The sequence below is a fragment of the Cryptomeria japonica genome, chromosome 9 (assembly GCF_030272615.1).
Source record: "Cryptomeria japonica chromosome 9, Sugi_1.0, whole genome shotgun sequence".
NCBI lineage: Eukaryota > Viridiplantae > Streptophyta > Pinopsida > Cupressales > Cupressaceae > Cryptomeria > Cryptomeria japonica.
Window position 1 is genome coordinate 660039032 of NC_081413.1, and position 72089 is coordinate 660111120.

The following is a 72089-nucleotide window of genomic DNA, read 5'->3' on the forward strand; positions in this document are numbered from 1 at the left end:
GACCACACAAATCAGTATGCACAAGATCAAGTAAATTGTTTGTTGTGAAAGATTTACCTTTGAAAGTTGAGGAAGACATTTTCCCCAGTTGACATTCTCTGCACAAAGGATTTTCTGGTTTGCTCAGCACCGACAATCCTCTGACTGTCTTGGTCTTACTGGCCTTCACAATGTTATCAAAGTTTACATGGCAGAGTCTCCTATGCCATATCTAGCTATCATAAAATTTATCCATAAGACATGTACGTACATTTGCATTCAGCTGAAATAAGTTACCTTTGGTCTACATACCGGTGGCCATCAATTCACCATTCTTTCCTTTGATTTTGCACACTTTATTTTTGAATTCCAGAGTGAGTCCACTGTCATTCTGCTGGGCAACACTTAATATATTGTGTATGAGACCTTCCACCCAATACACATTGTCAACGCTGCTCTTTCCATTCAAAGAGATGGACCCTCTTCCTTTAACCATACATGGTGCATCATTACCAAAGTGAACCACACCACCATCATATTCTTCCAAAGATAGAAACTTGCTCCGATCACCAATCATATGGTGAGAATAGCCACTGTCAATAATCTACTCATAGGAATTATCAAAGTGGGAGACAAGAGCCTTCTTGTTTAACACATCTTCCTTTACTGCAACAAAAACAATTTCTTCATTCTCTTCATCTTCTGATTCCTCATTTTTGACACCTTCATCAACTGCAACAAAATTGTTTCTCCGGTTTCCTCCTTTGAATTTCTTGAACCTTTCTGGTTTGTCCTTGTTGTTACCATTAGGACAGTTTATAGCAATATGTCCTATCTGATTACAAGAAAAGCATTTCAAAGGGAGCTTACCTCTGTATACACCAGTTCCTTTAGGAATTCTCCTAGCAAGAAGAGCTTCCAATTCAATCAGGATCTCCTCATCATCCATTTCTCTACTCTGTCTTTGTTCACCACTGGTGCTTGCTTATTTTCCTTTTCTGGATGGTACAACAGAATCTCTAAAAGCTGATTCAATATTTTGAACACTGCCATAAAAACTATTTAACTCATAGGTTGTCAAGTTTGCAATGCTGGAGTCTAGGGATACCTTAGTCTTGTCTATTGATCTCAACTCCTGAATAGAAGCAACCCTTATTGCATAGACCGATAATAAGGATCTAAGAACTTTGCTTACCACAATGGAATCTTTCATTTCACCACCTGCGCTCTTGATATCTCCAACAACAGTTTTGATCCTTATTCCATATTGTTGAATGGTCTCACCTTCAACCATCTACATGTCTTCAAACTTCCCTCTAAGGCTTTCTTCCTTAGCTTGTTTTACATGCTCATCACCACCATAGATATTCTCAAGAGTGTCCCATACTTCTTTGAGATTATGTTTATCCTGGACATCAATAAACTCAATGTGAGATAAGCTACTGATTAGGGCTTCCATGACTTGCCCATTCTCTTGTATTTCTCTCTTTTGATCATCGGTGAGAGTACTGGTAGGAATAACAAAAACATTCTCAACATAGCTCCAGTGTTGAGCACCCATGCTTCTGATGTAAATCTTCATTTTGTCCTTCCAAATTTTGAAGTTATCTTTGTTGAACTTTGGACCTTCTCTCTTCATCATTACAATAGGATCTTTCCCTCAAGTGGTTAAGCTTACAACATAGAGGACATGGAGGATTCTCTGATACCAATTGATAACTCAATCATGAACAATAAGTACCAAACCATTACTGAGAGGGGGGGGCTGAATCAGTACAGTCACAAAAACTTTTCCCAAACAGGTTTGACTTTAAACACTGCAAATGTCTGATAGATAGTAACACCGGTTTGAAATAGAGTGCAACTGGTAAAGCTAAGAATAACTGTGACAAGAATTAACTAGTTCATCACTTAGCTTTCCACTCAACTTAATACTATGCTTCCATTTCACCCTTATGCATGAATAGGTAATCTATGATCAGAAATATAATAACAGCTAGCTCAACATGATTTACCTTCAGACACAAATCACTTAACACATCAAATGAAAAATACTACACATGACACACAGATTTTTCACGTGGAAACCTAACTGGGAAAAACAAAGGTGGGGATGAATAGCCACAAGGTGCTTTAAAACTCTTTAGATGTCCGCTCTGTTAGGATCCTAGTCCGGTTAAAGACTATTACAACAGGTTCTACTAGGAACCGATCTTGTTAGGGATCACCCGATTAAGGAATGGCTAAATACTCAGTTAAGGGTTAAACCCTATTAGAGGATTTCAAGAATTCAATTATTTTGAGTCACCCTGTTAAGGGATTTACAACAAGCTGATTAAAGATACCCAGTTAAGGAATTTTCCAATTGTTGAAGTGGTTAAAGATCAACAGGTATTAAAATAATCTGATAATAGCACTCAATGCCTAATGTACATCTGCTTAAGTTCCTTCCTTCTGGACACACACACAATGCAAGAATCAATCCTCTTATCTCATTTGGTCTGGCAAGAATCATATATCTCTTCACTTAGATACACACACACCATTTGCCAACTACTTTAGAAAGAAATACAACATCGACCTTATAGGAAATAGATAGGTCAGTAGCATAAAACCTAAACCCTAAACATTTAGGTTAAGCAATTTAGGTGGTTCAATCCTGGCCATTGAACACTTTGCATTTGAATACCAAAGTCTTGGACATATCTCAAGACATTCTCCATCATTCATTCTTCACTGCTTTCATGGTGGCTTGTAACCCATCACTCGTTCTCCACCATTTACAGAGACTTCGCATATTCTCAAGGTAGATAGGATTGATCTCCTTCATGCAAGATCCTTCACATGCTCAAGCTGACCTGGCAACATGATCGGATCTTCATTACAATGCTAACTCATCACACAATGTCATTGGTTGAAGTCACACAGGCTTGGAACACTTCAACTAAAAACCCTTAAGCTAAGACTACCAACCGGTAGTCATATCATGTTAAGTCTTCATAGAGAACATTCCATATGCCGATTCACATTTCATCATACCGGTTCTCTTAAACAAACATACCACTTCACCTATTGCTCAATATACCGGTTTGCCACATTGTACCGGTTCACATTTTAACATATTGCCAGTTCACTCTCCAACATATTGACATCAATGACAACATAATATCATCATGTCAACATAATCAGCACAAATGCCAACAATCTCCCCCTTTGGCATTGATGGCAATATACAAAGATCTCTCTTTCTGCATCACATCTTCTCCTCATTGCTGCTGATATCTTCTCCGCTTCACATCTTCTCCCCCTTTGATAACAATGCCAAAGTGGAGGCACAAGCTTTCCTGTTCCACTATGTTGCTCCCCCTGAGGAGTAGCATCCTTCAACACATCAATCTGAAAAAATTTGGACATTGTAATACCAGACTGATGTGGAGTACATACTTTCAGTTCACCTCTTGAAGGGGAAACACCCCTAATTCACCTCTTAAATAGGTAAATGAAGCCTTTGGTAGAGGCTTGGTGAATATATCTGCTAACTGCTCCTTACTAGAAACATGTTCCAGTACAACCTCCTTGTTCTGAACCTTTTCCCTCAAGAAATGACACTTGAGCTCAAAGTGCTTGGTCCTAGCATGCAAAATTGGATTCTTGGAAATGTTAATTGCACTTGTATTGTCACAAAATATGCTTACCAATTCAGATATAGGAACTTTGAAGCCATTCAATACATGCTTCATCCAAATAGTCTTGGTGCAGTTCATAAAAGTTGTAACATACTCCACTCCTATTGTGGACTGAGAGATACAACTCTATTTTTTCTCATCCATGAGACTAGTCTACAACCAAGGAAGAATGCACCACCAGTTGTTCTCTTCTGGTCATCTACATTACCATCCCAGTCAGCATCTGTGAACACTTTCAGGTTGAAATCATTATTGTATGGATACCATAACCCATAGTCAATAGTTCTCTTCAGATATATAAGAATCCGCTTGACTGCTACCAAGTGGGATTCTCTAGGGCTTTGCTGAAACCGAGCGATAATACCCACTGCATGTGCAATGTCCGGTCTGCTATGCACTACATAATACAACTTACCAATTATTGATCAGTAATCCTTCTAATTTACCACCGCTGAGTCATCTTCTTTTGATAGCTTACAACCAGTCACCATTGGTGTACCAACTGGTTTACAATCTTCCATGCCAAAGGTCTTCAACACCTCTTTGACATACTTGGACTGAGTAATAAAGATTCCATTTTTCATTTGTTGAATCTGTAGTCCAATGAAGAACTTAATCTCCCCTATGAGTGACATTTCAAACTCTTTTTTCATCTGATCAACAAATTCATGACTCATCTTGTCATCTCCTCCAAAGATGATGTCATCAACAAATACTTCACAGATTAGAATATGATCTCCTTCTAAGTTCAAGTAGATATTGCTATCTTCACTTGTTCTTTCATATCCAATCTTAACAAGATGGAAGTGCAAGTGTTCATAGCATGCTCTAGGTGCCCGCTTCAGTCCATACAAGGCTTTATGTAGCCTACACACCATGTCACTGTCTTTTGATAGGGCAAACCCATCTGGTTGGTCTATATACACCTCCTCTTCAAGTATTCCATTTAGGAATGGAGATTTTACATCCATTTGGCATACCTTAAATCCTTTAAAAGCTACATATGCAAGAAGCATACAAACTCCTTCCAATCTGGCTACTGGGGCAAAGGTTTCTCCATAGTCTTCTCCTTCTTCTTGAGCATATCCTTTAGATACTAGTCTAGCTTTGTCCCTTACCATTGTGCCATCCTCATTCAACTAGTTTCTGAAAATATATTTGGTTCCAATGAGATTCTTATGCTCCAGTCTGGGTACCAAAGACCATGTACCATTCTTCTCTATCTGGTCAAGTTCCTCCTCCATTGCCTTGATCCAGTCTTCATTTTATGTGCCTCTTTGAATGATTTAGGCTCAAATTCAGAGATCATACAAGAATTCTCTCTGACCTTTCTTCTTGTAAGGATTCCTGCATCCTTATCTCCTATTATCTGCTTTGGATCATGATTCAGTTTGACATATCGATGAATGCTCTTGGCTGATTCCTCCTGCTTTCCTTCTTCATCCTCATCTTCATCAGCATCAGCATCTACCGGTGTAGGAACACTATTACTGGTACTTGGCTGATTAGCAACCGGTTCCCAGAAGGTTACTACCAGTTTATCTCTTACTTGCTTACTATCAGTTTTCTTAGGTTTTTCATAATTTTCATCAACTCTAACATTGATGCTTTCAACAATTCTCTGAGTCCTATTGTTAAAACATTTCAGAGCCTTGCTCTTGGTGGAATATCCTAGGAATATTCCTTTATCACATTTTGCATGAAACTTTCTCTGATGTTCACTTCTCTTGATATAACATCTACTACCAAACATTCTAAAGTAGCTTACCACTGGTGTCTTACCAATCCAATACTCATAAGGAGTCTTATCCGTTCCTTTCTTGATGAGTACCCGGTTCATTGTGTATATTGCAATGCTTACCACTTCTCTCCAAAAGGTGTGAGCAACTTCTTCTTGGATCAACATAGTTCTAGCTACTTCAACCACAGTTCGGTTGTTTCTCTCTGCTAATCCATTTTGTTGTGGATTCCAAGGGGCAAATAGTTTCCTCTTGATGCCATTCTCTTAACAATATTTGTTGAATTCACCGGAAGTGAATTTCCCTCCTTCATCAGTTCTAAGGCATTTTATTCTTCTACTACTTTCCTTTTGTACCAATGCTCTGAAAGCTTTGAAATTTCCAAAGGCTTCAAACTTGTCCTTCAAGAATGTGACCCACATGATTCTTGAGAAATCATTTGTAAGAATCATAAAATACCTATCTCCTTGCACTCTCCTAGTTTTCATAGGACCCTCAAATTAGTATGCACAAGATCAAGTAAATTGTCTGCTATGAAAGATTTACCTTTGAAAGTTGAGGAAGATATTTTCCCTAGTTGACATTCTCCGCACAAAGGATTTTTCGGTTTGCTCAGTACCAGCAAGCCTCTGACTGCCTTGGTCTTATTGGCTTTCACAATGTTATCAAAGTTTACATGGAAGAGTCTCCTATGCCATTTCCAACTATCATCAAATTTAGCCATAAGACATATACTTACATATGCACTCAGCTAAAATAAGTTACGTTTGGTTTGCATACCGGTGGCCATCAATTCACCATTCTTTCCTTTGATTTTGCACGCTCCATTTTTGAATTCCAAAGTGAGTCCACTATCATTCAGCTGGGAAACACTCAATAGATTGTGTCTAAGACCTTCCACCCAATACACATTGTTAGCACTGCTCTTTCCATTCAGAGAGATGGACCTTCTTCCTTTAACCATACATGGTGCATCATTAACAAAGTGAACCACACCACCATCATATTCTTCCAAAGATAGAAACTTGCTCTAGTCACCAATCATATAGTGAGAACATCCACTGTCAATAGTCCACTCATTGGAATTATTTGAGAGGGAGACAAGAGCCTTCTTGTCTGACACATCTTCCTTTATCGCAACAAACATAATATCTTCATTCTCTTCATCTTTTGATTCCTCATCTGTGACACCTTCATCAACTGCAACAAAATAGTTTCTCTGGTTTCCTCCTTTTAATTTATTGAACCTCTCTGGTTTGTCCTTGTTGTCACCATTAGGACAGTTTATAGCAATATGTCCTATCCAATTACAAGAAAAGCATTTCAAAGGGAGATTACCTCTGTATTTACCAGTTCCTTTAGGAAGTTTCTTGGAAAGAAGAGCTTCAAATTCCATCAAGATCTCCTCATCATCCATTTCTCTTCTCTATCTTGGTTCACCACTGGTCCTTGCTTATTTTCCTTTTCTGGATGGTACAGCAGAAGCTCTAAAAGCTAATTCAGTCTTTTGAACACTGCCGTCAAAACTATTTAACTCGTAGGCTATCAACTTTGCAATGATGGAGTCTATGGATACCTTAGTCTTGTCTTTTGATCTCAACTCCTAAATAGCAGCAACCCTTATTGCATAGACCAATAATAAGGATCTTAGAACTTTTCTTACCACAGTGGAATCTTCCATTTTACCACCTGCGCTCTTGATATCTCCAACAATAGTTTTGATCCTTATTCCATACTGTTGAATGGTCTCACCTTCAACCATCCTCATGTCTTCAAACTTCCCTCTAAGGCTTTCTTCCTTAGCTTTTGTTACATGCTCATCACCGTCATAGATATTCTCAAGAGTGTCCCATACTTCTTTGGGATTACCTTTATCCAGGACATCAATAAACTCAATGTTAGATAAGCTATTGATTAGGGCTTCCATGACTTGCCCATTCTCCTGTATTTCTCTCTTTTGATCATCGGTGATAGTACTAGTAGGAATAACAAAAACATTCTCAACATAGCTCCAGTGTTGAGCACACATGCTTCTGATGTAAATATTCATTCTATCCTTCCAAATTTTGAAGTTATCTTTGTTCAACTTTGGACCTTCTCTCTTCATCATTACAATAGGATCTTTCCCTCAAGCGGTTAAGCTTACAACATAGAGGACCTGGAGGACGCTCTTATACCAATTGATAACTCAATGATGAACAATAAGTACCAAAATGGTACTGAGAGTGGGGGGTGAATCAGTACAGTGACAAAAAGTTTTCCCGAACTAGTTTGACTACAAACACTGCAAATGTCTGACAGACAGTAACACCGGTCTCAAACAGAGTGCAACTGGTAAAGCTAAGAATAACTATGACAAGAATTAACCGGTTGATCACTTAGGTTTCCACTCAACTAAATACTATGCTTCCATTTTACCCTTATGCATGAATAAGTAATCTATCATCAGAAATACAATAACAACTAGCTCAACATGATTTACCTTCAGATGCAAATCACTTAAATCATCACATAAAAAATACTACACATGACACATAGATTTTCCATGAGGAAACCCAACTAGGAAAAACCATGCTCGGGATGAGTACCCACAAGATGGTTTTGAACTCTTTAGAAGTATGCTTTGTTAGGAGCCTAGTCTAGTTAAAGACTGTTACAATAGGTTCTGCTAGGAACCGATCCTGTTAGGGATCACCCGATTAAGGGTTAAACCCTGTTAGAGGTTACCTTGTTAGAGGATTTCAAGAACTCAATTAGTTTGAGTCACCCTATTAAGGGATTTACAACAAGCTAATTAAAGCTACCCGGTTAAGGGATTTTCCAACTATTGAAGTGGTTAAAGATCAATAGGTATTACAATGATCTGATAATAGCACTCAATGCCTAATGCAGATCTACTTAAGTTCCTTCCTTCTGGACACACACAATGCAAGAATCAATCCACTTATCTCATCTAGTTTGGCAAGAATCACGTATCTATTCACTTAGATACACACACACAATTTGCAACTACTTTAGAAAGAAAGGCAACATCGACCTTATAGGAAAAAGATAGGTCGGTAGCATAAACCCTAAAACCTAAACATTTAGGTTAAGCAATTTAGGAGGTTCAATCCTGGCCATTGAACACTTTTCATTTGAATATAAAAGTCTTGAACATATCTCAAGACATTCTACATCGTTCATTCTTCACCGCTTTCATGGTGGCTTGTAACCCATCACATGTTCTCCACCATTTACAGAGACTTCACATATTCCCGAGGTAGATAGGATCGATCTCCTTCATGCAAGATCCTTCATGCGCTCAAGTTGATGTGGCAACACGATCGGACCTTCATTACAAGACTAACTCATCAAACAATGTCATTGGTTGAGTCACACAGGCTTGGAACACTTTGTTAGTTTTATAACTTAATGTAAAGAGTTGATGCCAATAGCTAACAAGATGAGAGGGGGGGTGAAGCATACAAACTTAAACTTCCATAAATCAACAGATTCAACCTCGGGAACTTATACTTCAGCAACTTAACCTAAACTGCTAAACCTGCAAACTTATGAACACATAATCATAATCACACTCATAACACCTGTTTTAACGTGGAAACCCAAATAGGGAAAAACCACTGTGGGAATTCAAACCCACTAAGAAATACACTCTTCTACAGTATTCTCAGTTAAAAGCAAATCCTGTTAAAGATTACATACACATTTCTAGATGTGACCTAGTTAATGGATTTCCCTCAGATCTGTTAGGATCTTCACTTTGTTAGAAGTGACCTTGTTAAAGGATTTCAAACACTCACTTAGAATGTTACCTTGCTAGAGGGTTTACATATAAGATTGTTAAGTCCACTCGGTTAAGAGACTTTCTGTCACTTACAAAATAATAGTAATAAAAATTTATCTGTAACTTCACATCTAAAATGCTAAAGCAGATTCCTTTTTTCTCAAAACAATCTAGTCATAGGACTTATCTTGTCCCTCTGATAGGCTTTCTACTCTATTATTCAAACAGGTCTTCAAGCTTTTATGCTTGGTAATCACTATGTAGCATCCCTATGCATACACTTGCCCGCATACATTGTTTATTAACAATTTCTTATTTATAAACAATTGCTAACCGCTAAATCTCCTTGATCACATTTCCCATGATCAATCTTAGCCATCAGATCTTCAAACTTGACCAGATTCAATGTATCCTTCCAATTTGAAAATGTTTTGCCCTACCTCGGGACTTGCATTCCCTTCTTGGAACTTGCATAAGGTTCTTGTGGTTCAATCTACGTTGTAGATCTTCCTGTCAATTTTCCTTTGCCATAGATCCTTAACAAACTTCGTACATGACATACCGATCATGTATACATCTCCAGCTAATCATTGTCCTTCATTAAATAATGCTTTTATCCATCCCATGTGCATTGTCATAACTTGGTTGCAATTCGATAAATACTAAACTTTACTCGATAGACATTTCGCCTTCATTAACTGATATCGATAACCTTAGGGTTTACCGACTAGGTTACTTGCTCGGTTGCATAGTATAGTATTAACCTTACAATCAACAACATATGTAGGATATCAAAACAATCTAAACATCATGATCTCATCATTGTCTAACTCGGTAATAGTTGCCCATTGAATAACTTATTCCTCCCTTTCTTCATCACATTCTTTCTATGTCTTTTCCTGACATCTTAATTCTCTTCTAATCAATCTTCTCAAGATATGGCAACATCATACTGAATCAGATAATGAATTTCTTGACATCAATGACAAAATAATGTTATAAAGATAGTTATCATCCTTCTTCAGTTATATCAACAATCTTCAACAACCTTCTCAATATCCTTATTGAATATCAACAATCTTTCTTACTGTAATACCAACAATCTCCCCCTTTGGCATTGATGGCAAAACCAACAATTAAATGGTAATACCAACAAGATATTCAAATTTATTCAGAGTCAGAATGCTATTAGACTTCTCCTTTTATCCTTGATTTGTTGTCTTCTGAAGTTTTCTCCATTTTGCAATCTACTCCCCCTATCATTAGTCTTCTATTATTTCCATCATTCAGGGCTTTACCATGCAGTCAACCATTTTGTCTTTCAACCATTTAGTCTTCTCCCCCTTTGACAACAATGCCAAAAAGTAAAAGAACTAAATCATGATTTCTTCCTCTATGAAGTGATTTGCTTTGCTATGTAACATCTTAGTCTCAGTCAGATCAACTTGTCTTGATTCTTTTTCTTTGCACACCTTTAGAAAACTTTCTAAAGTGCATAAATCAACATCAATCCACACATAATATTCAGTAGATTCATTGAAATGATGCTTTCATTGAACTCAGTTAGTGAGTAGAAGATAGGGGTAGGACCCCTAACTTGCTTTTGAGATACTCAAAAGTGTCCCTTGGCAGTGGCTTTGTGAAGATGTCTGCTAATTGCTCCTTTGAACTAATATATTCGAGCACAACTTTCTTCTCTTGAACTTCTTGTCTGAGATAATGATACTTTATAGATATATTCTTTGTCTTAGAGTGCATCACTAGATTCTTTTAAATGTTAATGGCACTAGTATTATCATAGAATATAGCTACTAGCTTGGTAACTTTTTGATTTATACCCTCCAATAGTTGTTTGATCCATGCTATATTGGTATAGTTCAATGTTGTAGCAACATATTCAGCTTCTACTATAGATTGAGAAATACATCCTTATTTCTTGCTAAGCCAACTTACTAGTCTTTCTCCCAAAAAGAAAGCTCCACCACTTGTGCTTTTCCTGTCATCTATGTTGCCTGCCCAATCAGCATCAATATAAACTTTTAAATCAAAATTATTTCTCTTTTCATATACTAAGCCATAATCTCCAGTGCCTCTTAGGTATCTGAAAATTCTCTTGATTGTTGTCATATGGGTTTCCTTGGGATTTGCAGAGAATCTTGCTACAATACCTACTGCATGTGCTATATCAGGTCTACTATGCATAACATATTGCGATTTTCCAATCATAGATCAGTAAAGTGTCTCATCAATAGATGCAGATTCATCATTCTTTGATAATTTACAGTTAGTAGTCATAGGAGTACTTACTGGTTTAGAATCCTCCATTCCAAATTTCTTCAAGATTTCCTTTATGTACTTGGACTGAGTAATAAAAATCTCATCTTTCATTTGCAATATCTATAAACCTATAAAATACTTTATCTCACCAATTAGTGACATCTCAAATTCTTTGCACATTTCATTTCCAAAGTTCTTGCATAAGGAGTCATTACCATAAAATATAATGTCATCAACAAATATGGCTGAGATCAATATTCCATTGTCCTCATCTTTCTTCATGTATATATTGTTGTTTTCACTTGTCCTTATAAAACCAATCTTGATTAAATAAGAGTTCAATCTTTCATACCATGCTCTAGGTGCTTGTTTTAGACCATATAAGGCTTTGTTCAGTTTGCATACCTAATCTTTACTCTTGTCTTCAACAAATCCTTCAGGTTGTTCAATGAAAACTTCTTCCTCTAGTATACCATTCAAAAATACAGATTTAACATCCATTTGATATACCTTGAAATTTTTGAAAGCAACATATGCCAACAATGTTCTTACTCCCTCAAGTCTAGCCACAAGTGCAAAAGTCTCACCATAATCTATTCCTTCTTCTTGAGCATAACCTTTGCAAACTAGTCTTTCTTTGTTGCGAATGACCTCACCTTTTCCATTTAGCTTGTTTCTGAAAATCCACTTAGTACCAATTACATTTTTGTCCTTTGGTCTTGGGATTAGTGTCCATGTGTCATTCTTCTTGATTTGATCAATTTCTTCTGTCATAGCATTTACCCAATCTTCACTGTTAAATGTCTCTTTTACTATTCTCAGTTCAAATTCAGAAATCGGACATGTGTTCTGTCTCAGTTTGTTTCTTGTCATCATTGGATCATCTTTATCTCCTATAATCTGACTTGATGCATGATGTCTTTTGACATATTTGGCTAATATAGGCTTGGTAGGTTCTATATGATCTTCCTCATCACTCGAAAACTGGACATTATCTTCATTTTCTTCAGCAACTTTCTCGGTAGGACTTCTCGGTTGAACATAAACAAATTCTTCATAATCTTTTGGTTCTCTGGAATTTCCTTCATCATTTCTTTCTGCAAATTCATCAATTTTCACATTTGCACTTTCCACTATTTTGTTAGATGATTTGATCAAACATTTAAATGCTTTACTTCTAGAGGAATAACCAAGAAATGTTCCTTCTTCACTTTTCTGATCAAACTTTCCATTTTTGTCACCTTTGTGAACATAGCATCTACTTCCAAAGATTTTAAAGTAACTTACATTAGGTTTCTTGTCATACCAGATCTCATATGGTGTCTTCATAGTTCCTTTCTTCAGTTGAACTTGGTTTAGGGTGTAAACTACAGTGTTGATTGCTTCTCTCCAAAATGTTTGAGGTACCCTTTTTTCTACCATCAGGGTTCTTGCACAATCCATAGTTGATCTATTTCTTCTCTCGGCTATCCCATTTTGCTTAGGTGTTCTTGGTGCAGATACTTGCCTCTTTATACCATGATCATTGCAGTATAAGTTAAATTCATCAGAAGTGAATTCTCCTCCTCTATCAGATCTAAGACATTTCAGTTGTCTTCCTATTTCATTTTCAACTCTTGCCTTGTACCATTTGAACATTTGAAAAGCTTCTGATTTTTCTTTTAAAAACATAACTGACATCATCCTTGAGTAATCATCCATAAATAATATGAAATATTTATCACCATAATAACTTTGAACTTTCATAGGACCACAAAGATCAGTGTGTACTAGATCTAAAATTCCTTTAGAAGTGGAGGACTTACTTGTAAAGCTTGATCTTGTCATCTTACCCATCTGGCATCCTCAACACATAGCATTCTCAGGTTTTTCAAGACTTGGCAGTCCTCTTACTCGGTGCTTCTTACTTATTTTGATCAGATTATCAAAATTTACATGACAAAACCTTTTATGCCATAACCAGGTATCATCTATCTTTACATAAAGACACTTGTTCCAAGTTGAGTCAAGATGAAATGTATTACCTTTTGTTTGTGTCCTGGTATTAGCTAACTTTCCATATTTGTCATAAACTTTGACAATTCCTTTATGAAATTCTATTCGATATCCTATATTGTTTAGTTGTGCTACACTCAACAAATTGTATTTCAAACCTTCAACCCAGTATACATCATCACATTTAGCATTTTCAAGAAGTGTTATAGATCCTTTACCTTTTACTAGACATGGTGCATCATTACCAGATCATACATAGCCTCCACATAGTGTTCTAATTTAACAAACTTGTGTTTATCACCTGTCATATGATGTGAGCATCCACTGTCTATGATCCAAGAATCATTATTATTTATGTGAGATATTAGGGCTTTTTCTTCATACCTTTCCTCGTCAGATCCATATTTAATAGCCACATAAACAACTTCCTTAGTATCAGTTTCATCAGATTCGTCATCGTTGGATTCCTCATCTGCTACTAGACATTTCTTTCTATCTCTCCTTCTGAAGTCTCGGTGTCCTCTATATTGGTTATCTTTCTGTGTGTTATCTCGGTATTCTCTCTTTACACTAGATTCTTTGTCAAGGCAATTAGAAGCCATATGTCCTATTTTATCACAATTGAAACATTTTAAAGGTAGCTTTCCTTTATACTTACCTTTTCCTCTCAGTAACCTTCTAGCTAATAATGGTTCAAATTCTTCTTGCTTCTTGATTTCCTCATATAGTTTGTGCACTTTTTCCATGTTCTTGAGAAATCTTTCACTTGCTCCATTGTGATCCCCTTCAGAGTACTTACTCATTCTATCATTGTAATCATCAGATTCACCAATATGAAAAGAATTGAATGCAGATTCTACTTTACTTACCGAAGACCCACTGTTATCAAAATTACTTAACTCAAATGCATGTAGCTTACCAATAGTAGCATCCAAAGAAACTGGCATGTTATGTACAAACCTCAATTCATTGATTGCAGAGACTCGAATAGCATAATTTGGTAGAAGGGTTCTCAACAACTTACTTGTTATATCCTTTTCTTCAATAGTTCCACCTGCTCCTTTAATTTGATTGACAATCTCCTTTAGTCTTTTACTATATTGGGTTATGTTCTCACCTTCATTCATCCTCAGGGATTCAAGTTGTTCTCTTAGAATATCTAATTTTTCTCTTTGAACATGTTCATCACCTCCATATACAGATGTGAGCTTAGTCCACATTGCTTTTGCATCATTGCAGCCTTCTAGATCATTAAACTCTAAGTCGGTAAATGTTGATTTTATTTCAATCATAGCTTGAATATGTTCTTGCTTTGCCTTAATCTCTTCCGAGGTCATAGAGTTGGTGCTTGGTGCAATGTAATCATTCTCCAGATAATATGTTGCATATTCTCCAATTTCTGATAAATGCAGCTTCATCCTTTTCTGCCATGTGGAGAAAATTGACTTGTTCAGCTTCGGTGTATCCCTTTTATACATCATTGGATCTTTGCTTCAAGTACCTTTAAACTTTTTCTTCCGGAGTCCTTATCTTTGATACCAATTGTTAGTTCTGATACTTAATGTAAAGATCTGATGCCAATAGCTAACAAGATGAGAGAGGGGGTGAATCATACAAACTTAAACTTCCATAAAATCAACAGATTCAACCTCGGTAACTTATACTTCAATAACTTAACCAAAAACTGCTAAACCTGCAAACTTATGAACACATAATCATAATCACACTCGTAACACCAAATTTAATGTGGAAACCCAAATAGGGAAAAACCACTATGGGATTTCGAACCCACTAAGAAATACACTCTTCTAGAGTGTGCTCGGTTAAAAGCAAATCCTGTTAAAGATTATATACACATTGCTACATGTGACCCGGTTAAGGGATTTCCCTCAGATCTGTTAGGATCTTCACTTTGTTAGAAGTGACCTTGTTAAAGGATTTCAAACACTCACTTAGAATGTTACCTTGCTAGAGGGTTTACATATAAGACTGTTAAGTCCACTCGGTTAAGAGATTTTCTGTCACTTACAAAATAACATTAATAAAAATCTATCTGCAACTTCACATCTAAAATGCTAAAGTAGATTCCTTTTTGCTCAAAACAATCTAGTCATAGGACTTATCTTGTCCCTCTGCTGGGCTTTCTACTCTGTTATTCAAACAGGTCTTCAATCTTCTATGCTCGGTAATCACTATGTAGCATCCCTGTGCATACACTTGCCCGGATACATTGTTTATTAACAATTTCTTATTTATAAACAATTGCTAACCACTAAATATGCTTGATCACATTTCCCATGATCAATCTTAGCCATCAGATCTTCAAACTTGACCAAGGTCAATGTATCCTTCTAATCTGAAAATGTTTTGCCTTACGTCGAGACTTGCATTTCATTATTGGAACTTACATAAGGTTATTGCGGTTCAATCTGCGCTGTAGATCTTCCTGCCAATTTTCCTTTGCCATAGATCCTTAACAAACTTCATAAATGGCATACCAATCATGTATACATCTCCAGCTAATCATTGTCCTTCATTAAATAATACTTTAATCCATCCCATGCACACTTTCATAACTCGGTAGACATTTTGTCTTCATTAACCGATATCGATAACCTTAGGGTTTACCGACTAGGTTCCTTGCTCAGTTGCATAGTATAGTATTAACCTTACAATCAACAACATATGTAGTATATCAAAACAATCTAAACATCATGATCTCATCATTGTCTAACTCGGTAATAGTTGCCCATTGAATAACTTATTCCTCCCTTTATTCATCACATTCTTTATGTGTCTTTTACCGACATCTTAATTCTCTTCTAATCAATCTTCTCAAGATATGGCAACATCATACTGAATTAGATAATCAATTTCTTGACATCAATGACAAAATAATGTTATAAAGATAGTTATCATCCTTCTTCAATTATATCAATAATCTTCAACAACCTTCTCAATATCCTTATTGAATATCAACAATCTTTCTTACTGTAATGCCAACACACTTCAACTGGAAACCCTTAAGCTAAGACTACCAACTGGTAGTCATATCATGTTAAGTCTTCATAGAGAACATTCCATATGATGGTTCACATTTCATCATATTGGTTCTCTGGGACAAACATACCACTTCACCTATTGCTCAATATATCGGTTTACCACATTATACTGGTTCACATTTCAGCATATTGTCGGTTCACTCTCCAACATATTGACATCAATGAAAACATAATATCATCATGTCAACATACTCAACACAAATGCCAACATATTGTTCCAATATTATAGTGGTTAATCATATCCTGAAGCTCCATTTTTGTAGTGTTTGGCCCTAGCGACCTCATCATAGTTCTGAGCTCCTTTGTTTAGGATTGGAGGACAAAAAGACATTATTCTTTTGAGTTGTTTTCATTCAAGAATTGTATGTGCAGAAAGTTCATAATTTATTTCTATTTTTAGTTTCCTATAATGCACACTACAAACTAAAAGCACCTCTCAAGCAACATTAAATCTCAGTCAAAACAAGCATGAACCTAGTACAAATCAAGGAGATCTCATAGCAAGGTTGACAGAACTCAATCTCAGTCCTGAAGAAGTTGAATATGAAAGAAGAAAAGATATAACAAGAAAATCTGATGAAACAAATAAAATACTATATGAATAAATCTTTAGATTGTAGGCTGCAAGTGATATAGATTCTAATGAATGGGAATGGGATTACTATCACTCTAAAGAATCAGCTAAATAAAATTGCTTTGAAGGAGAAGTAGGAGTCGATTTAGTTCACATGTATGCAAGACAAATGTTAGGAACTAGCTCACTTGAATCAGAATCACATTTGACTGACTTGGACTTAATCAAGGATTATAAGGAACTTATTGTGCAAGGTCATTCTAATGAGAGTACCGTTCTAGACATTGACATACATATTGAAAACTTTGATACATCCATCATGACTCTTAATACTTTCAAAACATCTCAACCCAATGAACCCTACCTCTAATCCATCCCAAACTTATTGATTGGGAAAATGAAGGACATACTACCATTGATACCTTTCCGAATGACCATGCCATATCTCTATACCTTAATGCAATCAAACCTACAACAAAATCTCACCAGGAATTTCAGCAATGCATCTTCCAGTCAAGTGGGTGCCAAATCTCCTAGCTGCAAAAAGAAAAATAAAGAAAACAATATCAGGTCTAATGTTCAAAACCATTTCTTGGCAACATTACATCGAGAAAAAGTAAAAAGAAAGGATGCATCTAACGGTGAAAACCTCCTCAAGGCGCTGGAAGATGGGAGATTTGACACTTTACTTGCACACTATCAAGAAAGGTCATCAATTTTGATCGAACCAACAAAGGCAGTTAACATTGGAACAACTGAGCAACCAAAGATCCTACATCTAGCTACTTCTCTATAACAAGAAGAAATGCAGCAATATATAGAATTTTTCAAACGATGGCAAATCAATTTTGCCTGGTCATACGCAGACATGGCAGGGTTGGATCTAGAGCTTATTATGCATCACTTGAATGTCAGTTCCAGAGCTAAACCAATCAAACAAAAGTTAAGGAAAATGCATCCACATATCGCTCTCCTGGTCAAAGCAGAACTAAAGAACTTATTGGATGTAGGATTCATCAGACCTGTAGCATATCCTCAATAGGTATCCAACATCGTTCCTATCTCAAAACTAGATAAAAGCATCAGAATATGCACAGACTTCAGAGATCTTAATAACACATGTCCAAAGGATGAATTTCCTTTGCCTAACATTGACATCATTGTATTTTTAACTACTTGACACTCCATGTTCTCTCTAATGGATGGTTTATTTGGATATAATGAGATTAAAATAGCACCTGAAGATCAAAAAAAGATAACTTTCACATGCCCATGGGGTACTTTCTGCTGGAACATCATGCCTTTTGGACTAAAGAATGCATGTGCTACATATCAAAGAGCTATGACAACAATATTTCATAACATGATGTATACATTCATGGAAGACTATGTGCATTATTGGTATTGTGTTGTCATTCATGTCAAACCAGTATAGGATGTTACCAGTATCACTGACATTCTTGTCAACTAATGAACAAGAGGTTGTTGGCATTAGAGTTTGATGTCAACCGGTAGAGAAGAGGGATCGGTATGGGAGAAGAATTAATGTGTTTTCATTGATGACAACCTGGTGACCATCCTCCTGCAGAAGGGAGAATTGGTTTAATAAAGAAGAATGCTAGTGAGTCTACAAGAATATACATGGGATAGCAGGATGCTCAAGAAAGGTTGTTGCAAAATAGTTGGAGTGTGATGACTTGGTGTCATTAATATGTCTCAATGGTAATATGGAAAAGGTGTAGGTGTAGAAGAGTCCCATCTGTTAGAGACGTCCATGATTTGGATAGACATGTTTGAAGACCAGTTTGAGGGTTACACTGGCAGATCAAAAAGGGTCATGACAAGAAGGACAACTGGCAAGGTGCCATAAGCCACTAGTGTTTGCTTACCGGTAGATGAAATAGGTTATGTGGGTGTTTGGTGACTAGGAATGAACTAACAAAACCATGTGATGAGGTGGATACTGACAATGATGTCACATAAGGATGAAATGGAAAACATGCATAAAGTGGTAGGTGAAACATGCACAGGTCGGTGAGGTAGTTGTGATTGGTCCGATATTAATGGTGACTACAAAAATCAAGGTAGAGTTGTAGAGTTGTGCGGCTTGAGATCTAGGATAGATTGGTTGTGCGGATCAAACTAGGCGAAGGAGACAGCTGGGCCATTTATGGAAGTTGACTGAGAAAAGTCGTTAGAATGATTGCAGGTTGCTAAAGAAGGAAGGCATATTCTGGGAGGCACATAAATGGTGGATATGTACAGATAGACATCTCTAAGTTGTGATTCGATCAGATTTGATTAGATTCGGTGTGTCTCAAGATCAGTGGAGAAAACCCAAAGGCACCAAGTTTGAATTGGTTTTTGGTGGGAAGTCTGGGTTATAAATACATGAACCTAAGAGATAGATTGGTGCTGCTAAATGGAAGAAGATCATGATGTTTCCAAGTGACTAAGTGTTACTTCTACATGTAAGAGAAAAACAACCAAGCACTCAACAAATATCTGAGAAGAGACTAAGAGTGAGAGAGAATAAGGTTGAAGTATTCAATTGGTAGAAGAGAGGAACCGGTAGTGTCTATACCGGGAAAGCATAGGTGAAGAAATATGTAGAATAGGCAGGCATAGAACCAGCAAAATATAGTATCAATGGTGAGTAGTAGAGAGCCAAAGGAAGTGAGAATAGATAGAGAGAAAGGTGAACCGATATGCAAAAGCTGTGAGAAGAGAGAGCAGTGAGTAAAAAAAGAAGAGCTAGCAAGATAGTGACTGGGTTGGTGAAGATTCAGCCTGATTGTGCAGATAACTGGTAAAGTTAAGGAGACACCATACCAATAGGGAAGATTCAATTGTAACTAGATTACTACCTTTGTATTTGATGTTTTATATTGTGATCACTGAGTCATAGCTTATTGCAAGGGTTGTATCTCCTTGGGTTGGTACCCTAAAGTCAGGGGTTGTAGCTCCTTGGGTTGGTTCCCTAAAGTCAAGGGTTGTAGCTCCTTAGGTTGGTTCCCTAAAGTCAGGGGTTGGTTCTCCTTGGGTTGGTGCCCTAAACTTTGTAACTGAGTTTCTATTGTGAGGCTAGATTGGAGTAGTAGACTCCAACAACATTGCTCACCGAGGTTTTTCCCATCTTGGGTTTTCCTTGTACATCCTAGTATTATGAAATGCCTCTTTGTGTGTGATAGTTTTAAGTTGGTCTACTCACTAATTGGTATGTCTTCTTTGTGTTAGATCCCATAAATCGGTATGCTCGAAAAGGATAGCTAAAGGGAAACATTTTAAGAACCACTGATTCAGCCCCCTCTCAGTGGTGCAATATGTCCAACATTGATGACAACTTGGTGACCATCCTCCTATAGAAGGGAGAACCGGTTTAATAAAGAAGAACTCTAGTGAGTCTGGAAGAATATACATTGGATACCAGGATGCTAAAGGAAGGTTGTTGCAGAATAGTTGGAGTGTGATGACTTGTTGTCATCAATATGTCTCAATGGTAATATGGACAAGGTGCGGGTGTACAAGAGTCTAATCTGTTAGAGATGTGCATGATTTGGATAGACATGTCTGAAGACCAATTTGAGGGTTACACTGATAGATCGAGAAAGGTCATGACAAGAAGGACAACTAGCAAGGTGCCATAAGCTAGTAGGGTATACGTTCATGGAAGACTATGTGGATGACATCTTGGAAAAATCATACAATAGAGAAGACCATATAGGAATACTAGAAAAGATCTTTGAAAGGTTAGAACAATACAAGGTATGACTCAATCCTAAGAAATGTGCATTTGGTGTCACTTCAGGCAAGCTATTGGGATACATTGTTTTGGCTAGAAGTATCGAAGTAGATCCACCTAAGGTAAAAGAAATCATGGAAATGACATCTCCCAAGAATATCAGTCAACTAAGATCACTCCAAGGAAGACTCCAGTCAACCAGAAGATTTGTTTCTCAACTAGCAGATAAATGTCAACCATTTACCCATCTATTGCATAAAAATGTTCACTTCAAATGGGACCATCAATATGAGGGTGCATTCAACAAGATCAAGACATATCTCATGCAACAACCTGTTCTAATGTCACCAATTCTAGAAAAGTCATTATTACTCTATGTATTGACCACTAAAGAATCATTAGGAGTTCTTCTTGCACAATGGGATAATGAAGGAAAAGAATGAGCCATCTACTACATCAATAGACCACTAGTGGGATACAAGCTCAACTATTCTCCAACAGAAAAAGCATGCTTGGCGGTTGTTTTTTCTTCCCAAAAAGTAAGACACTGTCTATTATCTCACTCCATCAAGTTGATAGCTAAAATCGATCCATTGAAGTATTTACTTAGCAAGGCAACATTAACAGGATGATTAGCAAAATGGATCATGATCCTGAGTGAGTTTGATATTGATTATGTTGACAAAAAGCTATAAAAGGACAAGTCATTGCAGATCAACTAGCCGAGGCACCACTCCAAGGTAATCATCCTTTGCAAATTGAATTTTATGATGCTGATATCCTACTAGTCACAATAAAAACATGGCAATTATACTTTGATGGTTCATATACACAGCATGGATCAGGAGCGGGCATTTTATTCATCACACCACATGGTCATACAATTCCAAAAGCATAAAAATTAAGCTTTCCATGCACCAAAAACACAACAAAGTATGAAGCTTTGGTTACATGTATCAAAATGGCTATAGAATGGAACATTACACAACTTCAAGTCTTTGGAGACTCTCACGTTGTCATCAATCAAGTCAATGATGATTATCAAACAAAGGACAAAAAGTTAATGCCTTATAAAAAGATGGTTGATGATATCAAGAAATACTTTGTGAAGATAACTTTCCAGTAGATTCCAAGGAATGACAACAAAGCAATAGATGCCATGGCTACACTTTCTTCTCTCCTTTAGACACAAGAAAATCAACAACATTACGAATTCTTGGTAGAAGAGTTGTTTTACCTTGCTCATAATTGTCCTGATTCCCAAACTATCTATCACCTTGTTTGGCATGACTCCTCCCACTATAACCAAACTTACACATACCTGAAAGATAATATTCTCCCTCTTGACTTATCAAAAAATCAAAAGAGAAACTTTATTCACCAATCCTCACATTATACTCTCGTCGTAGATACCCTGTTTAAATGTGGTCTAGATGGTACTCTTTTAAGATGTATCAAACAAGAAGAATCTTAGAAGGCCTTACATAAAGTCCATAACAACATTTTTGGCACTCATTCAAGTGGTCTTACCCTTTTGAAAAAACTCATACGCTTGGGATATTATTGGCCGACTATGGAATGAGATTCTTTTCAGATAGCTAGAACATGTAAATAGTGTCAGATCTATGGGAATTCGATTCATGCACAAGTACAAGAACTTCATGCTTTAGCAACATGTTGGCCTTTCTCTCAATGGGATATTCATCTAGTAGAAGGGATAAAATCCTTCTTCATCTAATGGTCACAAATTCATCCTTGTAGCTACAAAATATTTCACAAAATGGATTGAGACAATACCTCTCACAAATATCACAGGAAAACAAATTTCTGCATTTATCTTGAACTACATCATATGTCTCTATAGAATACCCATGACCATTATCACTGATAATAGATGACTATTCAAGAATCAAGATGTACAAGAGCTATGTGAGAAATTCAAGATCCAACACAGATTTTCCACACCCTATTATCCACAAGGGAATGGGCAAGCAAAAACATCAAACAAAACTCTTTTGAAAATCCTCAAAAAGATAGTGAATGATGCTGGAAGAGACTCGCATATTCAATTGAACCTTGCTCTATGGTCCTATTGTACCAGTATCCACACACCAACAGGTGCCACACCTTTCTCTCTTGTTTATGGATCATAAGCAATACTGCTAATAGAAGTAGAGATACCTTCTCTACGAGTATCATTAAAAGGTCTTATCCCAGATGAAGAACAACGAGTATCTAGACTGCAAGAGTTAGAATTGATTCTTGAATGAAGACAAAATGCCTCTGATCATTTAAAGGTATATCAGCAAAGAATGTTTCAGATTTATAATCACAGGGTCAAACCATGAGTCTTTAAAGTTGGGGAATTAGTACTAAAAGAAAATCCACGCAACTAGGCAGATTGAGAAAGGAAAGGAAAGTTTGAACCAAACTGGTTAGGTCCTTTTGTGATCACAATAGTATTTGGGTCAGGAGCATATCAACTGTCAACACAAGACAAAGATCAGCTTGAAGAACCCATCAATAGCATGCATCTAAAGAAGTTTTATGTCTGAAAAAAAAGAAAATCCAAAAAAACTAAAAAAGTAAAAAAAATCCAAAAACAATAAAAAAGAAGAAAAAAAAAATGAAAAAGCAGAAAAATTCAAAAAAAAAAGTGAAAAAGCACAAAAAAAGAAAAAAAAGTGAAAAAGTAGAAAATCAAAAAAAAAAAAAATCAAATATGAGAAAAAGTGCAATAAAAATAGATGGTGACAACTTGGCAAATAGGCGTTATCTGTTGGCTAGCTCTTCCATCTATTAGTTCATGCATGCTTTTGCTTGCATTCTTTTCCATCAGCATTATTCATATGCATAATAAAAGCCTTTGTACATACACAGGCATCTCGGGTGGCTTCTTGCCATGGTTTGGATCATTGGGTATATCACACTAAATTTGTTTCTAGGCTTGGGGCAAAATCCTGTACCTAGCTAGGGGAAAAATTCTTGATCATTTTGAGCGTAATCAAACAGGTAGAGCAAATAGTTAGACAACTCTTATTAAATGAAAACTGAGACATATCCAATATTGAACAAGAGATCAAATTATCAACCATCAAACTATCACATAGTCAGTCTAAGAACATGGATGATATCTTTTGGATAATGATTTTAACATGATTGTTCAATTTTTCTATCTTAATTTTTGCTATCATGATTTCTGAGTAACTCTAGGATGTCTTTGACTAGAGAAACAAGAAAGGAACATGATATTTTTCTTGTTTGCTATCTATAAATTAAGCATTAATATTTACAAATTTATCTTAGGACATGATCATCAGAGCATCAACGAAGACATTTCCGATTTGCGTATTGAAATGATTAATATTGCTAGTTTTACACAAGCAACACTGAGGTCATCTTGGTTTAATTATACCTCGATGCTTGTGCTAACTTTCCATATCAAAATCCAGGAAATTCGTGCTCAGGTCAAAATGGTTTAATTATACCATTGATGTTTGCACTTACTTTCCACATTTTAAAATGCTCAATGATGACAAAACGCAATAACTCAGTGACTGGTCCAGTCATAGCTTTGCATTTAGCTCGCATTTTATTCTTTCATGGGGTCCCGCATGCTCATTTTATCAAAGGTTAAATCTATCACAGGAATCATCAAGGTATCATCAAGTGTATATGCAATCAGAATGATGACTCATCTCTATCCAGATATTATCGACCCAGCAAAAATCTAATGCTATTCTTACCAACAGAACCAACATCAACATATCCAAATCCTCTTGCAACTTGATATCAACAAATTGTCAATTCTTTATCCAATCAATCTTATCAATTGTATCAACCGATCACATATCATCTATTTTATCATGTCTTTTACAAGATGTATCTTTCTTGAAACCAGATGTTATGATCATGTGTTATACAGGATATATCATTCCTGAAACTAGATGCTTTGATCATCTTTGTCTTATACAGGAGGTGTCATTCCTAAAACCAGGGTGAATCTCGATCTTATCAAACTAATCGATCAAGCTTTATCAATAATAAAAAAACCACATCACCATTATCGTAGAACTTGCATTTTTATCAACCACTGTTCCAAACATCAAATCATTTCTAATCGAGATATCAATATCACAAAGATCCAAACACTCCAAAGATCAATTATCTCAATTGATCTCCTGAGGGGGCATCATTGTATCAGAATTTATCAATCAATAACTGGGAAATCCTATCTAACCAATATAATCATCAAAATGAGATTATTGTTTGAATCAACTTGTCATCACACCTCGCTTCAAAGAGGGTAAAAATGTATACACCTAAAAATGGTCTGTAGATAATTAATTAAATAAGCAATTATTTAATTAAGCCCCTTTCCCAATTTAATTGAATTAATTAAGTAATCTGATAAAATTCCCCTTTTCATCTACTTATTAATAAATCTAAGGATTTATTTAATAGGTTCACTTCAATAATCTCCTTTGATTAATTAATTCAAATTAATTAATCCCTCTCCCACTTAAATCAATTCTAATAATCCTCTAATTAATTAAAACAAATCAGTTTATGAGTTGTTGAGAATTAATTAGTCTTTTCCTATTATTTGAATTTTTAAATTCAAATTACCCACATGCCTCCTAACTTATAACCACCTAACCTAACCATCTCTCTAACCTAACTCATTCCACCTAACCTTGGGTTTGCATAACCCTATCCTATCTTGCACATCCTAACCTCCTTATCCTAACCTCCTATGGTGCAGATATTTTCTTCTCGAGAAACATGGCACTTTGGCCACATGTCTCCTCTCTTGAACACTTTCCCTTTTATGAGAAAACTTCCATGACACTTTTCACCATAGAGATGACAAGTGTCTCTTCCTCCAATTTCACCCTTGATGTCTTTAGACTTAATCTTGACCATTGATTCCTGCCACCTCACCCCTGGCCTTGGAAATCCTATAAATATCCCCCATTTTGGAGCAATAAGGATCCCATCTCATTTTTACATTATGCATTGTTACCATAGGCATATCCATTCTATCATATCATTTGAGCATTGTTATTATAGGCAATTGCATCTTAGATTTAGTTTAATTTGATCATTTTCTAGCATAATTGTTGAATCATGTAGCTTAATCAATCAGCTTAATAGCTTAAATCATGCATATCATTTAGCTTAATTAGTCTCTTGGATCAATCTAGCATAATCAATCTCATCTTTGCATATCATTATCATTTCTAATCCTCCATCTAGGTGTAGTCAAGTCACTAGGATTGCTTATCTAGATCTCAGAGAAAATCCATACTCACATCTCTTAGGAGGCGATAGATCACTTTGTCACAGTTTTATCTTTCTTTTCCTTATGATTTTCTAAGCATGCTTGTAATGATCTATTCAGTGTTTTATGTTGTAGTTGCAGGTATCACACTTCTCATAGAGCACAACAAATGAGCACTCATCATGTTTTCTAAGATTTGAACCTACATCTTTCTTGTTCTCGAAATCCCTGATGCTTTTATCACTTAAGTTCATCTCATGCAGAGGACAAACTATTTCATTATTTTTGTTATTTTTTCTATATGGGTAAGCTAAACTGAAAGAGGATATTTGATTGTAGTTGAGGATGCTTGTGCTCCTATGTTTTATGTATGGCTTACTTCAACTTTCTAATGGAATGTATTCAATTATTATTAATCTTTTGTGTTTTCAAGCTATGGTCTAGAATTACTTATAACATAGATGCAAGCATGTTTAAAAATTTAATATGAAATTCCTCCTCTTTAATATTGCAAGGACTTGCAAGCTTCGTTTCTCTGAAGAAGTTATTGTCTTTTAGAATTGTAGATTGCGATCAATCAACACAATGTGCAAGGTTTATTGTATTTCTATCAATTGCAATGGTTATTTTTTGTATTCAGATTTTTTTTTCATTGAGCCAAAGAATTAAGGCTTCATCGCTTCCGATGCAGAGTTTTATGTTAAAAATATTATTTATGACTGATGTTCTTTTTAATGGTTCTAAATGGAACATTTATAGTGGTCCCGCACATTTATCATAGCAATAGAAATGATTGTATATGATAATGTCACTAACCAATTTTCAACTATTTATGATATCATTTTCGAAAATTTACAAAACTCTTTTAATTCATAGTAACTTTAATAGATTCTTCTTCCATCAACACAAACAAGACAAAAATTGGTGCTATGTATTAATTTTGCACCTTTAGTTGAGCACTTGCCAAAATATATATTTTATAACAATCTAGTCTTGAGCATCTTTCAAGCATAATTGTTCGGATAGTTAATGCTCCACAAAATTTTGGTAGTTAAGGTAATGCTTCAGATAGTTGGTGTAATAGATTCTCTAAGTAATTAATATGGTAAAAATGCCCTTCTTTTAAGGTCTTTTGTCCATTTTGTTATGAGTTGAGATTAGTTATTTATTGAATACCCATATAAGTTGGTAAGGGCCTCTCCTCGAAGACACTAGATCATCAGGGAAAGTTGTAATTTTCATGATACACAGCTCAGCTGAAAGCTACTGGAATCTTATTGAAGTCAAGGTACAAACCATATTTCATGTGGACTTATTTAATCTCATCTTAGAGGATGTGAGGCTTTTTAAACAAGAGTTAGCATTGCATGTAACTTAATGTTAAAATTTATTATTTTTGAAAAGACATTGAATCATTGCATCTTGGAGGCTAGTCTTAGTTGTTACCTTTTATGGGTTTTAGGGAGTGAATATCCTTGTAAACTGGGTATTAGATTGATCTCTTTTTCTCCAATTCTCACATTGTGGATGAGAGAGAGTTAGAAATAGGGTATAACAACAGGAAGAGAATAAGCACCTAATTGTTGATAATGAACTGGCATATATTAAGAACGGGAATAGAATAGGAACCTGATTGATTGGTTTGATATATCATTCTCATATTTATCTAATGAAATACTTATTTTAGTCTTTTATAAGACTGACTATTTTATAGGTGAGCTTACTATGTTCCTATTGTGATCCTTAACCAGGGTAGTGTCAATTGTGCCTCTCTAGCAACATAATAAAATTAGTAGGAAGAATTGTCAAATTGTAGTTTCCATAGTTTCCATAGGATTAAGTGCCAATAGAATCATTGGCAAATTACCATAATTTCTAGCCTAAGAAATATTTAATAAAAAATAATGAAAATTAGTGAAGCAAATTATAAAACTACAAGTACACCTACTCATTCTAAATGAACATATCCATCACCTCTCAACAATTAGTACTCAGATCTATTTTTTTAATATTAATCATATCAACAATTAGTACTCAGGTCTATTTTTTTATATATTAATCATATCATCCATTAGTACTCAGATTTGTTTTTTTCTATATTAATCATGTTTTTGCCATGTAAGAATCTCAAAGCATATATCAGCCCCATAAATAATGTTGATCAGCTATCATAATTATTTTATGCATTTGAATATTTGTAAACTCTTATCAACATTGTTAATTGTGGAATCCACTGTTCATAATTGGATACTTTGATTGATACAATCTCCTAAATTTGTTGCTACTACTTTTACTGTTGATCAACATTCATTTCATTGGCATTTGGCATCTATATTTTTCATTCATCATTTTAGCTTGCAAGAAAGTTTATATTTCCTAAGGTTATTCATTTGGAAAAATTACAAAGCTGATAATGTGTTGAAGAGATAGATCCAAATATTTGATATTGTTTATACAAAATGGGATAATCAGATATTTGTAGAAATGTGTGTTTATATGATAAAATAGGGTACATGGTATAATTACACTTTAAAGGGTGCTATCTCAATGGAAGAGCACATGCTTTACTAGAAGGAGGATGGTGGTTCAATTCCATCATGCCCTAATATGACTAAATATATGACCAGTTGATAGTTAAATAATGATTTGAATTACTAAATATACTACCAATTGACAACAATTAATGGCTAAATAAATAACCAATTAACAACAATCAATGACTAAATTAATGATTAAATATAAGACTAAATTAGTGACTATCATTGTAATAACCCACTTAACTTAACCCCAAAATTTCAACTAATATATATTTTTTTAAATACTTATCCCCACTTATTCTTAATTGTGTTTGATTCAATCGCATACTTTGGGAATATATCCAAATGAGATAGGCATCCATCCAACTGGGATGGGCATCTAACCATATCGGTTAGGCATCTATCTATATGGGACAGGAAGTTTCATCTATCCAATTCAAGATAGATATCTACCCATATGGGGTAGGCATCTATTCGTAAAGAATAGGGAGTGCTCTGGCCAGAGAGTTTGGACTCATCAGGACCATCCAAGTCCTGAGTCACTCTCTAAAGACTACACTCATCTACTAGGAGTGCACTGAGATTGCCATCTTTGGGAGTAAATAAAATAAAATAATATAAGCTTGAGATCGACCTCAAAATTTGGCCTAAAATAACTAAGTCCTATTTGCCATTAAATATGCCATCCTTAATCCATTACCATCCATTGAATTTAATCAAGATAAAATACATTTCTAAAATCATCACACACAACCAAACCCTAATGGGGTTTTCTAAGTTTTTAACTGAGTGAAAGTAATTTCATTTAAAATTTATCTTTTTATATTATCGATCCAAGGGGGGTTACCCACCCCTTGGATTTTAACTTCCAAAGGACCCTTATTTCTCCTCAATGATTTATAGGAGCAATGCCACAAATGTCATTGTTGCAGATTTTTAAGACATTAAGTGCAGTAGTTCAACATGATGACATTACCCATAAGCATGACCCAAAGGCACCATAGATACCAAACAATGCTATTATGTTGGTTTCATCTCCTCTTATTTAGTTATCTAACTAAGAAATATGAAACTTAATCTATTATATGAAAAAGGATCTAATCACTCGAATACTTTTAAACTTAGATTAAATCAATTTTGTTGTAGATATTATTGGCTTTAAATTGAATTTATGATGATTAAATGTAAAGTATTGAACTTGATTAAAAATTAAAACTATAATAATAATTCAATCACTTGAAAAATAATGTCTGATTGAAATGAAGACAATTTTAATAAATCAAATTTATATAAAAAGTACTATTTGTTTCATTATTGAAACTATAATAATAATTCAAATTATATAGTAAAACTATGATAATACACCAACTACATGAGGATAATAATATTTTCTTAAACAATAATACTATCATAATAAATCAAATTACTTGAAAGATATTATTTGTTTTAAAGAACATCTATTTAATAATTAAACTTTAAAACTTGAATAAATAACTAAATATACAAATTATTTCTTCAACAGTAAAAAAATGTGAAGCTTGGAAATAAACTTGATAGAAACTAACTTATAGAATGATTCTAATTGCTCATAAGATACTAATTTTTTTTTGACAAAAAAATGCAATAATAAAAATAATTACTAGCATGGTCTAAATACTTTGCAACAAATTCAAATACTTGAAAATAATGAAACTATGCAATTAATTATTTTAAAATGAATTATCTACTCATCAGGTGTTATTTAGAATAAAGTTTGAAAATGAAACTATTTACTTGTAGAGTACTATCTCCTTAGTAGGAACCATGAAATGATTAACTATTTAGTTGAAGGGTACTTTTCTTCTTTCTCTTTTGAAAATAATCATATTGAATTGAAAATGATCTAGTTACTTTTGTTTTCCAACTAATACTAAAAGACCTTATTATTTGAGAGATAAAACTCTATAAATCATATTTCTTCAAATGCATCTGAAAGCTAATTAAAATGAGATAATACCTATATCTATATAAATACATGGTACACATTTTAAAGTAGTAAGGACTAAAAACTCATCTAGATTCTAGATTCCTTTCCTTAAATCCTTCATACTCTTAGAACTAAATACTAAATACCTCTAAAAATATATAATTGATAAGACAAAGTAATATAAGTTTATTGCCTATAAAAGATAACCATATCAAATTCAAATTATTAACAAAAAATTAATGATTTGCTCCTAAAATGTATAAGAATTTTTTTTTTAAAAAAGAGGACTTATTCGTGGATATTATTTATCTTTCTAAGGGTTTTTTTTGGGGTAGGTTTCTTTTTAAGTCTCACTTGATTAATACTATATTGACCCAATATTCTAGGACAAATAAGTTCCATTAATCTCTTTAAAAACTTGAATAATTCCTACTCTTTTACTAATAAACCTTATTGTATATCTCTTTGTTTGAATTTTATTTTTCTATCATCAAAGTAGTTATTGTCAATAAATCATCAATAATATCATCTAAATGTTTGATCTAACTAATAAAATTATAGTTTTTATTGCATATAAAATTTAATTAAAAATGATATCCTAAATGTGACACAGTATTTAATACTTATTTACTCATACTGAGCTAATTCCAAATGAATAAAATGGTTTACACCATTTAATTTACTTATTTAATAGTTACTCATATCGAATCTGAAATTAACTATTTAAAATTAATTTACTTAGTAATGAAGGTTTGTATAAATTTGAAAGTGGCTACTAAAAATGTCTTCAAAAGCTTGCAAATAAATTAATTTGTCTACGTATAAGTTGGAAGATAGATGGCTCTATGTTTGCGTGGGTGTTGTGTTAGGGTCAGTGTGTCCTAGCCTATGTCATGTGCTATGCTTGCTTTATTCTAGGGGGAGGGGGATTTCTTTCTTGTTGGGGGTCCATTTTTGCTTGCCCATGGTCGGGTTTCTGGGTTGCCGCAAGGTTTTTTTGCAACCCTTTTCTATTTCTTCTGCTTTGGGTTACTATTGGGGGTATGTGGGATTTTGGAGTTGGGTTTTTTGCTCCTCTTATTTTTATTCTTTTGGTATTTTCTTTGGATCCATGGAGAATAGAGGATTATACTCTTCTTAGATGATCTTTAGAGATCTGGATATGGCAGATCTATCTCAATTGATGCATGCATGTGAAAAGGAACACATTAGTAGTTCCCAATCAGGGGTAGGCATCTCTTCTTTAAAAGAGCCTTTTCACATAAAAAAAGGTGAATGGTTGTTTGGAGAGATCCCAAGATCGTCCAGTTCTGGTTATTCAACTTGAGAAAATTTTGGAGGATGTTGAATATTGGTGTAATCATGCTCTCATATGCAAATTTATCGGTCTTCACCTCTCTATACCTATTTTAGAGTCTTGGGCATGCCATGTTTGGAATTCTGAAGGAGACATGTAGCTACTTATGGCAACCAATAAATATTTTCTAGTTATTTTTTCTAACCTAGCAGATAGGAACAAGGCTTTTGAGGGTGTCCCTTATTTTTCCAACTAGGTGGAACTCTTTATCAAACCTTGGCATATTGGCTTTAATTCTACTTAGGAGCTTTCCTCTCATGTGCCTGTGTGGATCTGATTATTGAGGCTTCTATTGGAATTCTGGAGAGAAGATATTCTTCACTCAATCTCACTTCTTCTTGGTAAACCTGTGGGTTCAACTTCACAAACTCAAGATCGAAAGGTAATTTCCTACTGTTTTATATGTGTAGAAGTTGATTTAAATAATCCTTTGCCAGATTCTATAAAAATTTGTTTGGGGACATCTTCTTGCATCCAACATCTGGAGTATGAGACCCTGTCATTTACATGTATAATTTTTCATGAATATGGTAATTTACACTGGAGATGTCCTAGAAATAAATTTTCTAAATTGGCTATTTCTGATCCTTCTCACTCTGTTCTGGGAGAAGATGAGGGGAAATCTCCTATGCCTAATGGTCCAACTGACAAAGATGGCTTCATTCTTGTCAAACCTTGGAATAAGGACAAAGGAAACAAGAGAACCTAGTTGGATAGTAAAAATAATGTCACCTTAAATAGGTTTGATGTTTTAGATGATTTGGTAATAGAGGAAGGAGTTCCAATTGAAATGTCCTTGGGTGCCCAATTTCAAGATGAGGTGCTGGATAGGGATTCCAAGAAAGAGGGTCAGGCCCTATCTTTGGAGAATCAATAGGATGTTCAAATGATTACAGATTTGCCTTCCCATGTTCAGGACAACATAGATCTTAGTGGGTCACAGGTCCCTAACGGTGTAGTGTTCATGGAATCTACTCATCCTTCCACTATAGTGGCCTCAGGTTCTATGAAGAGTATCAAAGACCTACCTATTTTAGACTTGTAGTAGAAGTCCCTCAAAAAGGGTTCTTTGGAAAAACCTTTAAGGAGTGGATGAAAAATAGGTCAAGAAAAGGTTAAGCTTATTGGTGATACTTTTGTTGAGTCGGGGTCTGTGAAGCCCATTGATTCCCACTTCTTTCAACCACATAAATGATTGTTCTATCATGGAATGTAAGGGGGTTGAACAACATCCCTAGACAAAAGGTTGTTCACATATTAATTGACTCAGAGTCTCATGATGTTGTTTTTATTTAGGAAGCGAAGCTTTCAGTGAATGGTTTGGCCAATTGTTCTTTATGTGCCTAGCCCCAAGGCCTTTGGCAGAGAGTGAGCTCTCATGGCAGTTCAAGGGGGGTTTCTTTCTTTTGGAACTTGAGGAAAGTTTCCCCTTTATGGTGGTTTTCTAGTAGGTCTTCCACTTGTATGGTCTCTTCTAGCTTTGAGACTGGAGAAAGATGCCTCTTCTCTAATATTTATGCTCCTACTGATCTTTTAGGTAAGCCACATCTTTGCGCTCACATCAATCTTGTTCGAGCTCAAGATCATTTTCTCTCCTGGATTTTGGCTGGAGATTTTAAAGTTGTTACAAGTTTGGAGGAAAAGCAAGGTAGGTTATTTAGGCTTGATCCTTCCTAAAATTTACTCAGATATAATATTGGTCTCTTGAATCTCATTGATGTGAAGCTAATTAATGGCGTCTTTACATGGAATAATAGGATGAATGGTGTTGAGGCTATCTCTGAAAGTCTTGATAGATTTTTGGTTTCCTTCTATTGGGTGCATGATAGGTGGTCCACCAGTTCAGAAAATCTTGATTGGAGGAGTTCCGATCATTGGCCCATTAAGCTTTTTATTACATTGTTTAGAACCTCTAAAGTTCCCTCTTACCAATTTCAATTGATGTGGCTTCATGATTAGTCATTGAAGGATCTTATGGATGATTGGTTGTATGAAGGGGTTCTTGCTCATGGGCAGGCTATGTACACATTTGGGAAGAGATTACAACATGTGAAATATAGGCTGAAGAGGTGGAATAAACAATGTTTTGGGAATTTGCATAGACACAAGATGGTATCTCAATCCAAGTTGGATGAGGTCATGCATCAAATGAGGGGTCAAGGTATGATTGTGGAGCTCAGTATAGCCAAGTCCCTTTCTCTTAAGGACTTCAAAGAGTGGGAGTCACGTGAAGAAATTTTCCTAGAAATAAGTCTCATGTGGATTGGCTCCTAGAAGGTGATAGAAACACAACTTTTTTTCATAATTTGGTTAAGGCTTAGAGGTATGGTAACTCTATTACCTCTCTCATATCTTTAGAAGGGGTTCATATTTCATATAAAGAAGAAATTGTTGTGCAAGTTGTCGGTTATTTTTCTAATTTATTTACCAACGAGAATCCTCAAGCTATGGTGGAAGAGAGGGCCATCTTGAACTGTATTCCCCCTCTTGTCTCTATTGAAATGAATGATGCTCTTATGCACCCCATTTTGTTGTCTGAACTTGAGGGGGTTGTGTTTCGAATGAAAAAAGGCAAGGCTCTTATCCCTGACGGGTTTCCTATTGAGATTTTTCAAGAATTTTGGGAGATTATAAAGTATGATCTTCTAGATGTGGTTCAAGAATCTCATAGGAATTAAAAAATTCTCAAATCTATGAATTCTACTTTCTTGGCTCTCATTCCTAAGAAGGAGGGGGCTAATAGCTTGGATCAGTAGAGGCCTATTGCTTTATGTAATGTTTTCTACAAGATAATCACTAAATTGATTGTTGAACGACTCAAACCTCTCCTCTGCACTTTGGTTTCTAAGGAGCAAGGAGGTTTCATTGATGGAAGACATATACTTGATGGAATTGTGATAGCAATGGAGTCTATTCATCTAATGGATTCCTCTAAGGAGAAAGCTATGTTTATTAAACTTGACATGGCCAAATCTTATCATAGGGTGAGTTGGGATTTCTTATAGAAAATCCTTTTGGATTTTGGTTTTAGAGAAAAGTGGGCAAATTGGGTTCTTAGTTGTGTGACTTCTACCTCTTTCTCAGTTCTTATTGATGGGAACCCTCAAAATTGTTTAGCACTTCATAGGGGCTTTGGCAAGGGGACCCTTTATCTCCCTATTTATTTATTCTCATGGCTAAAGGTCTTGGCAGATTTCTCACTTCCCAGGTGAGACATGGTCTTATTCAGGGATAGATTTGGAGCAATGCTCTAGCTCCCTACTCTCATCTATGGATGACACAAGTTTGATGAGAAGGGCCAGAATCAATGAGGTAGTGAATTTCAAGAGAGCTTTGGATATCTATTGCAAATCCTCAGGTCAGAAAATTAATGAAGATAAATCATCCATATATTTCTTTAATACTCCTCGGCTTATTCAGAATACAATTGCTAGGATCCTCATATTTCAGATGGGGTCCCTTCCTTTATTGTACCACGGGATTCCTTTAGATTTGGGAGTTCAGCGCAGAGATTTTTGGAAGGGAATTTTGGATAAATTTCATTGCAAGGTTAATCATTGGACTTACAAGTGGCTATCCTCTGCTCAAAGAGTGATTCTTTTGTAGACTATGGTGCAAGCGCTTCCCATTTATAGGTGTTTTGTGCATGCTACCCCCTCCAGCTTTGTGAGAGAGTTTGATTCTCTTTCCCATCAATTTCTTTGGTCTGGTAGTTTTCTTCCTTATAATTGGAGTTTAGTTAAATGGGACTTAGTTTGTAGATAGAGACATATTGGGGGTCTTGGCCTAAGATATATTTCTTTAGTTCGAAAGGCCTTAATGGCTAAGTTTTATTGGAGGTGGTGTAACAATCAGGATCAAGACTAGGCCAAGATTTTAACCCACAAGTATCTCCCTAGTGCTAATGATCATGAGGTTCCTCATCTTAGTTTAGTGGGAAGGGGCTCTTGTATCTAGGATACTCTTAAAAAAGGTGCCCAACTTATTAAAGATGGCCTTTTATGGATTTTTAATAGAAGCTCTAAATCTCTTTTTTTGTAGGCTTCTTGGGATGGTAACCCTCCTATTTTATCTAATTTTCCACAGCTTCAACCTCTCTGCAACATTTTCACTAAAGCTAGATAGGTTAATGTGGAGAATTTTAAAATGGTTAGGTGCATTGGATAGGTTGAGATGACTTGCTATATGGATTCTCTTGAATGGCCCTTGGGTGGCTTGGATGAGGATAGTGTGGTGTTGGTTAATATCTTGGAGGGTAGGTTATGTAGTTCCCTCAAGGAGAGATATATTTTAGCTTGGGGTCCTAACCCAAAAGGAAAGTTTTTTGTTGTTGAATGTTATGCTCAACTTGATAGGCAATTGCATGGCCTGATGGATGTTCCCTATTGGTAGAAGGTTTGGAATAGCTTCTCTTAGATGAAATGCATTTTTTTCTTATGACTGGTTGCTCAGAGGAAACGCCTCACATGAGAGAATCTTCGTAAGAAAGGCTTCAAGGGACAATTTATCTGTTATCTTTGTATGCATAATGAGAAAGACTGCTCTCACTTGTTTTTTCTTTGCCCTTTCTCTAAGGAGATATGGCACATGTGGTGGGAGGCTTGACAACATGCTTGTTTTTATGCTACCTCCTTAATTGATTTTTGGGATAGCTTGGGCAGACCCCCAACAAAGACCGCTTTTCTTCAAGTGGCCTGGGCTATTGGGCCAACCCTTATTATCTAGAATTTGTGGCTAGAAAGAAATCAATGGGTCTTTTGTGATTTACATATAGTGAGTCCTTAGTTGTGGCAGAAGGTAGTTAATAGGCTTCCGAAGACAATCTCGGCCAAGTGCAATTTGTCTGAAAAATGTTGATCCAGGTGATTATGCTATTGTAAGGAATCTGCAATTGCAAAATATTAAAATGGACTATGTTGTAGGAAATAGATCTCGACATGCAAATCAACAGATAAGTAGAAATAGAAGGTGGATTCCCCCTCTTGTGAAAATCTTAAAAATTAATACAAATGGCTCTTCCCATGGGAATCTTGGACATGTGGGTATTGGAGGCATAGGTAGAGGTGATGATGGTTGTGCAGTTTTTTTGTTCCCTATTTATATTGGGCATCACTCTAACAATCTTATGAAGCCCCTAGATATTAAGATTGTTGTTGAGCGAGGATGTTCTTATGTGGTCAGATAGATTTTATAACTGTGTAATACATTGGAATTTGTCTCCTTTTGTCATATTCCCAGGGAGTGGAATAGAGTGGCTAATTGTTTGGCCAAGTGGGCTTTAGAGCATGTTGATGGTTGGGATTTTAGTGGAAGAGATGGTCTACCTCCTAATTATCTTGAAACTTTAGATAGGTTAATGCTTGAAGATAGGACGATGCAAGAGCACCCAGTGGTGTAGGATCATTTTCCCTTTTATGTTTGTTTCATTTTCATTGTCATTTTTCAAGCCCTTCGAGGCTCCGAATGAACCTAGTTTTTGGTGTCATTCCAAAGAAGAAATCTTGCAATAATTCTGATAGTAACTCCCTTTCTTCAAATTTATTCCTACAACAATTTTGATAGCAATCTCCCCCCCCCGAAGTAGAATCTATATTCTATATAAATTTCATCAAAGAATCTACTTCCAATATTCAACCCATATTCCATGCTCATGAAACTTCTTCTAAACTATAACTATTCACAAAAATGAAACTCAATAAAATCTCTTAGAAAGGAGTTTGTAAAATACACCCAATATCCTCCTAATTTATAGATTTTGAAGATGTAAATAACTTTCACCATCTGTAAATATAATTTTTAAAAGAGGGAGGCTCTTCAATTAATATTTGTAAGAGAATATGCCAGAAATAAAATTGTAACTCCCTTGTTATCAATTTATTTATTTCTTCCATTTTATAAATAATTATTTTGTAACTCCCTTGTCATAAAAATGCAATGAATAGAGATATTATTGTCATAGAATTAATTTGTATCTCCCATGTCATAGTATTTGCTAAAATAAAATTCACTCCTTACAAAATAAATAAATATTATATTCTCCACTTGTTATAGAATATTCTAATAATAAATTTCCTCTTCTAGCATGTCATGTGTCTTGGCCTTGCTCTTTTCTCCTACACCATGTTCTTAAATAAAAATATATGCATTAAAATAAGTATAAGTATTTATCTATTGTTTTAAATTTTAAAATTAATTACTTGCATCTAGTTAATATTATAATGAAAAGGTATTATCATTGGAAATCCGATGGTCGCTCTAATGGTATGGTCACTGGACTTTGTAGTGGTGGTGGTAGTGGTTCTTTAGGATCCTTTTAGTTTTTGTTGTTGTCTTAGTGGGCCTCAGGCCTCTTCTTTGTATGTTTTATCATTTCTAAATAAATATTTACCCCTTTTTTCAAATATAAAATTAATTTGTTTATTCAAAAATGATGTAATTAATTTCATGCAAAAACCAAGCCACTAGACAATTAGATAAAAAAAAAGTTTAAAAAACAAAATATAAAGTTTTTAAATAGTCATTACTTTTTTGAAGGCCGTATTTCTAATCATATTTCATTATTAAGTCTTTTGAAATAAAATTTTAGAGTTGCAGAAATGAATAAACCAGATTCAAAATAAATTTTGTTTTATCTTATAGCTTTTCTCTTAAAATCAGATTTACTTTCCATTTCTTTTAATTTATCAGTGGAGATTTCATAAATAGAACTCTTGAAACTAATAATTCATCAACTAAGTTTCTTTACTAGAACCACATAAATATTAATTATCATTTCCATATATTCATTACTTTATAAGTTATTAAGTTTAGTAATTTATTAAAAAGTCAATTCAATTAATTCTAATTATTTGTGTGTTCAATTTTAAATAATTTTTTTTAATTAAATTCTCAACTTAAAAAAAATCAACCCTTTTCTTTCTCTCATCTAAATACTACTATATATTAAATAATATTAAATAATAAAATTATAAATATTTCTTTTTAATTATTTTATGTAATAAATCTAGCTTTATTATTATGTTTTTTAAAGTACAATAAATATAATTTTAATATACACAAATATTGAATTGAAAATATTTGGCATGCAAAATAAAATAATATAAATTATTTATAACTTACTATATATTTATATACATATTTTTTAATTCTAAATACTAATATTTATTTGGTACTATAATATTTCATTTATTTTGTAATGCCCTGCCAGGAAACCCCGAAGGAATTAAGCCATAACACAAGAATAAAGTGCAATAATTTTATTTTTTTAAAAAGTTACAACACATAAGATGCAACAAGATATCAAAGATTCAAATTACATAGCGGAAGACATCAACTAACACCTAAAGAGTTTCCCAACGAGATTACTTAAATTTCACAATTCACTTAAGTCACACAATTAATCCAAAAGCTAAATATCTTAATAACGAGATAATTCATAATCAGGATAATTCCTTTCAAAGAGGGAAATATAAATCACAAGCGAAGATTCATCATTAAGATCCATTCATAATCTTCATTCAAGCTTTTCATTTAAAATTACAAACCATACATCTAACATTCTAATACACTAGGATTTCATCATAACATAAGAGATCTTTCCAAGCATATTTAAATTCCTTAACAACAACTGAGTATAATTCATTACTCTAAGTTACATTCTTTCATATTCCAACTTATTGCATTTCAAAAGACGTTTGCATACTAGCAACTACGATAAATCTCATCTAAACCACTTATACATTCGATCATCATGGCATTCAAGAACGAACTGAATATAAGCATTTATAGTTAATTCCATTTATCCAGTTAACCATTCTAACATAAGTTAATCATACATGATAAGGCTGAATAAAGGAAACATAAGAGAATACATCACATAACACCATAATGATCTCGGAGTTCACCCCTAAAGGCCTACATCTCTAGGTCTGCTCAACTGTAAGACCCCTCTGATAAATAATAAAGTTAAGAATACAAGAGGTTACACCAATTACAATCCGGCCATCAAGGTGAAATATAAATAATATACAAGCGACCGCACCAGTCAATAATACATAAACGATCCTTGAAAGAACAGGATCCAGCTGAACATAATCAAAGCTAAAAACATAAGTCCAGAAGAGCATCCACAAAACTAAGCCATCACCACCCAAGGTCTAACATGAAACCGATACTCACAAGGGCAAAGACAAAAGGATGACCGACAAAGGTACTCTTAACAGGACAAAACGACAACACACTAGCGAACGTAGGGACAAGTGTCATCACACAACCTGGTATGGTTACCATGGCAAGTCTTCATAGGTCCTGGTCCCATACACTGGGTCACCCTGGCAACCTAATCCGAACTTCTAGCCCATCCAAGTCCCATGTGGACCCACACATCCTCTCGTGAAGACAAGGAAGATGGTTTGCCATTTCAGGCCTTCTCACAGCATGTCAAATCTATGATAGCACTCGTCCCATGTGTGAGGCACATTATCTTGCTTAGAGATTACATTCTAATCTACTTAGGTTATCACTTATTAGACTCACTTTCGACGGGTTACCCAGCAGCCACTTTGGGCGCAGCCCCCAATCGAAAGCCACTTTCCCATACGACACTAGACTAACTCAGATGAACTCAAAACCAGGGAATACACATGGTCAGACGAACGGAGTTCAAGAAGAGAGAAACAACCATCTGGTCAAACACGACTCAAAAGATGCACACTTACTAATGGTACTCTAACTAGAGACCAAACCAACAACGGTTAACCCCAAACCATCATTCGACTCACACACAAGGAGGATATGACCAAATATGAGAACACCACAAAACAACAGTCAACTCGGAATCGAGGATTGAAACAGGTACCCCAAGTCAATCCATACGACAGGGTCCTACTAAACAAGGCAAAACATGCCATTTCATAATTAAAGGCGAATACAGAAATTAAACTCGCAAGACAATAATCAGAAAAGACAATATTTCCTCAAATTGATTTAATCATTACAAGTCGATCAAGTTTTCTACAAGATCTGAATCAGCTTACAGTTATCTACCTCAACTAGGGATAAGTTGTTCTTGGTTTTCTAACTCTCTAAGGTTCAAAACATCGAACCGACATATAAAGCCATAATGAGTTTTTAGACCAATTCATATTAATTAAACTCAGACAACCATTAAACAATTAAATAAGATATTAAATCTCCAATCAAAACGTCATTAACATACTGGTCCAACACCGACCTCTACAGTTCCACATTTTTCAAACCCAGATGCATAATACGGATCACGGAAATATAATTATAAAAAGAGGATCTAATGAAGATAATCATTTCCAAAAGCATATCGTTTTAGTTTCTAATGATCAATGGTAAATTATCTCAATTACTTCTCGATTACTCAAATGATATGTTCTACGATAATATTAACATCATCAATTAGTAATTACACCGTATTTCAATGATTTTCCAATAACATACTATTCTCTATTATTTTTAAACAATACTACCTCAATTAGCCAAGTGCTCTAATCAGCTAGAAGGTGAGATCTAGATTAATTAATCCAAGATCAATCAGAATATATCGACAATATTAAATTGCAAAATAACAGTTTCAGAACTTAATTAGAAGGGGTGCATAAATCATGAAATGGAATTGAATAATGATCAATCTATAAACTCCATTACAAACTAATCAATATCAAATTAACATTAATCACAATTAATGCCACTTTAATCATAATCAAGAACTAATTAAAACTTAGTCATTAACAATAACTTACATTAAGATGGTAAATAAATATCACATGCATTTTTTTTTGAATACTAAAAAAAAATACATAAAAAAAAAACACATCTTAAAAACTAATTTTAAAAAGAACATTTTAAAAGGTGCTAGGGCGGGACCCACCTCCCATCAGGAGTGGCTGGGCGCCCAAACCCTAGCCGCAGGCGGGGTAAGCGCACAGGCGGCACCACGGTGGTGCCCGCAGGTGCCGCGGCGCCCTGCGCCCACCGCCGTGAGCCGCAGCCACTGCAGATAGCAAGCAAAGGTAAGGGGTGAGCGGGGGAGGGAACAAACGGGGAGCGAGCGGGGGAGAGGGGAGGAGGAGCGGGTGGAGCTCCTCTCCCCGCCCTCCAACCCCAAACGAGGGTTTAAAATAAAACAATGCCCAGCTCGGTTCATATTCACGGTTTAATAAAACTCGCCCAGGCCGAAACAAAAACAAACGCCTAGGCCGAACCAAAAACAAACGCCCAGCTTGAAATACAATATATATATTTTTTTTTAAACACACAGTTCATTTTCTAAAAAAAAAATTGAATAACAATGAACTGGTCTGAAATTCTATATTTCGATTAAACAAACAAGAAATCCATCTTTCTCTAATTAGAGATATGGATTTAAACACTTCCTTTCAACACATCAAACCCCATAAGTCGAAATCTAAAACTAAAATTCAATTTTAATCAGATTAGATCTTTAACAACCAGCATTTGTTTTCTACCAACAGAACAGTTAAGGTAATTCCTACCTTCATACGCATTCCTGGAAGAGCTGAAGGAGAGCCCCATCCTGCCAGATCCAGAAGAACTCCTCCCAAAATCCCCAATTTCCTCTCCAAAATATTTTTTTTTCCAACCAAAACTTCTCCCAAAAATGTCCATCCTCCAATTTTCCCCAAATTTTGGGTTATATGGAAGAGTTTGACAAAAAATTCTATTTTTGGAATAAAAATTCTTATTTACAAATAATTGTCAACATTTAATCCTTTTCTAATTACAACAACAAATCGACTTGCCTTTTCAATTAAAAATCGATTTTCTCATTTAATACGATTTAACCTTTCAAATTTTAAAAGCCAACAGAATGCAATAGAATCTATTGAAATTTAAATACAAAACTTTCTTTTCCAACAGCATATACAAAATGCACTTAATATTCAAAATCAGTCATTTAATCGAATTTACTCCCAATTAAAAACGAGCAATCCAATATCAACGAAAATCGCATAACGGAAACTAGATTAATTTAGTCCATTAATCTCTAATGCACAAACACATATATAATCAAGATAATTACTAAGGACTAATTAATCAAATTACCCAGGCACACCAAGCACGCAAACCGAGAAGGTCAACCAAACAGACGACTCGCAAACCCAAACAAAAAGGGATCACCGACGATGACTGACGATGCTCACTAGAGCACGACTAAGGTCAACTAGGGTCTTATGACCACCTAATCCAACTCTAAGGATTAAAAAGGTACACTCAAACCTGTACATCCAGGTGAAGACGAACCTCGCACTCATGCGGCATTGTACCTGAAATTTCCTGCAACCAAGAGTCATACATGCATACATATAGAAACTTAATGAAAGCGTTAGCTCAATATTAATACCATGAAATAGGAACACTAAACAGCTTGCATACAACTAGTGAGAAAACCACATCAATAGCTATGCGTTAAATCAAGCATCTGACTGTAACATAATATTACGATAAACTAATCAAGATTAAACCAAGGTTAGAGATTGATTAGGGCAGGGGTACTACATATTTTCTTATCTTTATATGGAACTAAACAAAATACCATTTTGATTTATGTACAATAAAAAAAATTCTTTTTAAATTGATAATAAATAGAATTGGAAGAATAATATAAGTGTAAATATTTTTTTGTTATCTTTTCTTGATTTTTGTATAGTTTTATTTTATAAAGCATATTTTTAATTAAAAATAAAAATAAGAAATATTATATAACAAGATATCATTCATAGTTTTATTATTATTATTTAATCATAGAAGAATTTTTTTCTTTTTGTTGGAAGAAATTTTTACAACCACACGTTCACAAATTTAAAATTGGAAGAAATTTCTAAAAAGAAATGTATTCAAAAATATTAAAGGAAATTATTACAGAGAAACATATTGAAATTTCACTAGTTTTTTGTGGATTCTATTATTTTCTGTTTCTCATAGCTTTGCTATTTAAGTTCTGCTTGTAAAGGGTTTCGAGGCCCCTTCAAAATCTGCTTTTTCCTTAATAAAAAACATATTGAAATTTAATGTTGAAAGAAATTTCTATAAAGAAATATACTAAGAGATTTATTTAGGCACTTCATTTTTTTTAGTTTTTCCCAAGTTAATTATTTTTGTAATATTTAATATTTACCCAAGTAAACCTAAACTATTTTCTCCTAGTTTCTAAATGTATTTGCATTAAATAATCCTACCCAGAATACCTAAAATAAAATTTACATGCATTCAGATCTAACTCAACATGTAATGGATTCAAATAATCCCCTCAAAAATAACAAAGGAAACTGCATACATTCAAAGAAAATTTACTTGCATTCAGATTTTATTCAAACAAACATAGATTTATTTTAACACTTTTAATAAAATGATAATAATGGTATTTGAAAATGTACAAAAGAAAGAACCTAGATTCACAAAAGAGAAAATCCTTCTCTGTTGAGCCATGCTCCTACTTCCAACTCCCTTTCTTCAAATTTATTCTTGCAACAATTCTGATAGCAATCTCCCCCCCCCTCAAAAGTAGCACCTATATTCTATATAAATTTCATGAAAGAATCTACTTCAAATATTCAACCCACATTCTATGCTCACAAAAATTCTTCTAAACTATAACTATTCATAAAGTCAATAACATCTCTCAGAAAGGAGTCTATAAAATACATCGAACATCCTCCTAATTTATAGATTTTGAATATGTAAATAACTTTCACCATCTATAAAAATAATTTTCAAAATAGGGAGATTCTTCAATTAATATTCGTAAGAGAATATGTGAGAAATAATATTATAACTCCCTTTTCATCAATTTATTTATTTCTTCCATTTTATCAAGAATTATTTTGTAACTCCCTTGTCATAAAAATGCCATGAATAAAGATATTCTTGTCATAGAATTAATTTGTATCTCCCATATCATAGTATTTGCTAAAATAAAATTCATTCCTTTGAAAATAAATAAATATTATATTATCTACTTATAGAATATACTAATAATAAAATTCCTCTTGTAGCATGCCATGAGTCTTCGCCTTTCTCTTTTCTCCTACACCATTTTATATGCATTAAAATAAGTATAAGTATTATCTATTGTTTTAAATTTTAAAATTAATAACTTACATCTAGTTAATATTATAATTAAATGGTATTATCATTGGAAATCGAACGGTTGGATTTAATGCTATGGTCACTAGACTTTGGAGTGGTGGTGCTAGTGGTTATTTTAGGATGCAAATGTTAAAGGACATTCTTACAAAGAAACATATTGAAATATAATGTTGAAATAAATTTTTACAAAGAAATATACTGACAGATTTATTCAGGCACTTCATTTTTTTTTGGGTTTTCCCATGTTAATTTTTTTGTAACATTTAATATTTACCCAGGTAAATCTAAACTATTCTCTCCTAGTTTCTAAATGTATTTTTATTAAACAATCCTACTCAAAATAATCAAAATGAAATTTACATGCATTCAAATCTAACTCAACATGTAATGGATTCAAATAATCCCCTCAAAAATACCAAAGGAAACTGCATGTATTCAAAGAAAATTTATGTACAATTAAAATAATTTCATTTTAAATTGATAATAAATAGAATTGGAAGAATAATATAAGCGTAAATATATTTTTGTTATATTTTCGTGATTTTCGTTTTTTATATTTTATAAAGTGTATTTTTAATTCAAAAAAAAAATACTATATAACAAGGTATCATTAGTATTTTCATTATTATTATTTTAATTTTAGAATTTTTTTTTTTGTTAGAAGAAATTTCTACAATAACACATTCACAAATTTAAAGTTGGAAGAAATTTCTAAAAAGAAATGTATTCACAAATGTTAAAGGAAACTCTTATAGAGAAACATATAAAAATTTAATCTCGAAAGAAATTTCTACAAAGAAATATACTGATAGATTTATTCAGGCACTTCATTTTTTTTTGTTTTTCCATAGTTAATATTTTTTGTAACATTTAATATTTACCCAAGTAAATCTAAACTATTCTCTCTTAGTTTCTAAATGTATTTACATTAAATAATATTACTCAAAATACCCGAAATAAAATTTAAATGCATTCAGATCTAACTCAACATGTAATGGATTCAAATAATCCCCTCAAAAATACCAAAAGAAACTACATGCATTCAAAGAAAATTACTTGCATTCAGATTTTATTCAAACAAACACACAAATTTATTTTAACACTTTTAACAGCCTTATAATACTAACATTTGAAAATATACAAAAGAATGAACCTGGATTCACAAAAGAGATCAAATCCTTCTCTGCTTCCAACTCCCTTTCTTCAAATTTATTCTTGCAACAATTCTGATAGCAATCTCGCCCCACTCAAAAGTAGCACCTATATTCTATATAAATATCATCAAAGAATCTACTCCCAATATTCAACCTATATTCCATGCTCACAAAACTTCTTCTAAACTATAATTTTTCAATAGTTTTTTTATTATTATTATTTTAATGTTAGAATAAAAAAAAATTTGTAGAGCAACACATTCACAAATTTAAAGTTGGAAGAAATTTCTAAAAAGAAATGCATTCACAAATGTTAAAGTAAATTCTTGAAGAGAAACATATTGAAATTTAATGTTGAAAGAAATTTCTACAAAGAAATATACTACCAGATTTATTCAGGCACTTCATTTTTTTTCATTTTTCTCAAGTTAATTTTTTTTGTAACATTTAATATTTACCAAAGTAAATTTAAACTATTCTCTCCTAGTTTCCAAATATATTTGTATTGAATAATCCTACTCAAACAACCCAAAATAAAATTTACTTGCATTCAGATATAACACAACATGTAATGGATTCAAATAATCCCCTCAAAAATACCAAAGGAGACTATATGCATTCAAAGAAAATTTACTTGCATTCAAATTTTATTCAAACAAACACACATATTTATTTTAATACTTAAAAAAAATTATACTGCCATTTGAAAATATACAAAAGAAAGAACTTGGATTCATAAAAGAGATGAAATCCTTCTCTGTTGAACCATGCTCATGCTTCCAACTCCCTTTCTTCAAATTTATTCCTGCAACAATTCTGATAGCAATCTCCCCCCCCCCATTAAAAGTAGCACCTATATTCTATATAAATTTCATCAAAGAATCTACTACCAATATTCAACCCATATTTCATGCTCACAAAACTTCTTGTAAACTATAACTATTCAAAAAAATGAAACTCAATAACATCTATGTGAGAAAGGAGTGTGTAAAATACATCCAACATCCTCCTAATTTATACATTTTGAAGATGTAAATAACTTTCACCATCTTTAAAAAAATTTCAAAATAGGGAGATTCTTCAATTAATATTTTTAAGAGAATATGCCAGAAATAAAATTGTAACTCCCTTTTTATCAATTTATTTATTTCTTCCATTTTATAAAGAATTATTTTGTAACTCTCTTGTCACAAAAATACCATGAATAGAGATATTCTTTTCATAAAATTAATTCGCATCTCCCATGTCATAGTATTTTCTAAAATAAAATTCATTCCTTCCAAAATAAATAAATATTATATTCTACACTTGTCATAAATATGCTAATAATAAATTTCCTCTTGTAGCATGCCATTTATCTTGGCCTTGCTCTTTTCTCCTACACCATGTTCTTAAATAAAAATATATGCATTAAAATATGTATAAGTATTTATCTATTGAATTAAATTTTAAAATTAATTACTTGCATCTAGTAAACATTATAATGAAATGGTATTATCATTAGAAATCCGATGGTCAGATCTAAGCTATGGTCACTGGACTTTGTAGTGGTGGTGCTAGTGGTTATTTTAGGATCCTTTTATTTTTTGTTGTTTTTGTAATAACCCACTTTAAATTAACCTGAGAAATTTCATCCATCCATTTTTAATATTATTTATTTATTTATTTAATAATTTTTTTTAATTCAATTTCATACTCTGGGCATCTATCCAATTGGATTAGGCATTCATCCATCCAAGATGAGCATCTAACCATATGGGTTAGGCATCTTTCCAAATGTGACATGTAGTACCCCTACCGTAATCGATCTCTAACCTTGGTTTAATCTTGATTAGTTTATCGTAATATTATGTTATAGTCAAATGTTTGAATTAACGCATAGCTATTGATGTGGTTCACAGTAGTCGTATGCAGATTTTCAGTGTTCCTATTTCGTGATGTTAGTATCAGACTAACGCTTTCATTCAAATTTTATATATGTATGCATGTGTGATCTTGGTTGCCGGAAATTTCGGGTTCAATGCCGCTTGAATGCGAAGTTCGGCTTCACCTAGATGTACAGGTTTGAGTGTACCCTTTTTAATCCTTAGAGTCGGATTGGGTGGTCGTAAGACCCTGGTTGACCTTAGTCGTGCTCTAGTTAGCATCGCCAGTCGTCGTCGGTAATCCCTTTTTGTTTGGGTTTGCGAGTTGTCTGTTTGGTTGACCTTCTCGGTTTGCGTGCTTGATGTGCATGGTTAAATTGGTTAATTAGTCTTTAGTAATTATCTTGATTAATATGCGTTTGTGCAATGAAGATTAATGGGCTAAAGTAAACGGGTTTTCGTTATGCGATTTTTCTTGTTAATGAATTGCCTGTTTTAAATTGGAAGCAAATTTGATTTAATGATTGAATTGGAATATTTAATGCATTATAATTATGCTGTTGAAAAAGAAAAGTCTTGTATTTTATCGCAATAGATTAATTGTATTCTGTTGGATTATTAAATTAGAAAGATTAAATTTCAATAAAATGAGAAATCATTCTTGATTTGAAAAGCAAGTTATATTATTGATATTGTTGAAAAGAATTAATTTTTGAGTATTATTTTTAAATAAAAGTTTTTATTCCAAAAATGGAATTTTTGGGTCAACTCTTCCATATAACCCAAAATTGGGGAAAATTGGAGGGGATGGACAAATTTGGGAAAATTTTTGGTTGGAGAGAAATTTTAGAAGGAATTTGGGGATTTTGGAGAAGAGGCAGTTGGTTGATTCTGGCAGGATTGGGCTCTCCCTCAGCCATACCAGGATTGCGAATGAAGGTAGGAATTCTGAATTGTCTTCTTGTTGCCAAAAGAAATTATTGCTTTGATTGAAAGAAATGAATTTGTGATTGAAAATCAATTTGTTTGGCTGGAGATTTTAAATGGAAATGTGTATTTTTCTTCATGGCTGTTGGGCGTTTGAAACCCTTGGCTGTTTGTTGAGAATGAGAAAACCCAACATGAAAACATGAATATCAATCTCAGTTGTTAAAACCGAATTTGCATGAATCAGAATTTTTTTACATCAAATTACCTGTGCTGGGCGTTTGTGGTAAATTGCGGACTGTGTGTATTTTGGTATTAAAAAAAAAAAAGAAATTAATTAAAATTAATTGATTTCCCCCCCCCCCTGTGCGTTTTATCTTTTATGCGGACTGTGTGTTCGAATTAAGATTTTAAACGTTTTATTTTTTTAACTGGGCGGAGGTTTTGGTTTGGTCTAAGTTTTGGAGACTGGAGGTGGGGAGCGGAGCTCCACCCGCTCCGCCTCCCCCCTCCCCCGCTCCTCCCCTTTCTCCTCTTCCCGTCCCGTGCGTCTCCCCCGCATGTGATGAACGCTCCGGCCGCGGCACACTGCGGTGGCCGCAGGTCCGCGGTGGCCGCAGCGGCGCCGCCGCTCGGCCATTGCCTGCGGCTAGGGTTAGGGCACGGCCCGCCCTAGCCACGCAGTTTTAGACGCGTTTTTTTTTTGGTATGAAAGAAAACATAGCTTTTAAAAAAAATCATTTTTTTTTAATGTATTTTTTTTAGTTAAAAGAAAAAAATGCATGTGGTTTTAATGTAATGTTAATGAATATTTTTTTTTAATGATTAAGTTCCCTAGTATTGATTAATGATTTTCATATACATGATTAATGAGAATTAAGTTGTATATTTATACTAGTCGATATTAATTTGAAATTGGTGCAAATACATTAATTATGAGTGAGATATATTTTATTAGTGGAGATTAATAATTATATATTAACTAATAATTAACTGGGTTATTGTGCACTATTAGTCGTTAATTGTGTATATTGTTTTGATCATGGAATAATAAATACACTCTTTAATTAACAGTCTATTTTGGATTTTGCTATACGTGCGTAGGGAATTAAGATTTGGTTTTTGGAAATGATTATCGCCATTTAGATTCTCTTTTTGCATTTTTATTTCCGTAATCCATATAATGTATCTGGAATTGAAATTACGAAACTATAGAAGTTGGTTTTAGACCCGTGTGTTAATGATGTTCGTTGGAGATTAAAAATATCTTATTTTAATTGTTTAATGGTTGTCTGAATTTGATTATTATGAATTTGGTTTAAGAACTCATTATGGCTTATTGCCTGTTCAATGCTTGAACCTTAGGAGTTAGAAAACCAGGATCAACTTATCCCTTGATGAGGTAGATAACTGTAACCTGTTTTAGATCATGTAGAAAACTTGATCGATTTTAATGCTTAAATCAATTTGAGGAAATATTGTCTTTTCTGATTTTTGCCTTGCGAGTTTAATTTCTGTATTCGCCTTTAATTATGAAATGGCGAGATTGCTTTGTTTAGTAGGACCCTATCGTATCGATGATTTGGTGTTCCTGTTTCAGTCCTCGTTTCCGAGTTGATGATTGTACTGTGATGTTGTTATAGTTGGTCATATTCCTTGTGTGTGAGTCGAATGATGATTGTGGTTGACCGTTGTTGGTCGGGTCTCTAGATTAGAGTACCATCAGTAAGTGATTACCCTTGAGTCGTGTTTGACCAGATGAATGTTTCTCTCTTCTTGAACTCCGTTCGTCTGACCATGTGTATCCCTTGGTTTTGAGTTCGTTGAGTATAGTCTAGTGTCGTATGGGAAAGTGGCTTTCGATTGGGGGCCGCGCCCAAAGTGGCTGCTGGGTAACCTGTCGAAAGTGAGTCTAATAAGTGATAACTTAAATAGATTAGAATGTAATCTCTAAATAAGATAATGTGCCTCACACATGAGACGAGTGCTATCATAGATTCGACATGCTGTGAGAAGGCCTGAAATGGCAAACCATCTTCCTTGTCCTCGCGAGAGGATGTGTGGGTCCACATGAGGCTTGGATGGGCCGGAAGTTTGGATTAGGTTGCCAGGGTTACCAGTGTATGGGCTGGGACCTATGAAGACTTGCCATGGTATCCATACCAGGTTGTGTGATGACACTTGTCCCTACGTTCGCTAGTGTGTTGTCGTTTTGTCCTGTTAGGAGTACCTTGGTGAGTCGTCCTTTTGTCTCTGCCCTTGTGAGTGTCGGTTTCATGTTAGACCTTGGGTGGTGATGGCTCAGTTTTATGGATGCTCTCATGGACCTCTTGTTTTAGCTTTGATTATGTGCAGCTGGATCCTGTTCTTTTTAAGGATCGTTTATGTATTAATGGACCGATGTGGTCGTTTGTATATTGTTTATGTATCGCCTTGATGGCTGGATTGTTATGGTGTAACCTCTTGTACTCTTTAACTTTATTAATTATCAGAGGGGGTCTTGCAGTTGAGCAGACCCGGAGATGTAGCCCTTTAGGGGTGAACTCCGAGATCATTATGGTGTTATGTGATGTATTCTCTTATGTTTCCTTTATTCAGCTTTATAATGTATGATTAACTTATGTTAGAATGGTTAAGTGGATAATTGAAATTAACTTTAAATGCTTATATTCAGTTCTATCTTGAATGCCATGTGGATCGAATGCATAATTGGTTGAGATGCGATTTATCGTAATGCATGTGTGAAATCGTCATTCTAACGCAATAAGTTGGTATATGAATGAATGTAACTTAGAGTAATGAATTATACTCAGTTGTCGTTAAGGAATTTAAATATGCTTGGAAAGATCTCTTATGTTATGATGAAATCCTAGTGTATTAGAATGTTAGATGTTTGGTTTGCAATTTTAAATGAAAAGCTTGAATGAGTATTAGCAATGGATCTTAATGATGAATCTTGCTTGTGATTTATATTTCCATCTTTGAAAGAAATTATCCTGATTGTGATTTATCTCGTTATTAAGATATTCAGCTTAATGGATTAATTGTGTGAGTTAAATGAATTGTGAAATTTAAGTAATCTCGTTGGGAAACTCTTTAGGAGATTGTTGTTAATGTCTTCCGCTATGTAATCTGAATCTTTGATATCTTGTTGCATCTTATGTGTTGTAACTTTAAAAAAAAAAAAATTTGCACTCTATTCTTGTTATTTTAGCTTATCCCTTCGGGGTTTCCTGGCGGGGCATTACATTTGGTATCAGAGCCCATGTTGCAAACATTGGGATCTCTGGTGTCACGTGTGCCCTCTATTTGTGTGAGGTGTATCGACCTTATGTGTATGCTTGTCCTCCTTTTGCATGTGAGTGATTGAGCAGACCTTAGCTGGTGTGTAATGTGTGTGTGTTCACACCTTGTTTTCGCCTTCTTGATGTCGGTGTTTGAGTGCTTATTTGTGCATTGAATGCTTATTTTATAGAAAATTAAATGATCATCACCATTCCTCTCTCTCTTTCTGGAAATTAAAACGATTAGGATATGAGTAATTATCTTTGATTTGAGTTTCTTGTTTGCAAGAGAGAAAAAGGTGTGACTTCTTGAACCCTTGCATGAGCCGTATGATGCTTATGTTTGTAGATTATTAAAGGGGTTATGGGTTTAAAAGGATTTATTTTGGGTGAATGGGAGAAAATTGTAATGTTTAAAGAATTCTCCATGTGTATCTTGTAGGAGTAGCATGATTAAATTCTACCTTAGTAAGGTGCATTGCTATGCGAATAGTTGAATTATGTGAAACTGCTTGGTTTGTAGAAGTGTTAAAAGGAGCATGTTATTGTAGCTTCGAGAGAGTATTAATGTGTTCCCTGAAAGATTGTGTATGTGTTTTCCGAAAGATTGTCTTCTGTGTTGCATTAAACCAGTTCGATTGAAGATTTATTTTAGCAAATGCTCCATTGAACTTGCTTTGGGTATGTGTTATTACCTTAATGTGTTTAGAAAGTGCGAATGAAAAGCTTGTTTGATGTGCATGCATTAATATGTTTATTTGGGTAATAGCTTCTTGCTTATCTTTGATCGTAATGTGATCTTCTCTAATAGGTTGCAAATTATGACATGTGTCTATATTGTATTATTATTAAGTGAGTGTTCTTATGAGGTCTTGCATTATCGAAAAGATTGCCTCCCTTGATCTCTGTTTCGTTTGTAAACTAGAACCTCCTGTTGCAACCATAATTATTGGAAATGTTTTGTTAGGCTGATTGTCATCCTTCTAAACGGTAGTGAAATGAAAATCATGTAATTGAAATGATAGGATTATAGTGAGAAATTTAATATTATGGCGTGATCTTGATTGATCTTGTGTCTTTGTAGGAAACAGTTTGATTATCAAACTCTTTTTCCCTTCTCTTTGCCTAATCATGAGATTTTTAGAAATGGTATTAAAGAATGCATTGATTAAATAGAATGTTTATAAAACATGTGAAATTGTTTGTTTGCTTTTGGCTTCATAGTGATAGATGATAGTCTTAAGCTTCAGAAATGAATTTGCTTAGCTAGTAATTTAATTATGAATGCTTAGTGAGATTTGAGAAAGCTATAGGAATGATGTTAATTCCTTATATAATTGTGAATTGTTAATAATTCAGTACTTGTATCTAGAGTAAACTTGATTCAGTTATTTATATAGAAAGCATATTTGGAATCTTTCGTGTATAGATGTTAGCGTACTGAAAAGTACTCCCCGTATATGTGACTAAACCAGTATTGTGTGTATTGTAAGAAACCAGTGCTTATCTTATGTGCCCATGGTTTGGTGAAGTAATCAACCATGGAGGATATGTTGCTTATGAGTATGGGAAACCATACTGTTTATGTGATGTTGCTTATTTGTTTCCCTACTGAGTACCAACCCTCAGGTTGTGGGTAACTCGGTATGTGAAGGGGTAGTATTCGAAGTAACTGTTCCTTGAATAGTATGGATTGGCGTACGAGTAATATCAACGCGAAGCGACTTTAGCTTCTCTACTTCGAGGAATGATATAGTTGTACTACTAAACTGTATCAAGGTGTACTCAATACTTTCCCTTTTGATGGATCTATTTATAGGTCTATGTGTGCCAGCCTATTCCTATCCTTCATTTTGTGCATATAGATGGTAGTTTTTGAGCATATTGTTGGATTCTATTGGAGGATCCCTTGCCTTGTCTTCATGAAAGGTAGGTTTACTCACATGTGCTACCAGTTAGTATGTGTTGGTGGGCATGTGGATGGGCCATAGTCATGTATACCTCTGACTTATGGCGAGTATCCTGAGAGGAACATCGCTATGCGGAGTGTGACCAGTGCGTGCCTTATCCGCGGGGTATACTGCCATGCGGGATACGTCCATTGCGTGTTTTGTCTGCTTGGAGTATTGCCATGCCATGCTGAGACACGATGCGGGATGTAGTAGACATTTCCATGTGGCCTACCGCTAGGTATTGGGTAGAGCCATGCCACGTGATGACGTGATGCGGGGTGATGTCGAGGTGCACACTGCCATGCCATGTGGTTGTGTGACTTGGCCACACCACATGATGAGCTACTAGGATAGCTAGACGATTGTTCCTTCCTTCCTCATTGGTGGCTAGCTATTAGTCACGCAGTGATGTTATGTGCAGTTGTGCTATTCTTTATATTTCTTTGGGGATCAGCAATTTATTTTACTTTGACTTTGAAGGTTTAGCCACGATCTTGTGATCTTTTGCACTTTGATTTGGTGTTGAAATTCTGGATTATTTTCTTGCCTTACTGTTGGAATTGAGGATTTATTATCTTTATTCTTCTGTACTTTGGTGGCTAAACTAGTTTATCATTATTGTTTTCGGATGCTGGTCTTGTGTTGCAATGTGAATTCCTCTCCAAGAACGTAGGAGACGGGCTTGGATGAGTGTATACGAGGAAGTAGACGCAAGGAACCTTGAGGATGGAGGTATGTGAGGCTGTGAAAACAGCTAGGATCCACTACCTACCTATGTGTGGTGACTATCTCTTGGAGGCTAAACACCTTACACAACAAGGGATATTCACAAAGGTCTTGTATGGAAGGTAGCACCGCTATGGTGTGCCTAGCACCATCGAGCCTTTGAGTGAGATATTGGATTCTTATGATCTTATTGTTGTTCTGAGATCAGGCATAGAGATGCTAATCGTGCATATTATCCTTGACCGAGCATTAGACATGCTCACATGTGGCCTTTTGTGTTATGCATTCCAGTTATGTGGATGGTTATTATTTGTATCATGGAGTAAATTGTGTTAGCATGTCGCTATGTTATGGGACATAGTCTTTGGAAAGGTGTTCTTATGCCTGGCAAGTGTAACCAATTGAGTTATTTATGTTGCTCTTATTTATCAAAGGTTAATTGGTTGTAGAAATTGATATTTTGAGCTAGTTCTATGTTATTAAATCTTATGATAAAGATGAATTGGTAAAGGAAAATTGATCTTATGACATGTTTTTCTGTCATTTTTTATCGATAATTATGGTAATTGACGTTTACCTCATTGTAATGTTTTAGTTTGGTGCAATGAAAGGAAGTAAATTCTTGTTTTTCTGCTATGATGGTGGATATTTCCTAGAATATTTTAAGGAATGTATGGTTTTAGATGTATCATGCCAATGGATAATGGCGTTTGTAAAGGATTTTGCAATTATATTTCATTTATCTATGGAAAGTTTTCTATGTGCAATTTGATCTTTGTTGAATGAGTTTCAGGGCTGATGCGTACGACATGTTCTTCATCTAGCCTTACGACTTCCAGGAGTAAGTCGGAACCTAGGGGGGGAGAATGTAGTACCCCTACCGTAATCGATCTCTAACCTTGGTTTAATCTTGATTAGTTTATCGTAATATTATGTTATAGTCAAATGTTTGAATTAATGCATAGCTATTGATGTGGTTCACACTAGTTGTATGCAGATTTTCAGTGTTCCTATTTCGTGATGTTAGTATCAGACTAACGCTTTCATTCAAATTTTATATATGTATGCATGTGTGATCTTGGTTGCCGGAAATTTCGGGTTCAATGCCGCTTGAATGCGAAGTTCGGCTTCACCTAGATGTACAGGTTTGAGTGTACCCTTTTTAATCCTTAGAGTCGGATTGGGTGGTCGTAAGACCCTGGTTGACCTTAGTCGTGCTCTAGTGAGCATCGCCAGTCGTCGTCGGTAATCCCTTTTTGTTTGGGTTTGCGAGTTGTCTGTTTGGTTGACCTTCTCGATTTGCGTGCTTGATGTGCATGGTTAAATTGGTTAATTAGTCTTTAGTAATTATCTTGATTAATATGCGTTTGTGCAATGAAGATTAATGGGCTAAAGTAAACGGGTTTTCGTTATGCGATTTTTCTTGTTAATGAATTGCCTGTTTTAAATTGGAAGCAAATTTGATTTAATGATTGAATTGGAATATTTAATGCATTATAATTATGCTGTTGAAAAAGAAAAGTCTTGTATTTTATCGCAATAGATTAATTGTATTCTGTTGGATTATTAAATTAGAAAGATTAAATTTCAATAAAATGAGAAATCGTTCTTGATTTGAAAAGCAAGTTATATTGTTGATATTGTTGAAAAGAATTAATTTTTGAGTATTATTTTTAAATAAAAGTTTTTATTCCAAAAATGGAATTTTTGGGTCAACTCTTCCATATAACCCAAAATTGGGGAAAATTGGAGGGGATGGACAAATTTGGGAAAATTTTTGGTTGGAGAGAAATTTTAGAAGGAATTTGGGGATTTTGGAGAAGAGGCAGTTGGTTGATTCTGGCAGGATTGGGCTCTCCCTCAGCCATACCAGGATTGCGAATGAAGGTAGGAATTCTGAATTGTCTTCTTGTTGCCAAAAGAAATTATTGCTTTGATTGAAAGAAATGAATTTGTGATTGAAAATCAATTTGTTTGGCTGGAGATTTTAAATGGAAATGTGTATTTTTCTTCATGGCTGTTGGGCATTTGAAACCCTTGGCTGTTTGTTGAGAATGAGAAAACCCAACATGAAAACGTGAATATCAATCTCAGTTGTTAAAACCGAATTTGCATGAATCGGAATTTTTTTACATCAAATTACCTGTGCTGGGCGTTTGTGGTAAATTGCGGACTGTGTGTATTTTGGTATTAAAAAAAAAAATAAAATTAATTAAAATTAATTGATTTACCCCCCCCCCTGTGCGTTTTATCTTTTATGCGGACTGTGTGTTCGAATTAAGATTTTAAACGTTTTATTTTTTTAACTGGGCGGAGGTTTTGGTTTGGTCTAAGTTTTGGAGACTGGAGGTGGGGAGCGGAGCTCCACCCACTCCGCCTCCCCCCTCCCCCGCTCCTCCCCTTTCTCCTCTTCCCGTCCCGTGCGTCTCCCCCGCATGTGATGAACGCTCCGGCCGCGGCACACTGCGGTGGCCACAGGTCCGCGATGGCCGCAGCGCCGCGGAGCCTGCGGACACCGCAGCGGCGCCGCCGCTCGGCCATTGCCTGCGGCTAGGGTTAGGGCACGGCCCACCCTAGCCACGCAGTTTTAGACGCGTTTTTTTTTTGGTATGAAAGAAAACATAGCTTTTAAAAAAATCATTTTTTTTTAATGTATTTTTTTTAGTTAAAAGAAAAAAATGCATGTGGTTTTAATGTAATGTTAATGAATATTTTTTTTTAATGATTAAGTTCCCTAGTACTGATTAATGATTTTCATATACATGATTAATGAGAATTAAGTTGTATATTTATACTAGTCGATATTAATTTGAAATTGGTCCAAATACATTAATTATGAGTGAGATATATTTTATTAGTGGAGATTAATAATTATATATTAACTAATAATTAACTGGGTTATTGTGCACTATTAGTCGTTAATTGTGTATATTGTTTTGATCATGGAATAATAAATACACTCTTTAATTAACAGTCCATTTTGGATTCTGCTATACGTGCATAGGGAATTAAGATTTGGTTTTTGGAAATGATTATCGCCATTTAGATTCTCTTTTTGCATTTTTATTTCCGTAATCCGTATAATGTATCTGGAATTGAAATTACGAAACTATAGAAGTTGGTTTTAGACCCGTGTGTTAATGATGTTCGTTGGAGATTAAAAATATCTTATTTTAATTGTTTAATGGTTGTCTGAATTTGATTATTATGAATTTGGTTTAAGAAATCATTATGGCTTATTGCCTGTTCAATGCTTGAACCTTAGGAGTTAGAAAACCAAGATCAACTTATCCCTTGATGAGGTAGATAACTGTAACCTATTTTAGATCATGTAGAAAACTTGATCGATTTTAATGCTTAAATCAATTTGAGGAAATATTGTCTTTTCTGATTTTTGCCTTGCGAGTTTAATTTCTGTATTCGCCTTTAATTATGAAATGGCGAGATTGCTTTGTTTAGTAGGACACTGTCGTATGGATGATTTGGTGTTCCTGTTTCAGTCCTCGTTTCCGAGTTGACGATTGTACTGTGATGTTGTTATAGTTGGTGATATTCCTTGTGTGTGAGTCGAATGATGATTGTGGTTGACCGTTGTTGGTCGGGTCTCTAGATTAGAGTACCGTCAGTAAGTGATTACCCTTGAGTCATGTTTGACCAGATGAATGTTTCTCTCTTCTTGAACTCTGTTCGTCTGACCATGTGTATCCCTTGGTTTTGAGTTCATTGAGTGCAGTCTAGTGTCGTATGGGAAAGTGGCTTTCGATTGGGGGCCGCGCCCAAAGTGGCTACTGGGTAACCTGTCGAAAGTGAGTCTAATAAGTGATAACCTAAATAGATTAGAATGTAATCTCTAAATAAGATAATGTGCCTCACACATGAGACGAGTGCTATCATAGATTCGACATGCTGTGAGAAGGCCTGAAATGGCAAACCATCTTCCTTGTCTTCACGAGAGGATGTGTGGGTCCACATGAGGCTTGGATGGGCCAGAAGTTCGGATTAGGTTGCCAGGGTTACCAGTGTATGGGCCGGGACCTATGAAGACTTGCCATGGTATCCATACCAGGTTGTGTGATGACACTTGTCCCTACGTTCGCTAGTGTGTTGTCGTTTTGTCCTGTTAGGAGTACCTTGGTGAGTCATCCTTTTGTCTCTGCCCTTGTGAGTGTCGGTTTCATGTTAGACCTTGGGTGGTGATGGCTCAGTTTTATGGATGCTCTCATGGACCTCTTGTTTTAGCTTTGATTATGTGCAGTTGGATCCTGTTCTTTTTAAGGATCGTTTATGTATTAATGGACCGATGTGGTCGTTTGTATATTGTTTATGTATCACCTTGATGGCTGGATTGTTATGGTGTAACCTCTTGTACTCTTTAACTTTATTAATTATCAGAGGGGGTCTTGCAGTTGAGCAGACCCGGAGATGTAGCCCTTTAGGGGTGAACTCCGAGATCATTATGGTGTTATGTGATGTATTCGCTTATGTTTCCTTTATTCAGCTTTATAATGTATGATTAACTTATGTTAGAATGGTTAAGTGGATAATTGAAATTAACTTTAAATGCTTATATTCAGTTCTATCTTTAATGCCATGTGGATCGAATGCATAATTGGTTGAGATGTGATTTATCGTAATGCATGTGTGAAATCGTCATTCTAACGCAATAAGTTGGTATATGAATGAATGTAACTTAGAGTAATGAATTATACTCAGTTGTCGTTAAGGAATTTAAATATGCTTGGAAAGATCTCTTATGTTATGATGAAATCCTAGTGTATTAGAATGTTAGATGTTTGGTTTGCAATTTTAAATGAAAAGCTTGAATGAGTATTAGGAATGGATCTTAATGATGAATCTTGCTTGTGATTTATATTTCCATCTTTGAAAGAAATTATCCTGATTGTGATTTATCTCGTTATTAAGATATTCAGCTTAATGGATTAATTGTGTGAGTTAAATGAATTGTGAAATTTAAGTAATCTCGTTGGGAAACTCTTTAGGAGATTGTTGTTAATGTCTTCTGCTATGTAATCTGAATCTTTGATATCTTGTTGCATCTTATGTGTTGTAACTTTAAAAAAAAAAAAATTTGCACTCTATTCTTGTTATTTTAGCTTATCCCTTCGGGGTTTCCTGGCGGGGCATTACATGACAGGAGGTTTCATCTATCCAATACGGGATAGGCATCTACACAAACGGGGTAGGCATCTATCCAACTTGAGATAGGAGGTGCTCTAGCTAGAGACTTAGACTCATCGGGACCATCCGGGTCCTGAGTCACTCACTAAGAACTACACTCCTCTAATAGAAGTGCACCAAGGTTGTTGTCCTTAGGAGCAAGTAAAATAACATATTGCAAGCTTCAATTCTACCTTATAATTTGGCCTAAAGCCTCAGGAAGTCAAGTGAATCCATATGGGATTCCTCCCAAGTATGTGTTGAATTACTTTTTCCTTTATTTCCCTTATCTTTCAATTAAGAGACTTCACAATCCATCTACTTACCAAATCCTAGGTCCCATCCCCGATCACCTGGTACTAGGAAGAACTCTGTCCCTAGATTGCCTACATACCCGTTTTGACATGGGATCAAGGCGTAAAGTATGTAGTTCTATTTTCTAATCTATGGTTTGATGTAAACTATTTTGTTTTCCTCTCCTCTTGTTTAGTTGTCTAACAAAGAATCTAATTTTGAATTCAAAAATCTTACGTAAAGCAATATACTAATACAATCATGAAATTATAATATACAAGGAATTTTTGCTTCAAAACTTGTAAAATTATAACTTATGGAAAAGATTGAAAAACTTCTTGGAAGTTACTAAATTGCTTAAGAAAATCCAATGCCTAGGTAGAAGGGCCTTAGAAATGAATTTTAACACTTAGTTAATTGAAGGAAAAACTTAATACTAATAAGCTTAAAAGTAACCGCATTATTGATAACCATCTAATTCTTCCACTTGAAGCAACACAAATTTTATCTTTAATTATTTCCCATAAATGATAACCTTACTTTAAATATGAATCTTAGTGCTTGAAAGGAACTAATTTACTTAAAGAAAATTAAACTATCTAATAATAATACTTTGAAAATAAAATTTAATATTCATTTGTTTGAAGGAAAGAGAAAAGAACTATTAACGATAAGCTTAAATAACCATAATATTTTAATTGCTAATTATTCAAAAATAAGATTACAAGAGAGTTTAATACTTTCTAATCAACAAAAATAAAATAGAGACCCCAAGCAATTCAAATCAATCTTCTTGTAGTTTCTTGACAACACGTGTCAATTCCTTTTCAATATTATAAGAGATAACTAACTAATTCTTCCACTTGAAGTAACATTTTACCCTTAGATAATAACCTTATTATTTTCAATTTCTTTACTTCAATTTAATTCTTTAAGTGGTCATATGATAGATTTCTTGAAACTCATATTAAGGTGGGAATCCAATTATAACTTACTTCATCCTCAAGGCTAAGTTTAATTATACATTCACAAAGATGAGTACTAAGATTAAGATATTCAAGATAACATCTCGGGAAAAGATATACAATTTTTTTTCTATTTTCATTGCTAAAATATTTTTTTTCTTTACATCCCAATTAATTAGAATTTCATCTAAAATAGATTTTACCCCTCCTAGGTTGTATGAATAAATTCACATCTAATCTCTAAACTTTAATTAAATTCATCTATAATCACTTGTAATATAAATATTCCTTCTCTCTTTTTCTAGTCTTAAGTTTCTTTGTAGGTAGAAGGTACTATTTTAGCCTTGTATACTATATTTTAATCTAATAAAGAACTGTCAAATATTCAACTACATGAATTGAGGGAGAACTATTAACTAAACATTATTTCCTATTTTTAAACTATGCAAATAAAAGGGTAATTATGAGTCCAAACACATTTACATGCTAGGTAAATCTTTAACCTTTGATGTTTCCACAAATTTGAAATATACAAGCCATTTTTTTTTATAACTCATAAGTAAGACACTTAAATTGAAATGTATTTATTATCTTGAAGGAATCTATTTACCAAATTTTATCTGAGGTTAGCTAGTGATTCTTAAGGAAGAGAAATCAATTCCATTAACTAGGGCAAAGCTTCACAAGGTGCATCACAAATGCTTTTGTTTTCATAATTCAAAATATTTTATTCAATAGAAATTTTTTTACTATATTAGGGTAAAAGGGTGTATTAGTGGACCAACTTCCTCTTGCAAAATTTATTCTTTTGAAACTCAAAGGGCTATTTTACCCAATGCTAGGAAGATAATAATTTTAAAAAATAAAAAAAATAAAAAATATATATATATATAAAGATATTGATTGAAAAATTTATGACTTAATCCCTTATTTAAAATTCCAATGAGGGTTCCTTACCATGAGTTAGGTTCTTTATAATTTTCCCTAACGGGTTAATTACCACTTCATTTAAAACTTAATTACTATATACGAAGGGGTCAATCGATTTTAATATTAATTTAATAACTTTAAATTATAATTAAATGATAAGCTTCCACTAATAAATTTATTTATTCCAAATAAATTTTAAATGTCAAATATACAAATTAATTTAAGATAAGATCTAAGCCATTACAACTATTAAAAATAGTAAAAATTCTAAATTGAAACTCAAAGAAATATATTAAAAAAAAGTATTTAATAATTAACACCCCAAAATCTAAATTATTTATCAACAAATAAGATTTAACATATTAATATTAAACAAATTTTTGGATAGTAATAAATCTTCAATTATAAACTAATTTAAAAAAATCAAATTTTCATTAATAAATTTTAATAATTTAAAAAAATAAAAAGAATCAAAGTTTACTAAATGACATTGTTTGTTTTTCAGCCACTTAAAATGTAATGGCATAGTGGATTATGGGAAAGTGGGCTCACGCCCCCTGTAGTACCCCTTCTCATTTGAACTCATTAGACTCATATTTTATTATTGTTTGTTTTCAGTGGATACATTATCATGATGTGTTATTCAGACTTATATGACATTATTTCATGCTTCATCTAGATATGAGATGCATAATTTATTTGCAGTATTTCAGTACTTGTGATTTATGGCATTTTATGGATTATTGCTATGTACTAACATTTTAATTTATCTATGCAATGTGTAATTATATGTTGTGTGTTTGAGAGTGTATTGGATGCAAGGGGACGATTTTCCTTCAATCAATTTAGTGAGACAGGGAATGTTGTGATTCTCCTTCGTTGGTGTGTATGTCGTGCTTTCTATATTGTATATATGCATGTGTGGTTCAATGATGCAGGATATTGTATGTACAAGTACCAGGTAGGTACTGGGTATCATCTCCACCTAGCTTCACAGGTCTGAGCGTGCCTTATATTTTCTGATGGAAGTGGAGGAGATAGTAGTTGACCCTATTTTACTCATTTACACTCATGGGAGTGTCGTCAGTTGGTCATCAAGACAGTTAGTTCAGCCTTCATATTTTGTCGTTTGATCTTTTTATGAGTATTTGCCTGATATTTGTTCAGTTTGTGTGTTTTGGTGGATTCGATTAATTAATTAAGTTTATGGAGTTATCTCGTAGTTGATTTATGTATGCATTGAGATTGAAAATTTAATTAATTAAAAGAAGTTATTAAATTAAGATTGAAATTTGCATGATATTAGAAATATATTTTATTTTAATTTTAGTGGAAAAATAAATTAGATTAATTGTATTTATTGTTTCCTAGAATTTAAATAAATAAAAGAATAAATAAATGAATAAAAGAATTCAATAAAATTATAGCATTGCTTTAATTTCTTTGTTTAGAAAATTAATTAGAGTTGCATGAGAAAAGAAAAGAAAGAATAATGATTTTTAATATTGTATGTTAACTTATCCTTAGTTAGAAAATTAGAAAAACAAATAAAATTGCTTTTATTCTAAATTTAGGTTTTTGGGAAAAAAGATATTCAACCTAGAATTTAGTTTAAAGAGAGGAATAGGTCATTATTTTAGAATACACGGGAAACAAGTTAGGAATTTAGGTGAAGAAATTTATTGGAAGCTTGTCGAAAAGATTAAGGCTCTTCTACAGATTTCTTCCAGGAAAGCTATACCAGGTTAAGTGGCTTCTTTTGATTGTTGTTTTAAGAAAATAATTGTATTTCTTATATCTTCTAAATGATGTGTGTGCTAAGATGATTGTCATATCCTGTCTGATTAATTATGTTCTTAGCTAAAGTTCATACCTGAAGTTAATTTTTGGGTGTTTGTCGATTAAATTTTGAGAAAATTAGGAAAAATTATTATGGTAAATTTTGCTAAGAATTTTGTTGTGCATGGAAATTACAAGATTTGGGAGGTATGAGATTTATCAGAGAAATCATTCCCTCTTGTTGTTTTTATTCTGATATTGGTTATGACAGTCTTTTCATTGTATCACTGAGAAATTGTTAATTATACTAGGAATAAATTTAATTATAAATTAAACTTACTGGGTTATTTACGTTTTGGGAAAATATTTTTATTTCATTATAAAAAAAAATTATATTGTAAAAATTTAAAATTCTATTAAAATGAATTTATTGAAAAATTATTGTTTTATTCATGTTATTGTATTTACTGAAAAGAAATAAAATTTAAAAAAAAAATAAAAAAAAAATATATATATATGAAAATAAAAATTAAATAAATTAAATAAAACCTAGGCAGCATAAGCTACCTATGGTAGCAGTGCTATTGGCGGTAGCACATCCTACCGGTGGTAGTATATGCTACCGGTAGCAGCATGGGCTATCATGGGTAGCACGAGCTATCCTGCACAGTATAGGGACAGTCAAATTTGCCCTTTCCCTAAAATTTTGTTGTGCAGACCAAATTAAAAAGTTTTCGATGTCCGTGAAGAGTATTAAGTTTGTTTTTAAATTAACTTATTGATATATGAAATATGTATATGTTGGCATTATGTGAACTGGTATGAGGACATAATGACATTGTATGTTGTCATTGATGTCAATATGCTGAAGAGGTTAGAACCGGCATATGAGAGAACCGGCATAACACTGTGAACCGACATTTGTGCCAAAGTGAAGGGGTGTGCTTGTTCAAGGTGAACTAACATATGGTTATGGGAACCGGCACATGGAAGCGTTGTATGACTACCAGTTGGTAGTCTCAACTTCAGGGTTTAAGGTTGAAGTGATTCAAGCCTGTGTGGCTCAACCAGTGACATTGTGTGATGAGTTAGCATTATAACAGAGAATAGATCATGTTGCCACATCAGCCTTGTGTGCGTGAAGGATATTGCATGGAGGAGATTGTTCCTATCTACCTCGAGAATGTGCGAAGTCTGTAAAATGGTGATAATGTGTGATGGGTTATTAGCTGCCATGAAATTGGTGAAAATGGATGATGGAGAATGTCTTGAGATTGGATCAAGACTATTGCAATTAAGGGACTGTTCTCAATGGTAAGGATTGAACCGTTTGAATTCCTTAACCTAACAGGTTTAAGTTTTAGGGTTTATGCTACCGACATATTTGTTTTCCTATAAGGTCAATGTTGTGTCTCTTTCTGAGGTTATTGGCAAAAGTTGTGTGTGTGTATCCAAGAGAAGGGATACATGATTCTTTCCATACCAAAAGGAGAGAAGTGATACTTGTAGAGTGGAAGTGTAGAAGATGAAAAGGAGCTTAAGTGGATCTGCATTGGCATTGGGTGTTGTTACCAGATCATTGTAATACCTATTGATCTCTAGCCACCTTAATAGTTAGAAAATCCCTTAACAGGGTAGCCTTAACCGGCTTGCTATAAATCCTTTAACAGGGTAATTCAAAGCTATTGAGTTTGAAATCCTTTAGCTATTGAGTTCTTGAAATCTTCTAACAAGGTAACCTTTAATAGGGTTTAACCCTTAACCGGGTGATCCCTAACAAGATCGGTTCCTAGCAAACCCTATTGTAATGTCTCTAACCGGATAAGGCTCCTAATAGAGTGGACTTCTAAAGAGTTCAAAATAGCTTGTGGGTATTCATCCCCACTGTGGTTTTTCCTAGTTGGGTTTCCACATGAAAAATATGTGTGTCATGTGTGATGCTTTTATCTTGTGATGCTTTCCTATTGTTTGTTAAGCATATGATGGTTATGTGTTTTATGCCTATCAATAAAACATGTCAAACTAGTTGTTATTATGATCTGATGATAGATTACCTATTTATGCATAAGGGTGAAGTGGTAGTGTAGTCTTGAGTTTAGTGAAAAGCTAAGTGAGTTACTGGTTAATGGTAGTCTTAGTCATTCTTAGCTTTACCAGTTGCACCTTGTTTCAAACCAGTGTCACTGTTTGCCAGTCATTTGAAATGTCTGTTGTCAAACCAGTTTAGGACTGTATTTTTGTCTGTAACGATTCACCCCCCCTCTTAGTACTAGGTTAGTACTATCCATTCATCATTGAGTTATTAGTTAGTATCAGAGCATCCTCCAGGTCCTCTGTGCTGTAAGCTTAACTGGTTGAGGTAAAGATCCCAGTCTAATGATGAAGAGGGAAGCTCCAAAGTTTAACAGAGAAAATTTTAGTATATGGAAAGATAGAATGAAGATATACATCAGAAGCATGGGTGCTCCATGCTAGAGCTATGTTGAGACTGTCTATGTTGCTCCTACCGGTAGCCTTATCGATGACCAAAAGAGAGAGATGCAGGAGAATGGGCAAGTCATGGAAGCCCTAATTAGTAGTTTATCTGACATTGATTTATGACGTTCAGGATAATGTAAATCCCAAAGAGGTATGGGATACTCTTGAAAATATCTATGGTGGTGATGAGCATGTAAAACAGGATAAGGAAGAAAGCCTTAGAGGGAAGTTTGAAGATATGCGGATGGTTGAAGGTGAGACCATTCAATAGTATGGAATAAGAATAAAAACCATTGTTGGAGATATCAAGAGTGTAGGTGGTAAAATAGAAGATGCCACTGTGGTAAGCAATGTCCTGAGATCCCTATTGTCGATCTATGCAATAAGGGTTGTTGCCATTCAAGAGCTAAGATCAATAGACAAGACTAAGGTATCCCTAGACTCCATCATTGCAAAGTTGACAACCTATGAGCTAAATAGTTTCGATGGTAGTGTTCAAAAGACTGAATCAACTTTTAAAGCTTCTGCAGTACCATCCAGAAAAGGAAAAGAAGCTAGCACTAGTGGTGAACCAAGACAAGGTAAAGAAATGGATGATGAGGAGATTCTGATGGCATTTGAAGCTCTTCTTTCTAGGAAACTTCCTAAAGGAACCAACAAATATAAAGGTAACTTACCTTTGAAATGCTTCTCTTGTAACCGGATAGGACATATTGCTGTAAACTGTCCTAATAGCGACAATAAAGACAAACTGGAAAGGTTCAAGAAATTCAAAGGAGGAAACTGGAGAAACTATTTTGTGGAAGTTGATGAAGGTGTCACAGATGAAGAATCAAAGGATGAAGAAAATGAAGATATTATGTTTCTTGTTGTCAAGGAAGATGTGTTAGACAAGAAGGCTCTTGTCTCTTGGTTTGATAATTCCAATGAGTGGATCATTGACAGTGGCTGTTCTCACCATATGACTGGTGAGTAGAGCAAGTTTCTATTATTGGAGGAGTATGATGGTGGTGTGGTTTTCTTTGGGAATGATGCACCATGCATGGTCAAAGGTAGAGGGTCCATCTCTCTGAATGGAAAGAGTAGTGCTGACAATGTGTATTGGGTTGATGGTCTTAGACACAACCTTCTGAGTGTTAGCTAGCTAAATGATAGTGGCCTCACTCTAGAATTCAAGAATGGAGTTTGCAGAATCAAAGGAAAGAATGGTAAATTGGTGGCCACCGGCATGCAGACCAAAGGTAACCTATTTCAGCTGAATGCAAATATAAGTACATGTCTTATGGCTAAATTTGATGATAGCTGGATATGGCATAGGAGACTCTGCCATGTAAACTTTGATAACATTGTGAAGGCTAGTAAGATCAAGGCAATTAGAGGGTTGTCAGTGCTAAGCAAACTAGATAATACCTTGTGCAGAGAGTGTCAATTGGGGAAAATGTCTTCCTCAACCTTTAAAGGTAAATCTTTCACTACTGACAACTTGCTTGATCTTGTGCATACTGATTTGTGTGGTCCTATGAAAACTAGAAGTGTGCAGGGTGATAGGTACTTCATGATTCTCACTAATGACTACTCAAGAATGATGTGGGTCACATTCTTGAAAGACAAGTCTGAAGCCTTTGTAAAGTTCAAAGCTTTCAGAGCATTAGTGGAGAAGGAAAGTGGTAAAAGGATCAAGTGTCTGAGAACTGATCAAGGAGGGGAATTCACTTCCGGTGAATTCAATAAGAACTATGAAGAACATGGCATCAAGAGGCAACTGTTTTCCCCCCAGACTCTACAACAAAATGGCCTAGCAGAGAGGAATAACCAGATTGTGGTTGAAGCACCTAGAACCATGTTGATTCAAGGAAAGGTAGCTCACACCTTTTGGAGAGAAGTGGTGAGCACTGTAGTCTACACAATGAACCAAGTACTCATCAAGAAAGGTAAGGATAAAACTCCTTATGAGTATTGGACCAATAAGACACCTATGGTTAGCTACTTTAGAGTGTTTGGTAGAAAATGTTACATCAAGAGGAGTGAACACCAGAGAAAATTTGATGTGAAATGTGATGAGGGAATATTCCAAGGATATTCCACCAAGAGCAAAGCTCTCAAGTGTTTCAACAATAGGACTTAGAGAATTATGGAAAGCATCAATGTAAGAGTTGACAAAACCTCTAAGAAAACTGAGGAAACCAACAGTGTGCAAGCAGTAAACGAACCAGTTGCAACCTTCTAGGAATCGATTGACAGCCAACTGAGTACCAGTAACAATGTTCCTACACCGGCAAATGTAGATGCTGATACTGATGGAGATGAGGATGAAGAAGAAAATGAAGAGGAATCTATCAAGACCATTCCTCGGTATGTCAAGCTAAATCATGATCCTAAGAAGATCATAGGAGATAAGGATGCAGGAATCCTTACAAGAAGAAAGGTCAGAGAAAACTCTTGTATGATCTCTAAATTTGAGCCTAAATCATTCAAAGAGGCATATAAGGATGAAGACTGGATCAAGGCAATGGAAGAGGAACTTGACTAGATAGAGAAAATTGGTACATGGTCTTTCGTACCCAGACCGGAGCACAAAAATGTCATTGATACTAAATGGGTTTTCAGAAATAAGCTGAATGAGGATGGCATAGTGATTAGAAACAAACCCAGATTAGTGTGCAAAGGATATGCTCAAGAAGAAGGAGAAGACTATGGAGAAACCTTTGCTCCTGTAGCCAGATTGGAAGGAGTCCATATGCTTCTTGCATATGTAGCTTTTAAAGGTTTCAAAGTATATCAAATGGATGTAAAATCTGCATTCCTAAATGGTGTACTTGAAGAGGAGGTGTATATTGAGAAACCAGATGGGTTTTCCATATCGGAAGATAGTGACATGGTATGTAGGCTACATAAAGCCTTATATGGAGTAAAGCAGACACCTAGAGCATGGTATGAATGACTGCATTCCCATCTTGTGAAGATTGGATTTGAGAGAACAAGTGAAGATAGTAATATCTTCTTAAAGTCTGAAGGAGTTCAGATCCTGATCTGTGAGGTATTTGTTGATGACATTATCTCTGGTGGAGATGACAAGGTGAGTCATGAGTTTGCAGATGAGATGAAGAAAGAGTTTGAAATGTCACTCATAGGGGAGATTAAATTTTTCATTGGACTACAGATCCAACAAATGAAGGATGAAATCTTTATCACTCAATCCAAGTATGTCAAAGAGGTGTTGAAGACCTTTGGCATAGAAGATAGAAAACCGGTTGGTACTCCAATGGTGACCAGTTGTAAACTATCTAATGAAGATGACTCAGAATTGGTAAGCTACATTATGTAGTGCATAGTAGACCAGATATTGCACATGTAGTTGGCATTACTGCAAGATTCCAGAAAAGCCCAAGAGAATCTCACTTGGTTGTAGTCAAGTGGATTCTTAGGTATCTGAAGGGAACTATTGACTATGGATTGTGGTATCCTTATAGCAAGGATTTCAACCTGAAAGTATACATAGATGCTGATTGGGCAGGCAATATAGATGACCAGAAAAGCACAACCGATGGTCCATTCTTTCTTGGTGGTAGACTGGTCTCATGGATGAGTAAGAAGTAGAGTTGTATCTCTCAGTCTACAGTAGAAGCAAAGTATGTTGCAGCTTTCATGAAGTGCACTCAGACAATTTGGATGAAGCATGTATTAAATAGCTTCAAAGCTCCTGCATCTGAACCAGTAAGTATATTTTGTAACAATACTAGTGCAATTAATATCTCTAAGAATCCAGTTTTACATTCTACAACCAAGCACTTTGAGCTTAAGTATCATTTCTTAAAGGAAAAGGTTCAGAACAAAGAGATTGCACTGGAACATGTTTCCAGTAAGGAGCCGTTAGCAAACATATTCACCAAGCCTCTTCCAAAGACTACATTTATGTACTTAAGAGGTGAATTAGGGGTGTTGCCCCTTTAGGAGGTAAACTAAAAGCATATGTTGCACATCACTCAGGTACTGCATAGTCAAATTTATTTCGGATTGATGTGTTGAAGGATGCTACTCCTCAGGGGGAGCAACATAATGGAATAGGGAAGCTTGTGCCTCCACTTCGGCATTGTTGTCAAAGGGGGAGAAGATGTGAAGCGGAGAAGATATCTACAGAAATTGGGGGAGATGTGAAGTGGAGAGATATCTTTGAATATTGCCATCAATGCCAAAGGGGGAGATTGTTGGGATTATGTGAACTGGTATGAGGACATAATGATATTGTATGGTGTCATTGATGTCAATATGCTAAAGAGGTGAGAACTGGCATATGAGAGAACCGACATAACACTGTGAACTGACATTTGTGCCAAAGTGAAGAGGTGTGCTTGTTCAAGGTGAACCGGCATATGGTTATGGGAACCGGCACATGGAAGCATTGTATCACTCCCGGTTGGTAGTCTCAACTTCAGGGTTTCTAGTTGAAGTGCTTCAAGCTTGTGTGGCTCAACTAGTGACATTGTGTGATGAGTTAGCATTATAATGAAGAACAGATCATGTTGCCATGTTAGCCTTGTGCGCATGAAGGATCTTGCATGGAGGAGATTGTTCCTATCTACCTCGAGAATGTGCAAAGTCTGTAAAATGGTGATAACGTGTGATGGGTTATCAGCCACCATGAAATCAGTGAAAATGGATGATGGAGAATGTCTTGAGATTGGATCAAGACTGTTGCAATTAAGGGAGTGTTCTCAATGGTCAGGATTGAACCATTTGAATTCCTTAACCTAACAAGTTTAGGGTTTAGGGTTTATGCTACCGACCTATCTATTTTCCTATAAGGCGATGTTGTTTTTCTTTTTGATGTTTTTGGAAAAAGTTGTCCGTGTGTAGGGCAAGTGCAATGTAATGAGTCACAAATTTGTGAAAGTCTATGCATTGGAAAACGTGCTCTTATAAACGGGGGCCCATTTTCAAAAAACGGGGGCCCGTTTATGCTTTGGGCTCTCGAGCCGAAAGGTAACGGGGGTCCAAAGCAAAAAAAAAGGGGCCCCCATTTTGTTCTAAAATGAGGGCCCGCTTTTAAACAAAATGGGGCCCCATTTTTTAAAAACGGGCCCCCATTTCTAAATTGCATTTTTTCTTTTTTTTCCACAAGCCGCCCTTGTTTGAAAATGGGGGCTCATTTTGTGGAAGTTGATTCCACAACCCACCACTTGGCTCGGGATTAGGCCTGGGATAGGCCTAGGATGGTCACACCTAAGACATGGACCTGCAAATTCAAATCTCCATGAATGAAAGCACAAATATGAACTTCAAAAATAGTTTATGTGCCTCTAATCAGAGAATTTTTATATGAAATTAAAACCCATTTCAGATTATACTGTCTAGATTCTAAATATGTAAATTTATTTTAAAATTGATTATTTTAACTATTTTTCATTTAATTTATACTAAATCAGGTCCATAAATTA